At 42.0% G+C, this 72,089-nt stretch overlaps 1 protein-coding gene and 1 long non-coding RNA gene across 4 annotated transcripts; one reads left to right on the forward strand and one right to left on the reverse strand.

The window, feature by feature from the left end:
* Window positions 1-8,029: 8,029 nt before the first annotated feature.
* Window positions 8,030-37,981, reverse strand: CDC16 (cell division cycle 16). Of its 3 annotated transcripts, none has more exons than XM_064585850.1 (18): window positions 37,754-37,981; window positions 36,525-36,579; window positions 36,323-36,420; window positions 34,340-34,378; window positions 33,839-33,979; window positions 31,801-31,960; window positions 30,731-30,822; window positions 30,107-30,240; window positions 29,157-29,236; window positions 27,273-27,322; window positions 26,274-26,347; window positions 25,018-25,143; window positions 18,522-18,674; window positions 17,114-17,177; window positions 14,646-14,707; window positions 13,389-13,469; window positions 11,559-11,649; window positions 8,030-8,512 (listed from the first exon to the last, which is right to left on the reverse strand). In XM_064585850.1, the coding sequence occupies exons 1-18, from the start codon at window positions 37,799-37,801 to the stop codon at window positions 8,489-8,491; spliced, it is 1,572 nt and encodes a 523-aa protein (XP_064441920.1). In that variant the 5' UTR covers window positions 37,802-37,981; the 3' UTR covers window positions 8,030-8,488. The 3 variants fall into 3 exon arrangements, with proteins under 3 accessions (XP_064441920.1, XP_045725730.1, XP_064441921.1); XM_045869774.3 differs by having other exon boundaries at window positions 13,334-13,469; window positions 37,754-37,976; XM_064585851.1 differs by lacking the exon at window positions 13,389-13,469 and having other exon boundaries at window positions 37,754-37,980.
* Window positions 37,982-37,993: 12 nt separating this feature from the next.
* On the forward strand, window positions 37,994-38,889 carry LOC135363800 (uncharacterized). Its single transcript, XR_010409859.1, has 2 exons — window positions 37,994-38,132; window positions 38,313-38,889. It is a non-coding gene; the product is annotated as an uncharacterized LOC135363800 (long non-coding RNA).
* The last annotated feature ends 33,200 nt before the right edge of the window (window positions 38,890-72,089 follow it).

Here is a 72,089-nt window from a genome sequence, read left to right on the forward strand (position 1 = left end):
GCATTAAACATTCACTGTGGTAAGCTGAAACAGAACAGCCTGGATGCTGGGCCCTGGAAGCATCAATAGCTGCATTCAGATTCCTCAAATGTACAAAGCCTTACTTCAAAGACCTGGAGGGCACCTGGGTGGCTCAGTCTTTGAGCGTCTGCCTTTGGCTCAGGTCAAGGTCCCAGGGTCCCACATGGGCTTCCTGCTCAGTGGGAAGCCTGCTTCTCTCTCTCCCCACTCCCCCTGCTTGTGTTCCCTCTCTCGCTGTGTCTCTCTCTGTCAAATAAATACATTTTAGGTGAAGATAAAAGTTTTGGTGTTTAAAGGATCATTTCAGATGCCAGGAAAAAAAAAAATTTTTTTAAGTGAGCTCCACTCTCAGCGTAGAGCCCAATATGGAGCTTGAACTAATGACCCTGAGGTCAAGACCTGAGCTGAGATCAAGAGTTGGACGCTTAACCAACCCACTAAACCAACCAACCCCCCCAGAAAAGTCATTCCTGTGCAATCATGCTCTGAATAAATGTCTCCGAAACCATTAAAAAGTAGGATACTGTACCTGCTGAAGTCAGGATGAGGGCTTACAAGATTTCGACAAATGAATTATACAATCCTATCTCCATTAGATGACATGTTTAAAGCTCTGAGTGAGAAATACTGTCAACCAAAAATTTCGTATCTGGCAAGACCATTCTTCAAGAAGGAAGGAGAAATGAAGACATCCCTGATAAAGGGAAGTTAAGGGAGTTTGTGACTGATACACAAGTACAAGTACCCTTCAAAAAATGCCAAAGGGAGCCCTTCAGGCTGAAACGAAAGAATGCTAAACAATACTTTTAAATCCTATCAAGAAATAAAGAACAAGGGTAAAGATAACTACATAAATATAAAAGCCAGTGTCAGTGTACTCTTGGTTTGTAATTCTTTTTTTCCTGTATGATTTAAAAGGCAAATGAATAAAACAAAATTATAAGTCAATGTTAATGGGAACAATGAATAAAGGCGTAATCTGTGACAATAACAGTATTAAGAAAGGGGGAAGGCGAGGCACATGGCAGCAGTGTGTGTATGCTACTAACACTAAATTGGGATTACTCAAATTAGATGGTTATAAATTTAAGATGGAAAATGTAATCTCCAAGTAGCCATGAAGAAAAACAACAACAAAAATACAGAAATATACAAAATACGCAAAAAGATCAACTATAAAATAAGGCAGTGAAAGGAACTGAGGAACAAGAAATATGCGACACGCAGAAAACAAACAGCTGTGTGGCAGCTTAAGCTAAATTCCTTATCAGTAACTACTTCAAATGTAAATGATCAAATTCTCCAATTAAAACCCAAAATGGATAAAAAAAATATGATCCATTTGTATGCCACCTATAGGAGACTTGCTTAGATACAAAGACACAAAAAGGTGAAAGTAAAAGGATGAAAAAAATATCCCATGTAAATAGTAACGGAGAGAGCTGGGCTGGCAAAACTGTTATAAGAGACAAAAAGGACATTATATATTGATGAAAGGATCAATCCATCAAGAAGATGAAAGAAGTATAACATATATGCATCCAGGAAGACAGCCCCAAAATACATAAAGTCAAAACTGGCAAAATGGAAGGGAGAAAGACACAATTCTACGCTCAGTTTCAGACTTCAACACTCCATTTTCAGTAACAGAATAAAGAGGCAGAAGATCAACAAGGAAAGAGAAGATTTGAAAAGTACTATAAACCAACCAGACCACTCCATCCAACAAAAGCAGAATACACAATCTTCTCCAGTGAACAGCCTATGTTCTCCAGGAAGGATCATAAATTAGGCTGTAAGAAAAGTCTGAATACACTTAGAAAGACTGAACTTACACAAAGTATCCTTTCCAACTACAATGGAATAAAACTGGAAATTCATAATAGAAGGGTTGCCAGAAAACTCACAAATATGTGGGAAATTTAACAACACACTCTTAAACAACCGATGGGTCAAAAAAGAAATCACAAGGAAAATTAGAAAATACCTGAACACAAATGAAAAAAACCCACCATAACATTTATGGAATGCAGCAAAAACAGTGCTCAGAGAGAAATTTATAGCTCTAAATGCTTATGTTAAAAAAAAAAATCTTAATTCAATAATAAAACTCTACATCTTAGGAACCAGAAAAAGAATAGCAAACTAAACCCAAAGCTAGCAGAAGGAAGGAAATAAATATTCAACTGGAAATGAAATACAAACTAGAAAAAAACAACAGCAAGTTACTAAGAGCAAAAGCTGATGCCTTGAAATGCTCTACAAAATTGCCAAACCTTTAGGCAGATGGACTGAGGACAAAAAAGAGTTCTTACTACTAAAATCATAAAATGGAAGAGGAGAAATTATTACAGACTTTATAGAAATAAAGGATAACAGGATACTATGAACCAACAAACTGAATAACCCAGATGTAATAAATTCTTAGAAACATACAAACTAGGGCGCCTGGGTGGCTCAGTCGTTGAGTGTCTGCCTTCGGCTCAGGTCATGATCCCAGGGTCCTGGGATCGAGTCCCACATCGGGCTCCTTGCTCAGCACAGAGCCTGCCTCTCCCTCTGCCTGCCTGCCACTCCCCCTGCTTATGCTTTCTCTGTCTCTCACTCTCTCTGTGTCAAATAAATAAATAAAAATCTTAAAAAAAAAAAAAAAAGAAACATACAAACTACCAAAACTGACCCAAAAAGAAACAGCTGTAACAAGTCAGGAGACTGAATCAGTAATCAAAAATCTCCCAACACAGAAAGGCCCAGGACCAGATGGCTTCACTGGTGAATTCCACCAGATCTTTTTCAAAAAATTCCCAAAAAAAACTGAAGAGGAGAAACTACTACTTAACTCATTTTTTGAGGCCAGTATTACCCCAATACAAGATCCAAAACCACTAGAGGAGAACCACAGACCAATAAATATCTCTTATGAATGTATATGTAAATTCAACAAAAAATAATTAAACTGAATTTAGCATTATATTAAAAGATCATACAACATGACCAAATAGGATTTATCCCAGGATTGCAAGGCTGGTTCAACATACAAAAATCAATCAGTATGTATCACATTAATAGAATGAAGAAAAAATCTACATGATGTTATATAAACGAACCAGAGATGTCCCCCGTATATTGACCCCCATGTTGTTTACTTCTTCACAGCAGGCGGAGATGGTTAGCTGAAGCCCAACAATACGAAATCCAATTTTTACACATGTAATTGTTTTAAATATAGCTTAAATAAGCATATCTTTAGCCATCTAGAGCTGGCCTATTTTGCATACCAGGCAAATCTACACCCAGCATCTGCTAGCTGTAAATAAGACAAACCCCGGGACTGTGAAAGACCACACTGCCACTGCACTTCAGACCCCTTAACCCCGAGACTTCCTGCCCTGCTGCTACCACATTGCCCCCAAAGAGCTGCTCAAATACAGCTGCCCAAATAAAATGGGCTACTGCCACCTTATGGTCATATTTTCCCCTCAACAGCTCCAAAATCCGAGAACTCTTTACCCCTCACCATCACAACTGACCCACAAAAAAAAGCATTTGACAAAATTTGCAACCTTTCCTGATAAAAAGCAACAACAAAGCATTCAATAGGCTAGGAACAGAAGGGGACTTTTCCGACACTGTGAAGGGCATCGGTGAGAGCCTGCGATTAGCATCACTCTGGATGTTGAAAGACTGAAGCCTTCCCCCTAAGATCAGGAACAGGACAAGGATGCCTGTTTCTGTCACTTCTATTCAACATAATACTGGAGTTCTAGCCAGAGCAGTTATACAAGGAAAAGAAATAAAGGGAATCCAAATTTGGAAAAAGAAGGAGACCTATCTCTATGTGCAGATGACATGATCCTATTATGTAGAAAATTCTAAATAAATACACACGTGTGTGCAAACACACACACTCTGTTAAAGCTAATAAATACATTCGGGATACAAAGTCAACACACAAAAACTGGTTGTATTTCTATACACTAGGAATGAACAATCTAAAAAGGAAACTAAGAGAACATTTCCATTTACAATAGCATCCAAAAGAATAAAATACTTGGGAATAAATTTAACCAAAGAGGTGAGAGACTTACACAATGAAAAGTACAAAGCACTGCTGGAAGAAATTAAATAAATGGAAAGACAGCCTGTGTTCATGGATTAGATGACATGACATTAAGATCTACAGATTCAATGAAATCCCTGTGACAATTCCAATGCCATTTTTTTTTTTTTGGCAGAAATGGAAAAAAACAAAAACAAAACTAAATGCATATGGAAATTCAAGGAAGCCACAACAGCCAAAACAATTCTGAAAAAGAACAAAGCTGGAGGGGTGCCTGGGTGGCTCAGTCGGTTAGATGTCTGCCTTCGCTCAGGTCATGATCTCAGGGTCCTGGAATCCCCCCACGGCGGGCTCCCTGCTCAGCAGGGAGTCTGTTTCTCCCTCTCCCTCTGCTCTCCCCCTACTTGTGCTCTTTCTCAAATAAATAAAACTTCAAAAAAAAAAGAATAAAGTTGGAGGATTCACACATCCCAGTTTCAAAGCCTACTACAAAGCTACAGCAATCAAAACAGTGTGGTACTAGCATTAAGGATACACATATGGACCAATGGAAGAGAATCCAGAGCCCAGAAATAAACCCTCATATTTCTCAACAATTGATTTTTGACATGGGTGCCAAGACTATTCGATGGGGAAAGGAGAGTCTCTTTAAGAAATGGTGCTGGGAAAACTGAATATCCACACTCCAAAGAGTGAAACTGAACAACTTACTATATTTACGTAAATTAACTCAAAATGGATCAAAGACCTAAGTTTAAGAACTAAAATTATGGAAACCTTAGAGAAAAACCTAAGTGAAAATCTGCATAACCTTGAATTTGGCAATAGTTTTGTAAATATAATACCAAAACCATAGTAAATAAACAATAGATAAACTTCATTAAGTTAAAAATTTGTGCATCAAAGGACACTATCAAGAGAGTGAAAAGACAGGGCACCTAGGTGGCTCAGTTGGTTAAGCAACTGCCTTTGGCTCAGGTCATGATCCCAGAGTTCCGGGATCGAGTCCCGCATGGGGCTCCCTGCTCAGCGGGAAGCCTGCTTCTCCCTCTCCCTCCGCTTGCCGCTCCCCCTGCTTGTGCTCTCTCTCATTGTCAAATAAATAAAATCTTTAAAAAAAAAAAAGTGAAAAGACAATGGAAGAACGGGAGAAGAGATGTGTAAATCACATATCTGAGAATATCCAGAATTGATAAAGGACCACAACAGCTCAACAACAAAAAAATAAACAGCCCAATTTAAAAGTGGACACAAATATGGTTTCACTTATTTGTGGAACATAAGGAATAGCATGGAGGACATTAGGAGAAGAAAGGGAAAAATGAAGAGGGGGAAATTGGAGAGGGAGAAGAACCATGAGACTATGGACTCTGAGAAACAAACTGAGGGTTTTGGGGGAGGGGGTGGGGGGATGGGTTAGCCTGGTGATGGGTATTAAGGAGGGCACGTACTGCATGGAGCACTGGGTGTTATACGAAAACAATGAATCGTGGATCACTACATCAAAAACTAATGATGTATGGTGATATAACAACATACAAAACAAGACAAAATAAAATAAAAATAAAAGTGGACACAAGATACGAATAGACATTTCTTCAAAGATGACATACAAATGGCCAATAAGTACAGGATAAGATGCTCAACTTCAATAGTTATTAGGGAAACACAAATCAAACCAAAAGAGCTACTCCTTCCCACCCCCTAGAATGATTATAATAACAAAGAAAGAGTAAAAAGCCCTGGTAAGGATGCAGAGAAACCGGAACCTCATGCACTGGTGGTGGGAATAGAAAATGGGCAGTTGCTGTAGAAAGTTGGCCAGTTCCTCAAAAAGTTAAGCACCGAGGGGCACCTGGGTGGCTCAGTTGTTAAGCGTCTGCCTTCGGCTCGGGTCATGATCCCAGGATCCTGGGATCGAGCCCCGCATCGGGCTCCCTGCTCGGCGGGAAGCCTGCTTCTCCCTCTCCCACTCCCCCTGCTTGTGCTCCCTTTCTCTCTTTGTCTCTGTCAAATAAATAAAATCTTTAAAAAAAGTTAAGCACCGAATTAGGACATGAGCCAACAATTCCACTCCCTGGCATATACCCAAAGGAACTGAGAACAGGTACTCAGGTATTTATACACTCCTGTTCATAGCAGTATTATTCACAATAGCTGAAAGATGGAACAACCCAGTGTCCATCCACAGATGAATGTGATATAGATGATCTATGTTATGGAATATCACTCAGCCATAAAAAGGAATAAAATTCTCATAAAAGCTACAAGAGGAATGAACCTTAAAAAAATATGCTAAAGTCGGACACAAAAGGACAGATACTGTTAAGATTCCACTTACACGAATTGGTCTAGATAGGCAAATTCAGACATAGAATAGATTAGAGATTATCAGGGGGCGCCTGGGTGGTTCCGTGGTTAAGCCTCTGCCTTCGGCTCAGGTCATGATCCCACAATCGCAGGATTGAACCCCGCATCGGGCTCCCTGCTCAGTGGGCAGTCTGCTTCTCCTTCCGCCCCTCACCCTGCTCGTGTTCTCTCTTGCTCTCAAATAAACAAAATCTTAAAAAAAAGAAAAAGATTAAAGGTTATCATCAGGAGCTGGCAGGAGGGATGAGTATGGAGTTAATGCGTAATGGAAATGCCACTGAATTGTACACTTAAAAATGGTTAAGATGGCTATCTACCTCTCTCTATAAACACAGACTCACACACTTTATTTCTTAGAGCAGTTTAGCTTTACAGGAAAATGGAACAGAAAGCACAAGTTCCCATGGACTCCCCACCCACACCTGTATCCACACCTTGCACTGGTGTATTTGTATCAATAGTGATGCATTAATAACTGAAGTCCAGTTCATGTTATGTATATTTTACCGGAATAAAGACAAAAAACAAAACAAAAAAACAAATGGATGGGGGTATATCACAGGGCCACAGGAGCCAAGCTGAAGGAGCTCCCAATGGCCAACATTGAAACAACCCAAGCCCTAAAATATCATCGTGTAGGATTAGGAATCTAAAATATAAGTCCAAACTGATGGTTGATTAAATGGGAGGAGACACAAATTTTCATTATAGAAGAATTCCAAATAGTATATGCAGATACTCTCCTTTCCAGGGGTGGAGCTTAAACTCCTTGGTCCTAAAAACAAACAACCCCCCCCCAAAAAACAAAACCTTGGTCCTATTGTGGACAGGCTGAACTTCATGACTTGCTTCTTTTTTTTAAAGATTTTATTTATTTATTCGACAGAGAGACAGTGAGAGAGGGAACACAAGCAGGGGGAGTGGGAGAAGGAGAAGCAGGCTTCCCGCAGAGCAGGGAGCCCGATGCGGGACTCGATCCCAGGACCCCGGGATCATGACCTGAGCTGAAGGCAGACACTTAACGACTGAGCCACCCAGGCGCCCCTCATGACTTCCTTCTAAAGCATGCATTATGGGCAGGGGGAAAAAAAAAGTAACTTTACAATGGAAAAACCTGGTAGGCACCATCAAGATTAACACCATCTGTGATAAGTCATGCTGATATTGTGTACCCCCTAACGTGATGAGAACAGTACTTCATCCATATCTGTGGTATTTTCTTCCCAAAACTAAGAACTCTAGTCCAATACGAGAAATACATCAAACAAACTCAAATCGAGGTTCATTCTACAAAACAACTGACCAGTCCTCAAATCCATCTAGGTCATGAAAGACCAGAGAAGCCTGAGACACGGTCACAGCAGAGAGGAGCCTAAGGAGAGCTCAGTGCAGTGTGGCTCCTGGACGGCATGCACTTCTCCGTTATGACAAGGTTCCTTGGTTACTTAAGATGTGAACGGGGAGAAACCCGGTGAGGGGTCTGTGGGAGCTCTCTGCTACCTTTGTAGCTTTTGTCCATAAACCTAAAATCAGTCCAAAAGAAAAGCTGATTGTAAAAGGAAAAAAAAAGACATAATACACAATTTACCTCTTTATTCCTCTACACAGAATTGTTTTGTAGGATCAGAAAACATGTGTTGCAAAGGTGTGCAGTCTGGGTCTCTTCCAGCACGTCTCTAGTCCTAAATGGAGAGGTGCAGCCTGCATTCGTGTCAAGAAATGGGGAATTCTGAAGATAGGACAAGATGTGAGGAAACCCTGACCTCCCCCAGGACAAAATGGAGCTGAGACCTGTCTGCAATCATGTGCTGTGATCTGACATAGAGGTCTCCAGCATCATGTCACTTTCATTCATTTCAATTTCGAAGGTTTCTTCCAAGGAAGGTCTGGGATCTGGAGTTTTCCTTGAGGTTTCTAGTGGTGCAAGCCCTGTTTCTTCTGTAGTCTGTTTTTCTACTTCAAATTCCCTGAAATCCCACGGAGGTGAAATAATGTTTTTTAGTGTCTTCATTGTATGCACATCAAAGTCGTAACATTTTAATTTGTCTTTAATGTCTGCTCCTAAAAGGAAACACCACAAGGAGAGTACGGTAAGAAACTCCATCATTTATCTGTCATTTCCATGGTCACACTGCCTCCATCATGAGACACAGGTACAGCTCACAAGAGAAAACATTCCCACTCTCCTCTTCTTTTTCTCTTTATTATCAAGGGGGGTTGCTGGGAGACCTAGAAGCACATGCAGTTTCAGTTCCCTGTGGCTCAGCACAGCCCATTCCTAAAGCCCTCCCAGAGCGGGGGAGCCAGCCGGCAGGCACTTGGCCTCGCCTGCTACGAACGACAGTCGCGAGACTTACGCACACAGAAACCACAGTGAAAGGAAATACACTTTCCACATATCAAAATCTTAAGACTAATGGACATGAGACTTCCAACAGATGCAATCATTTCTGACATAAACAATATAATTTTACACAGTTCAAACTAATACCTTTCAGTAATAGGGGTTTTGACAGATAATGACATGCAAGCCTTCTAAAAATAAAAATAGTACAGCTTGGTGATTAGAGTTAATCATACTGTATTGCGTATTTGAAAGTTGCTAAGATAGATTTTAAAAGTTCTCATCAAAAGAAAAAATTTTCTAACTATGTATGGTGATGCATATAACTGGACCTCGGGTGACCATTTCACAATATATACAAATATTGAACCATTATGTCCTACACCTGAAACTAATATGCAATGTGACAATTACAACCCGAATAAAAAAAATAAAAAGAGTATATAATGACTGGTACACTGTAAGACCATTAGCTTTGTGGGGACAGGCAAAATGTATGTCTCACTCAGCCCTCTACCTCCAGACTCTCCCTAGCTTTACAGGAATTTTGCATTTAAGCCTCACAATCCTCCTTGAAAAAAAGATGAACCTGAGGCTCAGACCTGCCCAAAGCCGCGTGGTTGAGTGGCAGACCTGCGATTTCAACCCAGAGTCTTCAGGATGCCAGAGCTCAAGCTTTATGCTTTAGCTTTAAGAAACTGAGCCATAACATACACACCATAAAGTGTGCACTGCTGGGCAAATCCTCATATATGCATATACCCACATAACCACCACCAGACGGAAAGAGAACACACTTCCAGCTCCCAAAAAACCGCCTCGTGCCCTTTCCAGTGAATACCTCCCCATCCCAAGCCAGAAGTAATCACTGCTCAAATTTTTCTAGCACCACTGATTAGTTTTGCTTATTACTAATCTTCACATAAATGGAATTAATCAGTGTATATTCTTTTTGTCAAAATGTATGAGATTAACCTATGTTACAGCAAGACTTAATAGTCCTTTCAAGTGTGTAGTACTCTATTGCATGAGCTCGCCACAATTTCTTTCTCCATTCTCCTATGCGTGGACATTCAGTTATTTCCAGTTAGGTGTAATTACGAACACAGCTGCTGGAAACAATCCTGTGCGTGAGCGCTGGCTTCCTGAGGCCCTTGTACCACTGGGCACACACCTGGGAGTAGAACTCCCACATCCTAAGAGCAGCATGGCAGGTCACCACCCTCACACCCCAACGAATCACACCTCTTAGCCCCCACCCAGGATGACACTGCACTCAGTCGTGTGACTTGTGCTGAACAGAATGTGATGGAAATGATTTTGTGACAGTTCCAGCTTTCAAGAGGTCCTGAGACTTTAATTCTCGTCCTTAGAACCCTGAGACCTCCATGCTATGAAGAAGCCTGAGATAAAAGACCCGTAAGAGGCCCAGCTAGGTCAGCTAAGGTCCCCATCTATGCATGAAGCCATCTTAGACCATCAGCCCATCCAGTGCCTGCTGACCACAGCTGCATTAGTGAATGAAACCAGCAAATGAGCCACCAATCAACCTAGAGAACTGTGAGAAAAAATGCGTCCTTGTCGGTTGGAGTGGTTTGTCAGGTAGCAACGCATAACAGATTTAACAGGCCTATTTAACTTTAGCAGACATGTTCAACAGTGTTCCAAAGTGTGGTCCACCAACAATCAATAATACACCAGAGTACGAGCTGCTCCGTATCACCACCAACACTAGGCACTATTAGTACTTTCCATTTGTAGCCAGTTTGGCTACATCTCAGTGACATCTCAGTATGGTTTTAATTTCATTTCCATGATATGTAATGATATTGAGCACATCCATTTGCCACATCGGTGGATGTCCTCTTTGGTGAAGCTCCTGTTCAAGTATTTTGCCCATTTGGACCTTTTTTTTTTCTTTTTCAAATTTTTAATTAAATTCTAGTTAACATATAGTACAATATGGACCCATTTTTTTATTGAACTTTTTATTGATTTATAGGATTTTTTGTATTCTAGACACAAGTTCTTTGACCACTCTACAAACTGTAACTTCTCCCGGTCTATAACCTGACTTTTTACTCTATTAACAGTGTTTTTGATGAACAGAAGTTCTTCATTTTATTGAAGCCTAATTTAATTAACTTAACACTTTTTCTTCTCATGGTTTTATGTCCAGGTCTCAGGTTTAACCTCACTGCATCCTTGTTACCTTACAAAGTTTGTAACTAAGTGAGTGCCCAAATATAGCAATTTCATCCAGATTTATCTTAAGACTTGCTTATTATTACAAAAAAATTATTTAAAGAATTACATAGCACCATAATGTGAATGTAAGCCAACTTAATATCCCACTGAAATGTAAAAGTTAATATGCTATTAATATGCTATAAACCCATTTTATAGTGTTAATGCCAGAGCCTTTTCGTTTATTAGAAATTAGAAATTATTAGAAACTAAAGTCTCCAAGGTTTTTTCCATCAATTAGATTGATTCTCCTATATCACAGCACTTTACACATACTCTATAATAGTATTTTGCATATACCGAGTACTCAATTTTAAAATGCATGAATACTTTAGTAAGTCATTAATTCCCACAGCACTGTTCCAACAAAATAAATGGAGTTCCTTGATGTTAATATAGTTAAATGGTTAGAAAGATAAACTTAGAACCTTACATGAGCTTTGAGAAACCTAAACAGAGATATACAACAATCTAAAGAATAGAATACAATGTCAATCAAAATAATTATCATCTTACCAATGTAAGCTTCAGAATCACCAATGTACATCTCAATGCAATGACCAAGCATTGTAACAGAAAATGTATCATCTCGCCTAAGACCAAGAGCCTGTCAGAAAAGATTCAGCATGGTTATTAAGAGAAAATGTATTTCCTTCTCTTTCATTTAAAAATATTCCTGCAGGATTCAATTCAAAACACTCCAGGGAATCAGGGGGAGTGGGGCTACTACAAGAGTAACCATGAATTGATGTCTGTTGAAGTTGGGTGATGGTAACGTGGGGGCTCATTACACCATTCTGTTTTATGTTTGAAATCCCACTCCTCCAAAAAGATTTTCAAAACTGTATCTCCACATAGAGCCTTCTAAGCCTTCTGTATTAATTATGTAAGAATAGAGACATATCATCTTCACACACATTTGAAAGATCACACAAACCAGAAAAGTTGCTACTCCACGCTTCTGACTAGCTCAGTATCCTGGTTATCATAGTGGCACTTGCAGGACTTGGATCTCGCCTGAAAATTTTAACCAACCCTATGTGTTTTCTCGTATTTTATCTTTCTCTCCAAATACCATGATTTCATTGATTCTAAGACCCACGTTCCCCCCCCCCAAACTGTAACATTTCTGAACTTGAGATGTCTTAAAAAACCGGTGGTTTTTTACTACTGCTGTCAGCTGGCCACAGCCATGATGAGTGTCCTGAGTGAGCAGCCTGGACTTGGCAGCCGTGGACAGGTAGACTAGACCACAAACCACATGAACACTCACAAATACAGGAACTGCCGTTGCTGTTGACACTTTCTGGCAGCGTAAGATCTGCAGAGCCAATGTCTTTGGGAGAAACCTAGTCAAGAGCAGGGGGTATGTGCCAGCACCAGAAAAGCAGACACATCGACCACCCGGTACAAAAGTGATTTAGAAGAACCAAACTCTGAATGTGAAGAAGAGTACCTTAAGTATCTGTTTCATTTCTCTATTTTCTTTTTTATGTAGATACTAGAGTGATCCCTGATGAAAATCTACGTCCTAATATGTCCAAAAAGAGCACTTTTCCAAGTACCAAAAAATGGAGAGATTAGAAAGAATCATGTAAAGTTTAAAGGTTTATTTGTGTGTGTCCGTGTGAGTGAGTGTGTGTGTGTGGTCAACTTGCTTACTAATGGGGTCTTAGATTTGGCACGATACGGCATGTGGATTTAGGAGAGATTCTTTCCTTGTGATGAACACAGATTGTTTTCTTCACCGACCAAAGTGATCTAAGTGAATTAATTATAAGTCCTAAGTAGAGAGAATGGAATTTCTTTTCTCCTGCTTAGACAGGGCCAACGAATACCACGGACACATGTATGTCTCACTACACACTTAGGACAAGTCTCACATTTATCTCTAATTTGATGAGTACTGCACAACACACACATGCTTTTCTCTGCAAAGGAAAGAAGAAAGCACAAGGTCGCCTGAAGAATTTTAAAATGGCTATTAAAATAAACACTGCCTAGGGCACTCAGTCATTAAGCGTCTGCCTTCGGCTCAGGTCATGATCCCAGGGTCCAGGGATCGAGCCCCACATCGGGCTCCCTGCTCCTGCTCCGTGGGAAGCCTGCTTCTCCCTCTCCCACTCCTCCTGCTTGTGTTCCTGCTCTCGCTATGTCTCTCTCTGTCAAATAAATAATAAAAAATAATAATAAACACTGCCTAGAAAAACAAGCAAGCAAACAAAAAGCCCCAACATTGCCTAGAAAAGATCTTTAAAAAAAAATAAGTGGTAAATGTTAACTAGACATACTGTGTGGAAATAGTCAACAGCATTTTCAAAGTTGCCCATCAGACTATGGATATACCCTATGGCAGAATACGTGGACGCGTTCTGGGGAATTAACACCAGTGCCTGACGGTGATAATCCAAGGCCTCGGCATACTTTCTGTGAGAGAAGACGAGAGGGAGTTGGGAGCAGGGAGAACGGGAAGAAAGAGAGAAAACAATCAGTAGGTACAGTGAAAGCACTCACTTGCTAGGTCTAAGATGAGTATTCATCCATGTAAAAACATCAGAAACACTTTGGGACATCAGAGTAACAGTTTAGGCTGATAACGGTTCTTCACATCCACCACCGTGTCCCTGGACACCTCCCTGAAATATATGTTCCTGCCTGCTCCGCCAGCCAGCTGAGGGCACCCCCACAGGAACCCACGACTGGCGCTGGAACCCCACTACACTGTAAGGCCTCCTTGATGGCAAGGAAACTCCCACACCACTGCTGGTTAAAAGCAACGAAAGGTCCAAAGAAGTTACTTGGGACAGCATTTCCCAGAGTTCTCTGGAATACCTGCCCTGTAAATCTTCTGTGAAAAAAGGTTCACTAAAGTTTGGGAAATGTTGCAGCTCATAATGAATAGTAAAGACTCCAAGACATCCTGAAACAGAAAAACCTGTTATATTTTTAGGAGCCTAGAGTTTCCCAAACTTACTTGACCACAGAATCTATCTTTCAGAGGCTGCTGTGTATCGCACCATAAAACTGGTACTAAACCCTACTATCTTAACCCTTCCAGATTAATTTTGAACACCAAGTTTTTAATCTAAGGAAATAAAAGTTACTGTGATTCTTTAAACTTCTAGAATATTATTGTGCCACCAGAATATAAAAATAAAGAAATGTTTATAAAAACCACTAGAGATAATTATTTTGATGTATCTTAATCCTTCCAGATTAATTTTGAACACCAAGTTTTTAATCTAAGGAAATAAAAGTTACTGTGATTCTTTAAACTTCTAGAATATTATTGTGCCACCAGAATATAAAAATAAAGAAATGTTTATAAAAACCACTAGAGATAATTATTTTGATGCTTGCTTTATCTGAGCAGCAAAGTACCCAGCCGGAACATCTCAAAATAAAAATACAGAAAAGGGCGTTTGGCTGGCTCAGGTGGCGGAGCGTGCGACTCCTGATCTTGGGGTCATAGTTTGAGCCTCACACTGGGTGTAGAGATCACTTAAAAATAAAAAATCTTTAAAAAATATGAAGCAGGCTACACAAAATTAAGGAAACTTCTAGTCACAAAGAATATTTCTGAAAACGTTCTACTTTACTTACTTAAGCTTCCTGCAGACGTGCCCCAAGTTGTTCAACAAAGGCTCCCATTTGTCAACTGTTACCTGAAACACAGCAGCATCAAACCCATGACTCAGGCATGCCACTTTTCAGACAGACCCATTCAACCACACCATCACACACACCTACGAAGGCTGCCCTCCCTCCCAGTGTCTAGGCAGCATGAAGCAGAGTATTTGCTGGATTCTCCATCTTTCTTTCCTATTAGAAGAGACTTCCTGAGGACGCTATTATTTATTAACAGAACTTTGTTAATAAGCCCCACTGTGCTGAAGAAGTTCAACTTCTGTATCGCCAGTCCAGAGCTTTCCATCTCCCTACTAAATATTCCTACTTAGAAAGCTCACAAGCAATGCAAATCCAATGTGCCACCCACTAAACTCCTACTATTCTCTCTCCTGCCATCCCAGTTCCCCAACCTCATGCCTTTCTGAGCGCCTGCTTCTCATGCCTGGCACCCACATCATCCCTGACCCCTAGGAACTACCAAAGGCTCATTCATCAGCCCCCTCTGTGTAACACCAATCCCCACGTAACAAGTCTAGTCTGGGCCCCACCACCTCAGGATAAGGTGCAAGGCCCTGAACGATCCACACTTAACCCTCCTGCCCCATTTCTTAACCTTCTCTGTGAACTTCAGATCCAAGCTGTACTGGAGTGACTCCAACTCAGCACACACCATTCTCTATACCGTCTGTAACCTTTTCCTCACTTGTGCCTGGCTGACTATCTGCTCCTCCTTTAGGACGGAGGTGTATGTATGAGGCTGTATCCAAGAGGCCTTCTCGGCCCATCCTAAAGTCTGGGTTAACTGCCCCTCTGTGTGGGTTCCTTTATCTTCTCAATCACAGCTGTGTTTGTGCACTGTTTAATTACTGCCAATTTACTTATCTGCAATCCCCAACCGGTCTAAAGGCAGGAACTATCACGCCAGTTTCCTATTGGCTCCCAACACCAGGCTCAGAGCTTAGGACACAGTCAAACACATGTCGGTCAGTCTGAGCTAACCAAACAACAGACCTGAACCACACTCTCCAGCTCCCGAGCCTGGCTCCAGGAGGCACAGCCCATGGGAACAAAAACACACCTTTCATGATTCTTAGGCACCATTTGCTTCCCTGTGGCTATTTTGACATTTGCTACAGTTAACAACTGAAGTCAAACAACATTTCCCCGTCTTCATGTCACTTTTTAATGGGCATTTCATCAATTTAATAGTTTTGTGCATTTGTACTTAAAGCCATTACTGTAAATTTCTGTTAAGACTCCACAGTGCCCTCAGATCATCAAAAAATATAGTTTCAACTCTAAGTGTGGTTTGTGATAGTGTGTCTTGAACTTTTCTGTGCATGAGAATCATCTCGGGATCTTGCTAAAACTGCAGACTGTGATTCAGTGGATCTAGGATTGTGCATTTCTAGTCAGCTTCCAGGTGATGCTGAGGCAGTTGGTCTAGTTAAAGCAGCAAGGCTCTAAGGTATGCAACTCTGAAAACTGGGAAGGTGATATGTGGCAACCCCATATTAACAAAAACACATTCATTATCCAGACTGCCCAAGACTGAGCTGCTCAAGAACCTGTTTTATATACATACATGTACCAACACACAGCATACAGTGTTTTTAAGTTCCTAGGACAAATAAAAGACTTGGCAGGGATCCAGAGGGAGCTGTGTCCGTGTCAGTAAAGAGGAACCAACAGCCAAGGACGATGTGGGCTACAAGCAAGGCTGCCCAAAAGGAACAGAGTAAAAAGGGAAGTGGCAATCAGAATGGAATAAAACAAAACAGATGTGAATAAAAAGAATCAAGAACCAGAAGAGTAGCAATATGCAAACCCCTTACCTATGGAAGTTGACAATATCTAAAATTGTTAATTTTAAAATAATATTCAGGTATACACATCCAAGACAGCTGGAAAGTTAAATCACGAGCACACATCTTTCATATGGTAGAACCTACTTAAATATTTCAAACACTGAGAGGTCTAAATATGTATTAAGTACACGGTAAGAAAAAGCCATGATAGGTCTGAATAAAGTGACACCTGGCCTGATTCCTACAGAGGTGGGCACTATTTATCTACCCATTAATCAAAGAGGAGGCTCTTCAGTTCCAGAGAAGGATATCTTATGTTAGATGGTACAGGGCCCAGCAGTGTCCAGTATCACATACTCCCCACATCAAATAATCGACAAATATATTCTGATTACTCCTAAATGTCAGAACTACAGCCTCTTAGGAAGCAAACAACCAACACCTACCCTCTCAATTAGAAACACACTCATTTTATACCATGTACCAAAATAAGTGCCTGAAATCCAAACATTAACAAGCCATTTGCCAGGATAAAGATTAGCCCATTGTCTTCCAGGTGAGACAGATTGTCCCTATTATTGTTCTCATTCAACAGCAAACACACTTAAGAGTTACAGATATTACGTAGAATACCTCATTTCCAATTGCTTTAATTTTTTCCAAAGCATCAAGAAACCATTTTTCTGCTGTTTTCCATCTAAAATAAAGGGGAAAAGTTTACAGATTCACAATTAGCAAGTATAAATATTGTAAGAAAAATGAGCTAAACTTCTGTAAATAGTTTATTAAAATTCAAATTTAAAGGTCAGATAAATGATTAATTTTATGGCATTAACATCACAGGTGTTCAAGATTTTAGGAGATACAGTTAATTCTCATTACTCTTGGTAATTATATTCCATAAAGTCACTATGAACACTCTTTTAGCAAATACTGGTGGAAATATAAGGTCAGGTTCCTACAAACCTGTGGTCAACTGTTCAATGTACAACCTGTTTTCCATGTGCTTCTGTTGACTGATACCTTATTTAACATACATGTTGATCCACTGACACTGAACACGGCCTGCAACAAAGCTCATCTGCAGCCCTCTTGTGCATAAGGGTCACAAACAGCATGTCATACCAGGCTTGGGGATCATTTTAAACAGTAACGTCATCAACAAAAAGCACAAAACTGTGAAAAATGTGACACAAAGTAGACTGCAAAAAAAAAAAAAATACTCGTTTACTGTCTGAGAGCAGTAAAAGGAAGGCAGAACATCATCTCCACCTCAGCTGGGAATGTGCATCTGTCTGCAACCGGGAAAGTGCTGACTCTGACTTACAAACCAATGGACTGCGTATTAAATCATCACTCTGTATTATTTTAAAACAGCTCCAAACTTGCTTTTACATATATCAGATTATCCAATTTTTAGAATACACACACACATGCCCCAAAAAACACTATAGTAATAGTGATTTGTTTTTAAATTAACGTATAATTTAGTGCAGAGGACTACAAAGCGTTTTCTCTTTAGAGTACGACACTGAATTACTTATTCTACAAATATGCAAGGATACAGTAATGTCTCAAATGCCCAGGGAACTTCGAGACTGAGCCATTCTAATTAGTTTAATTTTCAGATTAGGCAACTAAATGAACAACATTTTTGTTTCACAATTGTGGGAAATCTTTCTCAAATATGACTCAAGCTCCTAATCAACCAGGAGATGATGAAGGGTTCTGCGATGCCTCCAGGCCACCCTATGGGGTGCAGTCGTTTGACCATCAGGAACAACTGTCCAGTCTTGGAACTATGAGCCTGTAGCAGCCCACATCCAAGGGGACCAAAACCCGTTTAGTCAAATTTGAAGAAATCCAAGATAACACTTTGTATTTTCTTTTTTAGCTGTCCTCCTCCTTCTCCTAAAATGGTACATATTTAAGAACAAAAATCTAATGAAGAGTCACTGAGGAGAGTAAAACCTTTAGTGACTGAGGTTTTACTTCATTTACAGAAATAAAATAGAAGGGTTTTTTGCCTTTCAGTACTTACTCTCCATTCTGAAATGCAACCACGCCAACCTCGTGCATAACAAATGGGTCTTCTGGTGCAATGCTTAGCGCTTGGCCAAAGAATCTTTCAGCCAATTTTGAGTTATTGGTCAATCCATATTCTAATCCGATGTACAGCATTGGCAAATGACACCTAAAAATATTGGAAAATTTCACATATTCAACACCTAAAACTTTGTAATTCGGCAGAAACTAATTCATCAACTTAAATTAACTTAAGCAAAATAACTTAAACACAGCCAAAAAACAAGGTGCTTACTTTTTTTCTAACACTTCATTTACTGATATTTAATCAAGGTCTAATAGGTTTTTAGACTGTTCACCTACTACTTCTAAAATCTATCAGCAACCTACTCATCTTTATTTTTCATCATTCTACAGTAAAAACAAAAATAAAAACAAAACAAAAAACCTCTGAAGCAGAAGGGCAGGTGTGTGCTTCCTGTTTTCTTCCACGATGCTAAGGTCAGACCCTTAGCCTTGACTGCCTTCCCACCTCTCCTCTTCTGATTTGGCACCGTGTGTCCTTCACGACATGTTCAATGTCAGACCCTCAGCCTTGACTGCCTTCCCTCCTCTCCTCTTCTGATTTGGAACCATGTGTCCTTCATGATGTGTTCAAGTTCCACTTCCCTTTGTGAAATGCTTCTGACTTTCTAACCTAAATGGCTCTCCCTTGTGTGGATTCCTATTATCTCAATTCCTATCAGTTCTATGCCGGGGAGTTCAGAAGTATGTTGTGTATACCCCATTTTCACATCCTCTGAAACAGTTCTAGGCACAGAGTACATACTAACCACTTCTTAACTGAATCTTCATCTCTTGTCAGACCAGTAATTACATTACAAGAAACAGAATAGTATTTCTTTGAAGATGGATCTAAGAAAGTATATAAATATATGCTTTGATTTTAATCGAGAATCATGATTCAGATAAAGACTCTATCACCTACAGAAGGATTGTGAAGAACCCTTTAAAAGGATTTACCTGGAAGAAGTACTTCCAAAATGGCAAAGAAAGGATCTCCAAAACCCTCCTCCATAAAAGCAACAAGAACACTGCCAAATTATCAAAATAAACTTTTTCAAAACTTTGGAAGTTACCCAAAGGCTTACAACAATCTGAAGAGTCTTTATTCTAGAAAAACAGCTGAAGTGTGGAAAAGACACAGGGAATAATTAGCAATCTGGGAGTGAGGGGGGAAGAATCAGTCAATAGAAACTGTCTGGGACAATGACCAGTTGTTGGATGTACTAGACCAACACTAATAAATAGAAAATCTCAAGTTGAAAAGTAAAATAAGTAAAATAAATTTAAAAAATTCACTAGAAGGGTTTGACAGCAGTTTGAACAGGCTGAAAAATCAGTGAAATTGAAGATAGATCAACTGAGATTACCCAGTCTAAGGAACAGAAATATAAAAGAAGAAAAATGAACAGAGCTTCAGAGACCTGTAAGATGCCACCGAGCACACCAAAATATGCATGATGAGAGCCCAGAAGGCAAAGGGAGACAGTAAGGGGCAGAAAGATTATTTGAAACCAAAGAGTTTTTGGTCCAAAAACACCCCAAAGCTTAAAAAAACCTCCAAGTAGGCTACTCAGAGATCCACACCTAGACAAATCATAGACCAATGAAAAAGCAACCCCCCCACCTTTAAAGGAGTGAGAAACTACAACTAATAACACACAAGAGATTCCCAATATGATTAACACCTGACTTCTAATCAAATACCTGGAGGCCAAGAAGGCAGATGGATGACGTTTAGAGTGCTGAAAAGAACAGAGGGCCAACCAAGATTCTATACCCAACAAAACTATCCTTGAAAATGAAGCTAAAGTCAGGAATTTCTCAGGGCAGCAAAAAGCTGAGAAATCTCGTTGCAGATTCACCTTACAAGAAATACCAAAGGGAGTCCCTCAGGCTGAAATGAAAAGGACACTAGACAGTAACTCAAATCCCACATTAAAAAAAATAGCTTAGTAAAAGTAACCACATAGATAAACATAGGACAATATAAATGTATTTTTGTTTGCAACTCTTTTCTTCTATCTGATTTAATAGATAACACAACAATAAATTTGTGTTGAGGGACTTACAATGTTTAAGATGTAATGTGTATGATAATAGCACAACAGAGGTAGGAGGGAACAGAGCTATACAGCGGTGAAGTTTTTATATACTACTGGAATTAAGTTCCTGTGGTAGAGTAAGAAATATAGGTCTTCCCCCTTATTTTTTTTTTTAAAGATTTATTTATTTTTGAGAGAGTGAGAATGAGAGAGAGAGAGAGCACATAAGAGGGGGGAGGGTCAGAGGGAGAGGCAGGCTCCTCGCTGAGCAGGGAGCCCGATGCGGGACTCGATCCTAGGACTCCAGGATCATGACCTGAGCCGAAGGCAGTCGCTTAACCAACTGAGCCACCCAGGCGCCCCCCCTTATTCTTGATACAGAGCACCCAAAACTCTCACAATTTCCTGAGTGATGGGAGTCTCTTTTGTTATTCATGACGCCTTTTGATCACCCCTGTTTATGCTAAAGAAGGGCAGGGCTCTGCAAGAGCCTTGTGATGGGACTGGTCACCAGAAGGACCAAGTGATGAGAGGGTTGCAACTTTTTTTTACCACCCACTGACCTCCCAGGAAGGGAAGGGCTAGAGATTGAGCCCCATAAAAACTTTTGAACAATGAGCCTCAGAGCTTCTGGGTTGGTAAAGCACAAAGCAGTGCTGGGAGGGTGGCATGCCTGGAAAGGGGTAGAAGTTGTGGGCAACCCCCCACCCACATACCTTGCCCTGTGCATCTCTTCCATCTGGCTATTCCTGAGTGTATCCTTTATAATAAGCCAGAAAATGTAAGTAAAATGCCTTCCCAAGTTCAGTGGGTCATTCTAGCAAATCATCAAATCTCAGGAGAGAGTCATGGGGACCTGTGATTCATAGCCAATCAGAAGTAAAAGTGGCCTGGGACTTACCACTGGCACCTGAAGTGGGGAGGGGCAGTCTTGTGGGACTGAGCTTACCCTGTGGAAGGTCTGCACTAAGTCTGGGTAATATCAGAACTGAATTGACTTGTAGGACCCAGCTGGTGTCCAGAGAATCAGAGAACTGGTTATTGGTGTTGGAAAGCCCCTCTGTTGGTATTAATCCAAACAACCATTTTAAGATGTTAACTGTAATCTCCAAGATAACCACTAAAAACAAAACAAAACAAAACAGAAAACAACAACAAAAAACCACAACTCAGGGGCGCCTGGGTGGCTGTCAGTTAAGCGTCTGCCTTCGGCTCAGGTCACGATCCCAGGGTCCTGGGATCGAGCCCCGCATCAGGCTCCCTGCTCAGCGGGAGGCCTGCTTCTCCCTCTCCCACTCCCCCTGCTTGTGTTCCCTCTCTCGCTGTGTCTCTCTCTGTCAAATAAATAAATAAAAGTTAAAAAAAAAAAAACCAAAACTCAAAAAACACTATAAGGAAAAACCAAGGCATTAAAATGTATGTTACGAAATAGCTAATACAAAAGGCAATAACAAGGAAGACCAAAAAACATGTGACATAAAATAGCAAAATGACAAACATAAATTCTAACTTCTCAGTAATTATATAACACAAAAATGGATTAAATTCCATCAAAAGGCAAGACATTGGCAGAATGGATAATAAAACCACAATCCAACTACATGTTGTCTATAAGAGACATACTTTAGATTCAAAGACACAAACAAGTTAAAAGTAAAAGGATGGAAAAAGACCATGCAAACAGTAACAAAGGAGAACTGGTGAGATTATACTAATATTAGACAACATAGCCTTGCAACAAAATTTGTTACCAGAGACAATGAAGGACCTTCTATGATAATAAAAGTTTCAATCCATCAAGAACCGAACAACAGAGACCCAAAATACATGTAGCAAAAACAGCCAGAATTGGAGGGGAAAAGAGATAATTCACACAGTAATAGCTGGGAGGCTTCAATACCCTACCTGCCATAATGAATAGAGTAATGGGCAGAAGACAAGACGTGAACACTACCACCCAACCAGAACCAAGGGATTACAATGATAACACTGTACCCAAAAAGAGCAGAATTCTCAAGCATACCCCAAACATTCTCTACAATAGACCATGTTAAGTCATAAAACAAGCCTCAATAACTTTGAAAGGACTATGTTCAGGCACCTGGGTGGCTCAGTCAGTTAAGCATCTCCCTTCGGCTCAGGTCACGATCTCAGGGTCCTGGGATTGAGTCCCGCATCGGGCTCCTTGCTCAGCTGGGAGCCTGCTTCTCCCTCTCCCTCTGCCTGCTGCACCCCTTACTTGTGCACTCTCTCTGTCAAATAATAAAATTAAAAAAAAAAAAAAAATGAAAGGACTATGTTCTCCAACCACGATGGAATTAAAATAGAAATCCTAAAAGAAGGAAATTTGGGAAATTCACAAATATGTGGTAATTATACAACATACTCTTACCTAACCAGTGGCTCAAAGAAGAAATTCATAAAGGAAATTTTAAAATATTTACACAATTTCAAACATTTATCCAAACACAGGGCAAGCTGAGAGAATGCAAAGTTGTTCTGATGGGGACGAACTGAAAAGAATAATGCTTATCATGACGAGCTGATTTGAAATTTCAATTGGATAAAGTTTGTTAGACTGGGAAACAGTGTCATTGATTTTGATTCTTAGGGAGGAACTAACAAACAACTAATAATAACTATTCTGGGTTTGTGAGCACACAGAGAAAAAAAAAAGCACACTCTAGCCTGCGCTCATAAGAAACAACCCACGGTAAATTATGGAGATTTTTTTCCTGCCAATTTATCAGACTGATAGGTAGGTAGACATGGGAACCAAGCTTCAGCAAAGCACTGGATAATGTCTCACACATCTTGGTGGATAAACTGAAGAACCCTGAACTGGGTATCGAGGACCATTTAGGTGAATCAATAACTGGATGGACAATTTTAACCTGGAGGATTATTTTTTTTTTTAAAGATTTTATTTACTTGAGGCGGGGGAGAGGAGCAGAGGAAGGGGGAGGAGCAGACTCCCTGCTGAGCAGGGAGCCTCAACGCGGGGCTCAATCCAGGACCCTGAGATCATGACCCAAGCCAAAGTCAGACGCTTCACCAACTGAGCCACCCAGGCACCTCTGGAAGATTATTTCTGTTAGTATTAGGACTGAATTTATATGTCCCCTGCCTCGACCAAATTCATCTTAAGCCCTACCCCAATGTGACTACATTTGGAGAAGGCCTGTGAGGAAATAATAAAGGTTAAATGAGGTCCTAAGAGTGGGGACACGACACAGCAGGGCTGGTGCCCCTGTGAAAGGAAGAGACCAGAGCTCTCTCCCTGCCACATGAGGACACAAGAAGGTGGCCATCTGCAAGTCAGGAAGGGCACCTTCACCAGGGAGACCAAATGGGCCAGCACGTTGACCAGCGACTTCCCAGCCTCTCTGGAGCTGTGAGAAAATACATGTTCATTCTTCAAATTACCCAGTCTATTGCACTTTGGTTAAGGCAGTCTAAAGAGACTAAGGCAGTTAGGGAGCTATTTCCTTTACAATATGTGCATGGACAACAAGTTAGATATAAAAGTCATATACACCCCATCTAATAGAACTGAAAAAAATCTGGGCATCATTAATAACTTACACGTAGAACTGGGCGCCAAAGTTTAAGTCTGATAGTCTGAAAAGGATTAAACCTAACAAGAGAACATTCAGTGCAAATGAATATATGATCCCAATCCTGAATACTACAAGCAAACAAACCAAGGTAGCTAACTTTTACTGACTGCTCTCTGCACATCAGGTATTGTTCAAAGTCTGTAATTGGTACTGTCTCAATTACTCCCAGGATTACTCCGAGGAATAAGTACCACGATTACACCTATTCTTCAAGAGGCTACCTACTTTGCCAAGATCACCAGGCAGTCTGACCTACTGTACTCCTACTACCTCTCCAGAGACGGAGGCGGCCCACATAAAAGAACACTGCACAGCAGGCCTAGGGCTAGGGTTAGGGGAGTCCAAAGAGAGTGGACGGGAATTAACAGCAATACTTAATATCAATATACCTAATATTGATATAAATCTAGAACACTGGCAAATACAGTCCACTAAGCCCACAGCAAGTACCTTTTGGACTTAAATAGGATATAAGTAACAATTTGCATATGAATACTTTCATTCTTGCATGAGCGTGAGAAGGAGCTTCTATCCTCATCTCTTCCCTCAGCTTAATTTCCCAGTTCCCTCTGTATTGGTTGAGGTGAACTGCTAGACAAAATCACTACACCAGCCTCTCGTTCCCTCAATTTCCAGTTATTTTACAATCATAAGCTACTAACAAGACACAAGTAAGATATTTTTGTTTAGTTCAGCAACCAAATGGCGGTGGCAGTAATAACGGAATCGTCATTTTGTGAGCAAAAGCAATCCTTCGTGGATTTTACCGCGTGCTCTGCCGTACCCTTTCATCAGCTGTGCGGCTGTGAAGTAGGCAGCCATGGCCTGGTCGTGCTCACTCTCCACTGCAAACGAGTGCCCGTACGCTACCCATGCAGGCCCGTAAGTCTTCTCAAGTGTTGTTGCTTTGCTGAAACAAGAGATGTCATTCTAGTCATACATGCATTCTTAAACTGTTAATCTTATATAACAGTTATATAAGACTTCGAGGATATTAGAATAAATGAGCTCTCAACACATTAAATACTTACACAACAATTGTGTTAATTCATTTGAAATAAAACAATGCTTAATAGTACAAGCAAAATTTTAAGAAATTTTAAGAAAGGTCCACAGCTTTTTAGGTACAATAACCCATTGGCATCCTGTGGAGAATTTACAAATATTACTTAATCCAGGAGCTTTGTTTCACTAATGGTGGTGGCAGCAGTATCCTTATCTTTAAAATATAATAATTTATATTTTAAATTATTTGGTTAAAATGCATAATGCTCAACTAACCAGAGAACGCCTCCCTATTTTTTTTCCTAGTGAAAGATCCCTACATGTCATCCTCCTAGTTTTCCTAACAAGCCTGGGATACAAGTATTGGATCATTCCCATTTTTAAAGAAGAGAGGGTCAGAGAAATTAACTTTCCCAAGGAATTACAGCTAGTTAAGTGGCAGGACTTGCATTAGAATTCAAATCTGGGTCCAAAGTTTATACACTTTCCCTTAGAGCCATTTTCTATTTTGTTCACGTGGAAGAAATCAGTTATTTTAATATTTTAAATCTCTAGTAATTCTTCCCACACTAACCATTTTTCTGTACTTGAATAATTGAATAATACTGGCTAAGGAGCTTGACTGGGCTGCGCGGAGTTCCTTAAGCCAAGACCACAGCAGATCCTTACATAAACCAGTTCACTATGCCAAGAATTCTGTTCTACAGTCACATTTAGTGATCCTAATCTCAGGTGGTTTCATGTAATTTTACAACTGTTAACAAAAAATGTCCTAAAAGGTTAACAGTATCTCCGTAAATGAAAAACAGGCTTCAAATTACATTATTATGTTTCATATTTCTTCTCATTTATAAAGAGAATTTAAATATATCATAAGTTCTTAAAAAAGGTACATTAATTGATACAACTGAACTGCATCTGCTAAAGAAATCATTCTTTCATACTGCTTTTAAATTACTATTGTATTAAAAAGGATGAAGAAGAAATCATTTCCTATAGGCTTATTACAGAGAGAGAAAGACAACAGATTCATACCTGAGATATCTTCTGGCATGTTCATTTTTATGACCAACCATGAGATAGTAGCATCCCACTGCAAACCAAGACACCTACAAAGTTCAAAATTTATCGTTGACCAAAGATGCTTAACTTGGAACTGGAAATCTCTAACATATTAGGCCAGAGAGTGGACTAGATGTCCCATCACATGTTCTAGCTCAAGTTATTCTAGTTCAAGTTAGAAACTTCTCTGAGACAGGCTGTCTATTAAGTCCTAGATGAAAAAGAACAGGTTCTTCCTCAGCGTGCCTTCAACGAAGTCCCTGCAGCATTCGATAGAATATGAGGTTCCTAAACACTTAGTTTAAATGCCAGCCTGCATCGTGTCTTCCCCAGCTTGACCCTGGCGCTAGCTGGCACCAATCAGGATCGACCTCATTAGCTGACTTCTCTTGCACTGGTTTTGCCTCTTTCTAAATTATTTTCACACTAGCCTAGGGTACAGATTCTTGTGTGAGCCTTAGGCCTTGATCCCTGACTTCTGTCTCTAAAGACATAGCTCCTGATTCCAGTTTCAATTTCTGGGTCCTGGCTGTGATCCACAGCAGTGTGGGAGACACAAGGATTCAATCACTACACAGTTCAGTAAGGTATCTTACACATGCAACATGTAAAAGCATTACTCCCAAGAGGTGAGAGTATGACTTTCACTTTTAACATTTTTCTGTATGTCAAGTATTCTAAAATAAGCATATATAGTTTCCATAACCGGAAAAAAAGGATTTTTGTCTTAAGCTATTATTTGAATCTACTTCAAAAAAGAAAAAAAAAACCTTCATGGACTGAAAAACTTAACGCTGCTTCTAATTATCATAGCACTAGGAGGCTCTCCTCCAACACCTTGAAATAAAACATTATTTGCTTGAACTTAAATATAAGCTACTACTTAAACACCAGTTAAATACATTTTTAAGGTTCAGTAAAAAAAAAAACAACAAAAAAAACCCTAAGAAAAAAAGGCATACATTTACTTACAGGATTACTAGGATACAGATCCACCAACTTATGAGAAAGATAGAAAAGTTCTACATTAGAGAAAAAGAAAAAAAAAATTATATACAATGAATTTTAAGATAGGACTTTCCTCCAGTTACAACTCTCCACAATCACATAGATTTTGTTCTCACAGTAGCAATTTCTTAATTTTCTTTCTTTCTACCTAATGAAATATACAAGCTGCACAGGGCAGTTGCTACAGCTGTTTCATTCACCTCCCCCGCCCCCATTCCTGACCCCATAAATGGGTGCTGAGTGCTTCTAAGTGGCTGGAAAACCGGGTGAGTGGCACAGCACGTCATGGTGCTTAAGAAGTAATGTCTCAGCGCTTCACCTATCTCAAAAACTGATGTCCCCGACTCCATGGGCTTATTATGGCCATCTTAACCACCCACAACCAATCTGAGTAACCAAACTTCCAAGTTTATCAAATCAGCAAGATGATTTCTTCTTGAGTAAATAATGTGGAAGTCCTAACATGCCCTGATGACATTTCCTACATGCAGACTTGGACTCATTAACCATCTGAGCCACCCAGGCACCCCTCAGACTTGGACTCATTAGACCAGGACAGCCAGAGTGACTGCATCCACAACAAGCTCCAGGAGATGTGATGCTGCTGGTCCGCAGACCACATTTTGAGCAGCAGGGGTTTGGAACTGGAGTGTCTGGCTTTTTAAACTCCTGACAGAGTTCACTATTCAGTTTAAAAGATTTAAGGGCAAATATCATCCAAACATAACTGAATGTTTCTGCAATGTTAAAATATGAAAAGCACAAGCAAAAAAAATCTATCCCCCTCCAGTTTCTAAACAGTTACTGCCTTCTGTCTTACCAATTTTCTTATGGATTCTACAAAAAAAGGAAAAACGGAAAAACTGACCCTCAGTACTCTAAAGCTTATGTAACCTAAACCACAAACTACATTTGAGAAAAGGAGGCAGGGATAAAGAAACAGTGTTATGGTGACATAACAGAATTGTGTCATTTTAATAAGCCTTTCTTACCCTAGCTATTACTTGTATTGGAGAATTCCATTATGTTGTCACCTGCAATCTCAATAATCCAGAATTTAGAGACAAAATTTCCAGAGTTACAGAAATTTTTTTTTGTCTTAAAATTATTACTTTTTTAGGGGCACTCGGGTGGCTCAGTCGTTAAGCGTCTGCGTTCGGCTCAGGTCATGATCCCAGGGTCCTGGGGTTGAGCCCCGCATCGGGCTCCCTGCTCAGAGGGAAGCCTGCTTCTCCCTCTTCCATTCCTCCTGCTTGTGTTCCCTCTCTCACTGCGTCTCTCTCTGGCAAATAAATAAGGATTTTATTTATTTGCCAGAGAGAGAGAGTCCACGCACAAGCAGAGGGAGCAGCAGGAAGAGGGAGAAGCAGGCTCCCCAACGCAGGGCTCGATCCCAGCACCCTGGGATCATGACCTGAGCCAAAGGCAGACGCTTAACCAACTGAGCCACCCAGGCACCCCTCAACAATTACTATTTTATTTGTTGTTTTAAGGAGGCTCCACACCCAGCGTGGAGCCCAACACAGGGCCTGAACTCACAACCCTGAGATCAAGAGCTGAGTCAAGGGCACCTGGGTGGCTTAGTCGGTTAAGCGTCTGCCTTCGGCTCAGGTCATGATCCCGGAGTGCCGGGATCGAGTCCCGCATCGGGCTCCCTGCTCAGTGGGGAGTCTGCTTCTCCCTCTGACCCTCCCCCCTCTCATGCTCTCTCTCTCTCATTCTCTCTCTCAAATAAATAAAAAATCTTAAAAAAAAAAAAAAAAGAGCTGAGTCAAGAGTCGGATGCTCAACCAGCTGAGCCACCCAGGCGCCCCAACAATTATTATTTTAATTAAAAAAAAATTTTACCATTTGCTTTATTCAGCTCCACAAGTGTCCCTATATGTACAGGTAAACAGTTTGCATGGAAAGGATCTTTCTCCATTACTCTGAAAGTCAAAGCAACACATTTACTACACCAGCAACAGTACATGACAGAACATAACTCGTTAAAATTAGCTATGTCTAAATACTCATTACAGCATTATGTAAAATACTATGGTTACAATACTTCTTTACTTTCTAATTCATCTTCAGGTTGGCACAGTTAAGGTAATGATTATCTTATAAATGAAAGGGAAAACTCTGGTTTATTTGTTAGGAATAAAAATAAACAGTATCACACATATTTATTTCAAATCAATAGAACTATAACCCATAAAATAAGGAATCCAATTATTTAGAAGGATTAAAAACAATATGAAATATTAAACAGATCATAAGCATTTGTCAATTAAAAGTTTTGTGAAATCAAGGATTTTAAGCAACCCCGAAGATCTGTTAAAAATAGCACGTGTACTCACTTCAACAGCACATACGTTAAAAACAGCCCATGTAATTTAGCTAAGAGACAAGTTCGAATCGTGTGCACTTGAAAACTAGTATAGGAGATGGTCTGGCTAGTTAGTGAGCCTGACTGAGTACCCAGTATCTAGAGGATTTTACCAGTCCCTACTTTAACAAAGAATGGATTTTATAAGACTACATGCCAGAATCGTATTTTCAAACTTGCAAATTATAAAAGACAGATGAGGGGCATGTCTATTCCCAAGGTAATGGAATAAAGCAACAGTGTGCAAAAACCTGTGTCTGTAAACTTTTAAGACAAGAGTAACCCCTCTAGTACTCCACAAAAGGTAAAGGCAACTTAAATTATCACCAATTAGTTCAAGATTCCTCAAAAAGCAGTCCCACACCCTTCTTAGGTAAAATGGGACTGGACTCTATGCTCCTACACAGAAATGAGTAGATATACTTACACAGAAGTAAGCTTGTAGCACATTTTAAAATCACAGTTATAATAATGTCTTTCAGCTAAAGACACTACCACATCCAGATTCTCTTGCAAACCATCTACAGACTCGGGGAGGACAGTTTCACTAGGTTTATTATACTGCAACAGAGAAAGGTAAACATGAACTCAGTGAGCAGCACAAATCAAATGGCAGACTCAATTTGGTCCAAGGGCTTGGGTTTGCACAGGGCAGGTGTGAGCCTCTGGAAGCTCTAACTTCCTGTCTCATCTGTCCTCTTCTCAATTAGCTCAACTCTCAATTTTATCACGGAATTCCAGGGAGAAGTATTTCACAAATTACAAGCTCAGAAAGCATAAGAAAAAAATCCTCATTTTCATACAACATCATCCCATTTATGTGATAGTTCAATCTTTTAGTATAAAAGGAGTCCCTAGGAGAAAGACATGTTTTTGGAAGCTTTTTTAGGAATCCTATCATATATTTTAAGTAACCAATTTATTCTTGCAAATGTGCTAAATTAATAAAAATTAACTTTTAAAAATTTAACTAGTAAAAAAAATTTAACTAGTAACAGAAGCCAAATTTAGTGAAATATTTACATAAAGCAAATACTATGTTTTTACTTACCTTTTTTAATTTGTTCTCAAAGAGAAAGCGTAGCAATTCCTGTTCTTCAGTACAGAGCTTGCTAAGAGGTAGTGACTCAAGAAGTTCTTTTTCTTAAAAATGTTAAGAAAAAAGAATATCTTCACAATATTTATGGGGAAAAAAACATCAGCAATGAAAAATATTCTTCTATAATTCTTGGCCTAAATAAATCAAACTCAGAATAGAAAATAACAAGATCAAAATGTACTAGAAAAACTAAGACAGTGGTTCCAGACCCAGGTGATGAGAACTACCTGGAGGGCTGAGCCATGAAGCCTTTTAGGCAACGCTGGTCACCACCAGATGCAAGGACTAACTGGCTAGTTTCCCAACCTCACTCTGTGTGGACAATTCTATCATGTTGGCTGTCCTAAGCACCACAGGATGGTTAAAGCAGGATCTCTGATCTCTATTCACTAGATGCCAGTAGCAACCTCGGACTCCCATGCCCAATTTGTAAAAATCAAAAATGTCTGTAGGGGGCAAAATCAACCTGGCTGAGAACCACTGCACTAGGCTAAACTATGCTTGAACCCCATTAATACAACATCTCCACTTTCTCTCCGTTTCTTGCATGAATCCCCCTCACATTACTGCTCACATACTAGGTCTATGGTTCCGAGCCCTAGTTGTACCTTAGGGTCATCTGAGAGCTTTAAAACATCTGATGCCAGGGCCCCACCACCAGATTCTGTTCCACTTGTCTGGAGTTGGGACCCGCACACGGATGTTTTTAAAGCTCCTCGGGGCTTTGAACTGCAGCCAGGTTGGGCGCCTCTGAATCAGATCCTAAGAACTCAGTTTACACTACTTTAAGTCACTTCTCCAAAAGATGGTCTCATCACATCAAAACCCCTAAAGATTCTGATAGCAAGGGGCACCGTACACTACTGTCCTCTGCAATGTGCTCCACATTTGAAGATGCTAAGGAAGTTAATAGGTCTATTTAAACCTACACATACTCTGCTCTTGATTCGACAGATTTCAGAGGAAAAAAATTCCAAACAATATTAATTGTGCTAAACATGAAAACACCTGAGTTTCCAAACCTTCTTGGGCTGTCAACATGTGATGTGATGTTAAAAGATCAAATGCTTCAAAACAGTAGGCATCGAGCTTCAAAGCTTCTTTGTAGCTATAGGTAGCTAGAGCTCGGTTATCCAGGGCATCGTAGATCTTCCCTCGTAGGAGACAAATAGAACTCTTTATCTGTTGGAAAAATGAGTCACACACTAAATCAATACCTCTAAACTTAACTTTTGATCAAGAATTATATATTATCTGGAGCACCTGGGTGGCTCAGTCGCTTAAGCGTCTGCCTTTAGCTCAGGTCATGATCCTGGAGTCCCAGGATCGAGTCCCACATCGGGCTCCCCGCTCAGTGGAGAGCCTGCTTCTCCCTCTGACCCTCCCCACTCTCGTGCTTTCTCTCTCTCGCAAATAAATAAGTAAAATCTTAAAAAAAAAAAGGAATTATATATTATATGAAGACTGAGACTTTTCGTAATATCTAAAAGGATTTGTTCCATCCCAACTGTCAGACAGTATAAATTAACAGAAACAGGAAAGCAAAGTAAAACTTCTCTCATCTATCTCTCCTAGACTCTTCTCATTTCAACAATCTTTTTTTTTTTTTAAAGATTTTATTTATTTATTTGAGAGAGAATGAGAGACCAAGAGCAAGAGAGGGAAGAGGATCAGAGGGAGCAGCAAACCCCCTGCTGAGCAGGGAGCCCGATGTGGGACTCGATCCCGGGACTCCAGGATCATGACCTGAGCCGAAGGCAGTCGCTCAACCAACTGAGCCACCCAGGCGCCCTCATTTCAACAATCTTTATAGAGCATGTGTCACTACTACTTTGCTCCTTATCTGTTATGTCTCAAAGAGAGTAATGATTTAGATAGCAAACAGCATACAAATATTAGAACTCAGACAGTTTGACAGGCAGGTCTCAATGAAAGATTTGGAAATTGGAAAAACTGGAAAATGCAGCAACATAGCACAATGGTCGTGGATTTGTAGGACTGGACAGATCTGAGTTCAAGTCCCAGCTCTGATGCTTACTAGTGACTCCAGACAAGTTTCCTTCCCTCATCTAACTTACAAGGCCCTGAAAACTAGAGGCAACAGTTCTCTGCATAGCTAGTACATGTTAAGGTGTTCACACAGTAGCCACCTCACTACTACCATTAACAAGAGGATAGAGTAATCCAACTTATATTCCAGATCTGACCCTCAAGAAACATGTTAACTAAACTTAGAGATGATCCAGAGACAGGCGGCTAAAACAGGTAAAGGGCAAAGAAAATTCATCAGAAAATCCAAACCTAAAAATATGAGAGGATATAACAAGCGAATCTTAGACCTATTCAGTACCCTATGACTTGTAAAAAAAAAAAAAAAAGTAATTTCATAAAATAATAACGTATTACAAATAAACCATGCATTTCTTAGCGGGTAAATTAATGGATAAACAGTCCAAAAATAGTAATGGTAACACCAAGCTCCCTCATAAACACCTTTCTTAGCAGAAAAATGAATGTGCTTCTTAGCACATAAATAGATATAACAAGAAGGCTGTTAAAAAAAAGAAAAAAGAACAGTCCAGATTAATAATCTGTCTGTGAATATTATGTGACATTATATAATCTCTGCCAACAAGGAACTTGCAATTTCAGGCAGGTATGAAGTATACCAACTGAAATATACAAAATGACATAAATAGTAACACCCAACCACTCCCTGGAAAGAAGCAAACTAAGGTAATCAAGGTTTCATGGGGTAGGTGTTGCAACACAGTAAGATGGGGAAATGTTACTCCCCCTGCAGGAGTAGTTTAATGGGTCAAATAGGAGAAGAAAGATCTCAAGTCAGCCTATTTCAGATTCAAGCATAGGAGGACATAACTACAACTTCCAACTAAGGACTCAGAAATGTCTCGGAATCTTTTTGTGTTTCAGTGGCAAATAAGTTGGGAACCAAACTGTTCTAACATGGTTATACTCAAAAGGTGATTTATGTTTGCCATGTCATGGGAGTAATTCTTACTGATGTTACTGAAGCATGCTTACTGTGGCATGACTTACCGAAGACTGTGACATTTCCCAGTCACTGGAGGGGTCTTTCAAGCCACTTTCATCCTTCAAGTATTTCTCAAATAACCTTTTGTTGATTGGCTCCTCCATATCAAGAATATCAAGAGCCTGCTGATGCTCTTTTGCAGCATACTGTGTAAAAACCAGAAATACTGTTCATCACCCATGACTTCTAACACCAGATATACACACAAGTACTGTAGATTTTAAAAGGGTAATAAAATATCATACTCACTCATTACCTAAATTTAAAATGTAGAGTTTAAAATTTAAAATTCTAAAGCAGAATCTTCTTCATGCATGTCAGATTCCAGTAAATGGAGAATCGATATTTTATAGCAAACAATACTAAAGAAAAGAATATTTCCTCATGAAATACTTTACTAATCTGCCAAGCTCGATCACCAGAATCCTTACACATATGTAAGGGATGCATAACATTCACATAATTAAACTTTTACCAAAGAAAACTGAAACTGAGAGCATACTTACATGGCATCTAGCTGCAAGGTAGCGACATGCTTCATATAGCTAGGAAAGAAATTAATCTATTAAAAAAGAGATCAAGATAATATATACCCTCATTCTAAAAGTAAACTATAAGCATAAAATGAAGAAAGCTACTTTCATAACTTGTCCTTTTACTCTTGCAGAAAACCCAAATCCAGTCTTTTGAACTCATACTCGTCTTGGATCTACTGTTTACTAGGCACCAAGGATTCAAAAAGGAGTAAAGAGAGGCACCCGAGTGGCTCAGTTGGTTAAGCGTCTGCCTTCCGCTCAGGTCATGATCCCAGGGTCCTAGGATTGAGTCCTGCATCAGGCTTCCTGCTCAGCTGGGAGTCTGCTTCTCCCTCTGCCCCGCACCGCCCCCCCCACTCCCCACTCATGCTTGTGCACACCACTCTCTCTCTCTGAAATAAAATCTTTTTTAAAAAAGGTACAATAAAAAAATAAAATGGTTAAAAAAAAAAAGAGTAAGGATCTGCCCTCAAGGAGGTTATGGCAGGAAGACATAAACACAGCACTATGTAAGACATAAACTACATAAACTCTGAAAGAAGGGCATGAGAGATACTGGCCAGTTAAAGAAAACATGTGCAAGGGAGAGAAAAGTGAGAGGCTGGCCAGCATTCCAGGCACCGAACACGACCAGCTATCACATGTCCAAGGGACTGCAAGTAGTCAGCATGACTAAGGTGTCACATGTACTGGTGGTGGCGCTGGGTTCCACACAGATTGCAGAGAAATCATAAAGGAACTCTGGTGCCTATTGATGCATCTCATTTTGCCCTGTAAGTTATGGGAGATCACTGAGTGACACTGTGAGTGCTATCATCAGGCCTGTGTTTGGGAAGACTACCCTTGTGATAGTTTATTTATTTATTTTTTAAAGATGTTATTTATTTATTTGACAGAGAGAGACACAGCGAGAGAGGGAACACAAGCAGGGGGAGTGGGGGAGGGAGAAGCAGGCTTCCCACTGAGCGGGGAGCCTAATGCGGGGCTTGATCCCCGGACCCTAGGATCGTGACCTGAGCCGAAGGCAGACGCTTAATGACTGAGCCACCCAGGCACCCCTCATCTTCCTTTTTAATAAAAGCATTTTATACTCTACATTTTTTCCTAAACACTGCTTCTGCTGCGTCTCAATATTTTAGTGTGTTGTATTTTCATTTTCATTCAGTTCAAGATTTTCCTTTTTTTTTTTTTAAAGATTTTATTTATTTATTTGACAGAGAGACACAGCGAGAGAGGGAACACAAGCAGGGGGAGTGGGAGAGGGAGAAGCAGGCTTCCCGCGGAGCAGGAGCCGGATGCGGGGCTCGATCCCAGGACCCTGGGACCATGAGCGGAAGGCAGACGCTTAACGACTGAGCCACCCAGGCGCCCTCCCCAAATATTTCTTTTTTTTTTTTAAAGATTATTTATTTATTTATTTATTTGACAGAGAGAGACACAGAGAGAGAGGGAACACAAGCAGGGGCAGTGGGAGAGGGAGAAGCGGGCTCCCCGCTGAGCAGAGAGCCCAATGTGGGGCTCCATCCCAGGACCCTGGGATCGTGACCTGAGCCGAAGGCAGACACCCAACAACTAAGCCACCCAGGTGCCCCTACTCTTGTGATAGTTTAAAAGATAGTTAAAAAGAGAGGGACAGTAGAGTGGGAAAGATGTTACTAGAGAAAAGAGACAAAAGGCTAAAACAAAACAAATTAAAGACCTGACACGTATGAGCAGTAAAGAGATGGAAAGGAAGATCCATAATTTCAGAGTTATTTAGAAAACAGAATTCTCAAGACTTAGTGACTAGATTGGGGGGGGCAAAAGTGACTGAGATTAGGAATAAGAAAATTTCTCTTTACATTCAATAAGAAAAACTGAATCCTTTTAAATAATTTTGACATTTAATCCAATAACAATTTGAAAAGCTTTGGGAAGACTTTGGGAAACTTTAAATTTCACACAAACACTTACTTTGTCCAGTTTTCGTGACCGAAGTGCATGAGCTGCTCTATGATATTGTGCTGTTAGGTACAGACACTGAGCCAACCAATAAATGTCCTGGGGTTCCTCTGGAAGGAAAAAAAAAAAACACATAATGGTCAGAGGTACAAGGAAAAATAAAAAGGTTTTTAAAATACAGAAATCAGAAAAAAAATTAGAAGTTGCCACTTACCATGAGAGAGTGAAGCTACTTTATCTGCCCAAAATAGAGCACTTTGATACTGTTGCTATATTTAAAAAAAAAAAAAGTAACTGCTGTTACTTCAATAGTTTTAAACAGATATCTAATATTATTAGAATGCTATATAGTAAACCAACATCTTAATATAATAATTGTTAACATGTTACAAGGGTCTACCAATCATACCTCCATTTTTACATCTCAGGTAGGTGAGTTTTGGTTCAGTGGTACAATAAAAACATTGTTGTAAGATCTTTGATATATACAGTTCTTAAGAAGGTAGGATTTCTTTTTAAACTTATACATTGGAAAAATGTTATCAGCAGGTACCTAAAACACTAGAAAATTAAACAATTCGTCTGTGGTATCTCCTCATTAGCAGTAGTTCTCAGTTCTTGAATGAATGCAACTAGGAACTCTGTTGCCCCTCAACCTGGGAAGAGGAATGCTTAGGGAATGGTTACAAATCTGCTCACCCGTAAGTGCCCCAAGGGTGGAAACCAGGCCTGTCTCATTCCTCACTAGTCCCCATTCCTCACTAGGGCCAAATAGAAAGTGCTCAGGGGCATCTGTTCCATTCAACTGACTTACTAAAATACAACCCTCCAATGTACTGCAGGCATCTGGCAGCATCATTTCACATCCATTCTGAACATTTCATATCGTATATGCTTTTCCCTCCCCTTCCTGGTTTCCAACTTATTTGGAGAGTATAAGCTTTACAAAAACTAAGTGACCTTGCTGATTCTGGAGTCATTTCTTAAACACTGCTGTTCATTCAGAGGCAGTGCAGATACAGTTAACATGACTTTAAAAGTACTGACTCGACAAAACACGGTTATCTATCTTTAAGTTCTGCCACATAAGAATTACAACTACACTTCTTGAACATTTTCTATTAACTAGCTAAATTCAAAGACCACCCTGCAGCTTTCCTCCTACAGCAATCCTCCCGCTTGCACTGAGCACCCACTCTGCCCCAGCAGTCAGGCGGCTGCAGAGCGGGGCTCTGAGCACGTGTTAGGCTGGCGGGGCGCCTAGGTGGTGTCCACTCCAGCGCTGCTCATCCTCCCAGCTGCGCAGAGTGCTGGGGGGGGGGGGGGGCTTCACCCCAGGGCGAAGGCCCAGCCCGGCCGGACCAAGCGCCACCAAGACCGCGGCGACAGTCTCCCCTGCGGGCCAGCGCTCGGAGCCCGCGCTCCCCGGGTCCGGCCGCCCACCTGGTCCAGGTACTGCCGGACGCGCTTCCGCAGCCGCTCCAGGTTCATGGCCGCGCGGCCGACGAGTCCGATCGAGCGGCGTCCGCCGCCCCGGCGCGAGCCCTCCTTCCCGCTGGCGGCTGGGCGCGCCCCGAGCCCGCGCCGGAGCCCCCGCACCCGGCCCGACCCCGCCCAGCTCCGCGCACCGCCCGGGGTCTTCCGCTCCCGGCCAGACCCCGCCCCGGAAGTCCTCCGCAAACGCGTCCCCTCCGGCGCCGGAACCCGGGGTTGCGCCGTTGGTTCCGCGGCGTTCCGTTGGCCCTCGGGTTGCCGGCGGCTTGGGGGCCGTGGTCGCCTCTCCCTCCCACTCAAGGTCCCGGGTCGCGCGGCGCGTCGTTGTGTACGTGCGCCGTTCACTCGTAGGCTGGTCCGGGGGGGCGGGGGGCGCTCAGGGCGGGCAGCGGGGCGGTCGCAGACGGGCTGGGGGCGTAGGCGACGACGCCGGCCTCGGAGGGCCGAGGCCGAGTCGCGGCGCGCCGCTGGGGTCGCCACGTGTGCCCGTCACGCTGTCTTGCGGCAGGACCCCAGGTCGAGGAGGCCGTGACCCACACCCAGTGAGAACGACAGAGGCTGGCCTGCTGAGACCGAGTCCGTACCCCGAACGTTATCGTGCCGACGTGGACGCGCCTTCCGCTGGGCAGGGACCCCCGTCCGTGCTTCCCTTCCGAGGGCGCCGCCACTGGCTAAGCTCCGCCCGGCGTCCCCCGAATCCCTCTTGCAGCCATGCCCGACGTTGGGACTTCCGCATCGTCCCATTTTAGCAAGACCCCCCCCCCCCGTGTGTGCTCGCCCTCGACTTCGGCGCGAGTTCCTGTGTCCTCCCCGCACCCTCCAGTTGCTGTGTGAGCACCCTGGCTTGCCTTCAGCAAGGATCCTGTTAGGTCAGTTCAGACAGACCCCCCCCCATGTTTACTCTTAGTAATTGTCTATTCAGAGCCCCCCGCCCTGCTCCTTGGCTATGAATCCCCACTTGCCTGTGGTGTATTCAGAGTTGAGCCCAAGTTCTTGTCCTCGCCGCACATTTCCACCCTCGGTGGTCCCTCTACCCACGGTGGTGGCTCCCCTACCTTGAGTAAAATCTTCTTACCATGCTTTGACGAATGTCAGTTGAGTATTTTTTTCCTCTAACGCCATGTGTATGAAAGACAGTGCTTGTCAGGGGCTGCACTGAGGGACGGGCTTGGGCAACTGAGATTGCTGCGGATTACCACAATGATCTGAAGTGGATTGAGGTGATTCCTGCACAACTCTGGATGAACTAAAAGCCACGAACTGTACACGTTAAATTTTACAGTATGTAAAGCACAGTTCAATAAAACTGTAAAACTTCTTTGACCTCAGAGAGTTACCTCACCGAACAACCTGAGGTAGTGCACAGAACTTTTTTCAATCTATTGGAAGGAAACAGGTGTGTAAATACGTAAGCGCAGTGAACAAGTACAAAGATGCATGACTCAGGAAGGAGTGGAGGGACCACGAGGGAAGAGTCAATACTACCCAAGTGAAAACTGGGTGACACGTAAGTGATGAAAATGGAGGTGATATAAGCTGAGCCTTTCCTCCTAACGAAGTTAAATTTTTTGAACAAAGGCAACGCATTCTCATTACCAAAAAAAATAATGTAGATGAATGAACTGCAAAGGAAGTCAAAAGACAAGAAATAAATTGGAAACCTACCATAAGATGCTAATTTCCTTTAGATGTAAAGCCACTATAAAAAGACCAATGGCTCGGGTTGCCTGGGTGGCTCAGTCCATTGAGTGTCTGCCTTCGGCTCAGGTCATGAGCCCGGAGTCGAGATCCAGCCCCCACGTTGAGCCCCGCATCAGGCTCCCTACTCAGTGGGGAGCCTACTTCTCCTTCTCTCTCTGCTCCGCCCCCCCCCCCAAAACTTGTGCTCTCTCTCTCTCACTCTTGCTCTCTCACTCTCTCAAATAAATAAACAAAATCTTAAAAAAAAAGACCAATGGCTGGGGCGCCTGGGTGGCTCAGTTGTTCAACATCTGCCTTCGGCTCAGGTCATGATCCCAGGGTCCTGGGATCAAGCCCTGCATTGGGCTCCCTGCTCTGTGGGGAGCCTGCTTCTCCCTCTCCCACTCCCCCTGCTTGTTGTTCCCTCTCTCACTATGTCTCTCTCTGTAAAATAAATAAATAAAATCTTTTTAAAATTTTTTAAAATTTTTTATTTATTCATTTGAAATAGAGAACATGAGCAGGGAGAGAGGCAGAGGGAGAGGGAGAAGCAGGCTCCCGGCTGAGCCAGGAGCCCGATGTGGGGCTTGATCCCAGGACCCTGGGATCGTGACCTGAGCTGAAGGCAGACGCTTAACCATCTGAGCCACCCAGGCACCCCAATAAATAAAATCTTTTTTTTTAAAGATTTTATTTATTTATTTGACAGAGAAAGACACAGCGAGAGAAGGAACACAAACAGGGAGCGGGAGAGGGAGAAGCAGACTCCCTGCCGAGCAGGGAGCCCGATGCGGGACTCGATCCCGGGACTCCAGGATCATGACCTGAGCCGAAGGCAGTCGCTTAACCAACTGAGCCACCCAGGCGCCCCCAATAAATAAAATCTTAAAAAAAAAAAAACAAACCAATGGTTCAAGAATTAAAATGGGCAAATGGCTGAAAATATACTTCATAGGGAAAGAAATGCAAATAGATTCTAGACATGAAAGAAAGCTCAACTTCATAATAAAAATTAAAATTATAGTAGGGTGTCACTTTATACATCAGCAAAGAGCAAAAAGATTGGTGACACTTGTTGGCAAGAGTGTGGGGAAACAGGCTCTCTCATATATTATTTTTGTGGGTGGTGTTGGTATACCGTCCATGGTGAACAAGATGGAATGTCTTCCAAAACTAAATATGTACATACTCTGCCCTAATATTTCCACTTCTAGAGATATATTTTGCATATGTGCAGAATGACATGCTTTATGAGGATAGTCATCATAGCACTTTAATAAGGGACACTTTAATAACCTGACAGGAAACCGATTCAAGAAGTCACAGTGTACTCACATAGTGGAATACCATGCAGCTATTTAAAAGAACAAGGTAGGGGTGCCTGACTGGCTCAGTCAGAAGAGCATGCAACTCTTGATTTCAGGGTCGTGAGTTCAAGCCCCATGTTGACTGTAGAGGCTACTTAAAAATAAATAAATAAACTTTGGGGCGCCTGGGTGGCTTAGTCATTAAGCATCTGCCTTTGGCTCAGGTCATGGTCCCAGGGTCCTGGGTTCGAGCCCCACATCAGGCTCCCTGCTTCGGCGGGAAACCCGCTTCTTCCTCTCCCACTCCCCCTGCTTGTGTTCCCTCTCTTGCTGTGCCTCTCTCTGTCAAATAAATAAGTAAAATCTTTTAAAAAAATAAGTAAATAAATAAACTTCAAAATATATAAACAAAATTAAAAAATAAAAGAACAAGGCAGTTCTGTGTACGGATATGGAACAATCTCCAACATATATTAAGGGGGGAAAGCAAGGTATAGGAAAGTGTTTCTCATATGCATCCATTTGGCTAAAATAGGAAACTAACTAAAGAATAGGTAAGAAGGGGGCACCTGGGTGGCTCAGTTGTTAAGCGTCTGCCTTTGGCTCAGGTCATGATCCCAGGGTCCTGGGATCAAGCCCCGCATCAGGCTCCCTGCTCGGCAGGAAGCTTTCTTCTCCCTCTCCCCCTGCTTGTGTTCCCTCTCTCGCTGTGTCTCTCTCTGTCAAATAAATAAATAAAATTCTTAAAAAAAAAAAAGGTAAGAAGATCCTTAAACTATCCCTTGGAAGACAAATCAGAAAACTGGCCACAGTGCAATGCCTTCTGGGATTGGCACTGGAAGCTATGAGAGGAGCTGTGAGAGAGGAGTTTCTCTGGGTATCTTTTTTTTTTTTTTTTAAGATTTTATTTATTTATTTGACAGAGAGAGACACAGCGAGAGCAGGAACACAAGTAGGGGGAGTGGGAGAGCGAGAAGCAGGCTTCCTGCCGAGCAGGGAGCCCGATGTGGGACTCGATCCCAGGACCCTGGGATCATGACCTGAGCTGAAGGCAGACGCTTAACGACTGAGCCACCCAGGCGCCCTCCCTGGGTATCTTCTTGTGCCCCTTGAAATTCAGATCATGTCATGTATTACCTTTTAAAGGTAGATAAAACCTTTATAAATATAAAAGCCTAAGAAAGAAAGAAAATGCAGAAAAATGAAAAGAACATAAAAGTTCCCAAAACAATCCTATCCACTCAAAAATTCTTTTCTTAGCACTTCTGTGAGTGATCTGCCATCTCCTTTTCTATGCAATCACATCCACTGGTAACACATTCATATTTTTTCTCCTGTATCTTTCCCTTCCCTTCACCTCTTCCCAGAAACAATCATTGTCAATTATTGCTGAACACTTCACACTCTCCTTTCTGTGCTTTGAATATACATATACACATTTACAAATATCTCTCTTTTTCTTTTCTACAAAAAAGGGATGATGTAATATGTAATTATTCTGAGAATTGCCTGGTTCACTGGTATACATTGGAGATCTTTCCCTGTCAGAACCTGCTTTGTTCTTTTCAACAGCTGAAAAGTGTTCCATGTTATATTCATCAGACCAGGCTCTGGGATATGATGCTACACAAACTAATGCTTCAGATCACACCTGAGTGTCTGTGATGGTTAATTTTATGTGTCGATTAGACTGGAGCATAGGATACTCATATCTTTGGTCAAACATGATTCTGGGTTTGTTCATGAGGTGTTCTGGATAGAATTAATATTTGAATCCGTAGACCGAGTAACGCAGATTGCCCTTTCCCAGTGTGGGCCTCATCTAATCCATTAAAGGCCTGAATAGAACGAAAAGGTAGAGGAAGAGAGAATTTGCTCTCTGCCTAACTGCTTGAGCTGAGACAATCATTGATCTTCTGCCTTGGGACTCAGACGCAGACTGGAATTCACACCATTGGGCCTTCCAGGTCTCCAGCTTGCCAACTGCAGATCTTGGGACTTAGCCTCTTTAACTGCATGAGCCAATTCCTTATAATAAATCATATATGTACACACACACACACACACACACACACTCCTCACTCTTATTGGTTCAGTTTCTCTGGGAAACAGATTAATACAATGGCCATTTCATTTAGGAAATCTTTGAGCTCCCCAAGTTGGGCTTATGTGTCCCTCATATACTTTTTAGTAACACTGTATTTTCCTCATAGAAACATGATTGTAATTGCCTGTTCATTTTTCCATATCACCCTGTAGTTTGTGTGTTCCTTAAAGGCAAATACTGTGGGAGAATGTGAGGAGAGGAAAACAGAATTTCCTCTATTAATCAAACCACACTTGGGCATTCAAACATTTGGCAGAGTTCTAATTTTGTTCCTAATCTTCAATTAGTACCTGAAATGAGTCTCACCAGACCAGTGTCACTGTTTGGCAGGGTTGCTTTCCGTCTAGAGGATCTAGGGAAGAATCCAATTCCTTGGCTTTTCCCGATTCTAGAGGGAAAAGCATGGCTTGCTTTTCGATCTTCCAATCTCTCTCTGACTCTGACCTTCTTGCCTCTCTCACTTATGGATGACCCTTGTGATTACAGTGCACTCACCCAAATAACCCGGCATACTTGCCTTATTTAACAACCTTAATTTAATCACCTCTGCAAAGTCCTTTGTGCCATTTGGGGTAACATTCACTAGGTCAGGAATTCGGTATCTTTGGGGCTGTTATTCTGCCCTCCACACTACCTAACCAAGTCAGCGACCCAAAGGCATGCCTTTATTACAAGAGTAAGAAAATATGGGTGGATCAGAGAAAATCCACCCTTCCTACATGAAACCAACTCAAAGTACATGGACCACCCCTCCCAGGATCATCTCATCTCTTTGTTCCAACACCATAACCAATGATTTACCCACTCCTTGCCAGAGGATAGCCATGGGGCTGGGAGGTTCAGATCTGGGGCAAGTTTCTCAACCTCTCTGTACATTGATTTCTTCATTTGTAAAATGGGGATGATAACAGCTCACACTTCGCAGGATTGATACATGTAAAGATTGAATAAGATAATTTATGTAAAGTGCTAGAATCACACTGAACATATTGTAATTATAATAAATACATCAGTATATAAATTGCATCACATTACATTGCATTACATTAAAAAAAATTTTTTTTAAAGATTTTATTTAATCAGGGGCACCTGGGTGGCTCAGTCGTTAAGCGTCTGCCTTCGGCTTTGGTCATGATCCCAGGGTCCTGGGATCGAGGGCCTCCCTGCTCAGCTGGAAGCCTGCTTCTCCCTCTCCCATTCCCCCTGCTTGTGTTCCTTCTCTTACTGTGTCTCTCTCTGTCAAGTAATCATTTGACAGAGAGAGAGGGAGAGAGAGCATGAGTGGGGGTGGGGGGGAGGGGGCGGCATCAGGCAGAGGGAGAGGGAGAAGCTGGGTCTCCACTGAGCAGGGAGCCTGACGCAGGGCTCGGTCCCACGACCCCAGGAACATGACCCAAGCCAAAGGTAGACGCTTAACCGACTGAACCACCCAGGCGCCCCAATAACTGCCTTTTGAATTAACCTCCATATAGATAAATAATATCTGATAAATGTTTGTTAACTTAAATTGAGGTTTTATGTCGGTTCATAAATGTATAGCCTAGGAGCGCCTGGGTGGCTCAGTTGGTTAGGCGTCTGCCTTCAGCTCAGGTCAGGATCCTGGGGTCCTGGGGTCAAGGCCCCCCCAACCCCCTGCAAAACCCCCCCATCAGACTCTCTGCTCAGCAGGGAGTCGGCTTCCTCTGCCCTTCCCCGCCCCCCACCATGCTTGCGCTGTCTCTCTGAAATAAATAAATAAAATCTTAAAAAAAAAAATCAATGTACAGCCTTGTGATACCTGCTCTCATGGAAAATGAGGCCCTGCAATGGTAACTTACCTGCTCAAGGTCACAGAGCCAATCAGCACAAAGCCACAGCTAAAAGCTGGATGTCAGGACAACAATGACTTCTGTTATCTTATCCGTTAATGACTCTACATGTGGGCTTTTTTTTTTTTAAAGATTTTATTTATTTATTTGACAGAGAGAGACAGAGCGAGAGAGGGAACACAAGCAGGGGTAGTGGGAGAGGGAGAAGCAGGCTTCCTGCCGAGCAGGGAGCCCGATGTGGGGCTCGATCCCAGGACCCTGGGATTATGACCTGAGCCGAAGGCAGACGCTTAACGACTGAGCCACCCAGGCGCCCCTAAATGTGGGCTTTTAAGGCAAATGCGAGTTCCGGGGAAATAGTTTAGAGTAAATGGTCATTTTGGAATCTTTAGAGTATTGCTGATTGCTTGCTTCTGTGATCCTGTGTTCACTTGAGCACAGGGAAATTGATGACTTCTTCGTTGTGCCGGGCCTCTAACAGAGGAGTGTATGTGGTATGGTAATTTGAGCATATTTCCGTCAGGGAATGCTATTGCTTTATTGATTATTTTATTCAGTTGGTCAAAGTTAGGGTACATGACTTGGGGACATGTCACATATCTGTGTCAGTGGGAGTCAAGATAACTCATGCCCAGAAGACTTTACAGAAACCTAACCGGGAGTTACCGTCTATGGAAGCTGGATTTGAGGCTTGGGAAAATGAGCATCAGCATCCTCCCACTTGCAGAGAGAGAGAAGATCTTACCTTGCAGGTCCTTGGACACTTTGGAAGTGCCCGATGGTTTGAGCCCACTGCCCCTCTGGGCATCTGGGCTCAGGGGCTGGAGCCGCAGTACCGGGGAGCACCACTAGTGGCCCCCACTTCTCCACGGATCCTTGGTTTTGCTCTAAGGGTCAGACCCAGTGGAGATTGGTCAGGCTAGGGACATCAGAAGGTTGTCATGAGGTCCAGGTCATAGAGCCCGAGAATCAGTGAAGGCCCCAGGTTAATAGCTCCTAGGGTTCTTTCTGTTTCAGCCACTGTTTTGAGGGTCAGTACTGCGTGTGGTTCCCCTTAATATACTTATGGGTTATATAAAATTTACTCTGGTCCCAAAATAGACTTTGGAGTTTTTGGCAGTCCCATGTCTCACTGCAGACAGAGAGAGTGGCCACTGCATTATGGAGCTGTCTCTGGAAGCTGTGTGACACAAAGGAGGGATCCAGGGATTGAGAGGGAAGGAGGCCCCCAAGTGCAGTCAGGTCCTGCTCTCCCTGAGGGGAATGCCTCTTCAATTCTGCACAAGGCCCCTCCTGCCTCACCCTGTGGCCGCCTGGACCATACCAGCCCATGCAGCATGCTGCGCAGACAAGCCCAATCTCTCCTGCTCATCCTCCACCTCCCCCATGCTCTACCACCCATCACTGTCCCCATTCAATAGTTACGGTAATTTTTTTTTTTTAAAGATTTTATTTATTTATTTGACAGAGAGAGACACAGCGAGAGAGGGAACACAAGCAGGGGGAGTGGGAGAGGGAGAAGCAGGCTCCCCGCAGAGCAGGGAGCCTGATGTGGGACTCGATCCCAGGACCCTGGGATCATGACTTGAGCCGAAGGCAGTCACTCAACCGACTGAGCCACCCAGGCGCCCTAGTTATGGTAATTTTAAAGCATTTCAAAGTCCCACACATTGAAACTAATTTGATACACAGTGTGATGTGGGACTAAAAACACACCTGGTACCTTATTTTTTCAAGTTATCTTTAAAATCAAAGCTCCCTAAGAGGTATGTGTGAAATAAGACCCATTTGCCGACTAAAGACTCTCTGAGCAAAGTTCAGAGAGGAAAGAGCCGAAATCATCCTGTTATGGGAAGACCTGAGCTGTTTCCCAATAGAGAGCTGTTTCTTGACAATGTGGAGTAATCTGGCAGTCCTTTTTTTTTTAAGATTTTATTTATTTATTTGACAGAGAGAGACACAGAGAGAGAGGGAACACAAGCAGGGGGAGTGGGAGAGGGAGAAGCAGGCCTCCGGCAGAGCAGGGAGCCCAATGCAGGGCTCGATCCCAGGACCCTGGGATCATGACCCTAGCGGAAGGCAGACGCCCAATGACTGAGCCACCCAGGCGCCCCGCCCCCCCTTTTTTAAGATTTTATTTATTTGTTTGAGACAGAGAGAGAGCACAAGCAGGGGGAGCTGCAGAGGGAGAGGGAGAAGCAGGCTCCCCGCTGAGCATGGAGCTAAGGACACAGGGCTCAGGGCTGGATCTCAGACCCTGGAATCATGACCTGAGCCGAAGGCAGATGCTTAACCGACTCAGCCACCCAGGCGCCCCCACATGGAGGAGTTTTAATCTGATTTATTTAGATATTTGTTAAAGTTATAATCACAGGTTTTTAAGGTAAATTATGAAAATCCACCTGAGAATTATAAACAAATACCCAACAGCACAACTATGGTAATAGAGTATTAGTGGCTAGAGGGGCTCCTGGGCGGCTCAGTCGGTTAAGCGTCTGCCTCTGGCTCATCCTGGGATCGAGCCCCGCATCGGGCTCCCTGCTCCATGGGAAGCCTGCTTCTCCCTCTCCCAGGCTCCCTGCTTGTGTTCCCTCTGTCACTGTCTTTCTCTCTGTTAAAATATAAATTTAAAAAAATATTAAAAAAAAAAGTATTAGTGGCTAGAGAAAAAAAATCTAACTCAAAACTCTGTATCTCCCAATATTACTCCTCTGTGTCATTGGTTTCCAGTTATCATCTGAAGAAGCACAACAAATAGTTTTGCTGCATCATCTGGTCAGGCCTAGTTTTAGAGTCCTGTCTCATACATATGCACAGCTGTCCTCAGTGTGATAACAGTGGAGAGGACCTGGCTGGCCTCACGAGCCGGCACCCCGGAGGACCAGGGGTACTCTGGCTTCAGGGAGCCCAGGGCCACCTTGCCATTTTCCCCACCATACTTCTTGGAGTTCTCTTCTTTTCCCAGTTTGTGTTTTGAGTCTTTCTCTCCCCCTTCACTTTTTGGGTTCAGGCTTGGATGTGGCCTTGCTAAATCTCAGTTTCAGTTTCTGTTGGATTAAAACTACATATTGGAAATAACACTTTCCTTAGGCGAGGACAGAAAAATATCAATTTACTAGAATGCAAAGGAAATGGGTTATTTCAATTTACTGACAATTCTATTTCCTTTAGAATCATATAATCTTTTTTTAACATAGCAGGTTTATCGAGACATAATGTTATACCATATAATTTATCCTTTTAAGGTATATATTTGAGTGGTTTTGGTATATTCAGAGTTGTGCAATCATCACCAAATCCAATTTTAGAAGACTTTTATTACCCTTCTCTGTCAAAAGAAAACCAACAGTGCTCCTTTGCTCCCTCTCCCCAATCCCCCTCCCACAGCCCCTGGCAACCACTAATCCATCTTGCATGTCTGTGGGTTTTTGTGTTCTGGACATTTCATGTAAATGAAATCATACAATATATGGCCTTTTGTATCTGGCTTCTTTCACAGAGTCTAATGTCTTCAAGGTTTATCCACAAAGAAGCATGTATCAGAACTTTATTCTTTTTATGGTTGCATAATATTCCATTGGATAGTTAGATCACATCTTGCTTACCTGTGCATCAGTTGATGGACATTTGGGTTGTTTCTACTTTTTGGCTATTTTAAATAATGTTGCTATGAACATTCTTGTACAAGTTTTGTGCAGGCATGTGTTTTCAATTCTCTTGGGTATATACCTAGCAGTGGAATTCATCGGTTTTATGGTAACTTTATGCTTGACTGCTTGAGGAACAGCCAGACTGGCTGCACCATTTACCATTTACATTCCTACCAGCAGAGGATGAGTTCCAGTTTCTCCATATCCCTCACCAACACTTGTTATTTTCTGTCTTTTGATTCTGGTCAACTAGTGGGTGTGAAGTGAGGTCCCATTGTGGTTTTGGCTTGCATTTCCCTAATAATATTGAGCATCTTTTCATGGGCTTACTGGCCATTTGCACATCTTTAAAGAAACGTCTAGTTAAATAATCAGATAATCATTTATTCTTTTAATTTTGTTGTTGAATATCTTTCTAAAATGCAGTAAGGTACTCATACACCAAATGAGTGTTTCCACAATTGCACTTTGAGCCACACACACATATCCATACATAGACACACACATCTATACACAGAAGAAACACACATCCATCCACACACATCCATACATTCTCTCTCTCTCTCTCTCTCTCTCTCTCACACACACACACACACACACACCAGCTTATTGGCATTGGATGGTGCAGGGTCTTCAGGACACCACCGGCCAGGGTTTTTTTCATTTGTTTCCCTCATCCTTCCATGAAGGCTGCACTGGAAACCATCTGCGAATAAAGTCTGGATAGCGAGACCTAGTTGTACGGGTAAGAAAGAAGTGGGATGGGGTTTCTTTCTCTGTCATAGTACCATTTGAACTTGGAAAGGGGAGAATAAGGCCACCTCTTCCACTTGAGATAGTCCAGTTTCCCTGACTTTCCATTGTGTATGTGGGGCTACAGTGCACAAATCATCTAAAATGTTAAGAGTGACCAGCGCCCGGCTAGCTCAGTCGGTAGAGCATGAGACTCTTAAAATGTTAAGAGTGGAATTCTTATGGCTTTGTTTATTTTCATAATATAGTTAAGATATAATCAGGCAAAGAACCCATCAAGGGATGACCAAGATGATCACAAAATATTATCCAAACTTACATACTAGTCAAGGTGTAAGTTGAAAGCCACCTCAATAAACACAGTAACAGATTTCTATGGCTTGAAATAAGCCACATTAAAGTTTTTTCCAATATCTTAAATGGTTAAAACCTTCAAAAAGAACCTATTGAATTCTCTTCTGGCTCTAACTGCAAACCAAAAATGATCACATGTTCCCTTGAATGATTTTCTATGAACAGAATTTAGGTTTGCAGAAATGTTAAATGCTCTGTCTTTACTATTTTTTTCACCTTTTGACCCCCTTTGTCTATCCACCCACCATCACCCTGGCAACTGCCAGTCTGTTCTCTGTATCTCCTAGCTTGTTTTGTTTTGTTTTTAGATTTGACATATAAGGAGGATTATATGGTGTTTGTTTTTCTGTCTCACTTATCTCACTTAGTACAATGACCTTGAGGTCCATCCGTGTTGTCATAAACGGTAAGATTTCATTCTTTTTTTTTTTTTAAAGATTTTATTTATTTATTTGAGAGAGAGAGAATGAGAGACAGCATGAGAGGGAAGAGGGCAGAGGGAGAAGCAGACCCCCCGCTGAGCAGGGAGCCCAATGTGGGACTCGATCCCGGGACTCCAGGATCATGACCCGAGCCGAAGGCAGTCGCTTAACCAACTGAGCCACCCAGGCACCCGATTTCATTCTTTTTTATGGCTGAGTAATATTCCATCATTGTGTGTGTATGTTCCATTGTGTGTGTGTTTATGTGTGTATGAATGTGTGTGTATGGATGTGTGTATGTGTGTTTATGTATGTGTATTTATGTACATGTATACATGTGTGTATGGATGTGTGTGAGTGTGTATGGATGTGTGCATATTGATGTGTGTGTATGGATGTGTGTATGGATACGTGTGCATGGATGTGTATGTGTGTGCATGTGTGTGCTTATGTATGTGTGTACATGTGTGTGGATATGTGGGTGAATGTGTGTGTGTACCACATTTTTTCCATCTATTCCCCTGTTGGTGGACATTTAGGTTGTTTCCATTTATTGGCTACTGTGAATAATGCTGCAGTGACCATGGGGGTGTAATAATTTTTCAAGTTAGCCAGTTTTTTTTATTAGTTAATGCTTTTATTCTGTGTGGAAGATGCATATGGTAAGGAAAGAAAGAAAGAAATAATATTTCACTACTTGCTAAGTAAATGTCAGGCACTTTTATCACCATTTTTACAAACGTTATTTGTTTATCCCTGACCTGGGTTCCGGGACGTGGTTCATATCCTCTCCTTGCAAGTGAGAAATGGAGGTTCACTGGCTGAGCAAGCGTGGCGCCAGCCTCACGCCCACTGCTCCCTGCGCCCCCCTCTGCGCAACTTGTATCAACTTTTGACTGATGCTCCCTAGGACCCTGGCGTGGGTTTCATCGTGTTTCCTTCTCATGTGTGTGGTTATTTGGGGCTGCGACACTGAATTAGAGGAATACATACTTCCAGTTAACTGAAGGTTCCTGTAAATTTCAGGATGGCTAATGAGTTTTATTGTTTTTTAAAGTTTTATTTTAATTCCAGTTAACATACAATGTTATATTAGTTTCAGGTGTACAATGTAGTGATTCAACAGTTCTGTACATCACCCAGGGCTCATCAGGACAAGTGCCCTCCTTCATCCTCATCCCTTATTCCCCCCTGCCCCACCCGACCCCCCACCTCCCCTCTGGTGCCCACCAGTGTGTTCTCTGTAGTTAAGAGTCTGTTTCTCGGCTAAGGAGCTTTATGGGATGACCTTATAGAAATCTTATCGTCTCTGGGTAAAAACAGGTACCAAGTTAGCTAAGTAATTTCTCTTTGGAGTTAGGGATAAACGAGAAGAGAAGTTGAAATCCTTCCTTCAAAATATTTTAGATATTTTACAAGCTAATATTTAAACTAGGAAAAAAAAAAAAAAAAGGCTGAGGCTTCCAGAAGAGCTAGCTGTGCAGCCATCCAGCAAATTAAGAAAGTAAGTGTTGCTTTAGGAGATGTTTCTCCAAGAGATGGAACCAGGCTCTCTCTCGGGGAGAAGAGCGGTTTCCTCTGCCAAGTCAACGAGAGGCATATTTCTGGAACTTTAAAAGTAAACTATGGTATATCCTGTCTGTGCCAGATGAGCACAAGTCCCAGACCCAGCTGACAGACATCAGGGAGGGGTTTCTGGTCCTCAGACAGCTGGTCAAGGAGGGCTATTGTGGGTTTTGGGACCTTTTTCTGACCTTCTGGTCTTATGAAACAGCTCTTTTCTCCCTAACCCTGGAGTTTTCAAATAGCTTGATTTTGGTTTTCTTTCTGAAGGGAAGAGCCCTCCCATAAAAAGTGTCCTGTTACCGCATTCCCACCTCCGTGCTAATGCCCTGATATTTCCAAGGCTAGGAAGCAGGGGCTTGTCAGGGAAAAGCACAAGCATACCCTGAAAGTTCTTCTACTTCAAAGCCATCAGACGCAAGAGCAGGGAAGGGATTTTTGACTGAGGAGTCCCATAGCTGGTGTCCTTCCCTCTGCCCCTGTGCCTGTCACCCTCTTCCTCCTGTACATAGACACATGGAGGCTGAAAGCTCTGGGAACTTAAAACAGGGTGTGCAAGCTACTTGCAACAGAGCTGTCTTTTGATTTGGGACACTCAGACCACAGTTCTTTCTGACTTGGGATCCAGAGGCAATGAGGTGTTTCCTTAGGCTATCGGTGTTTGTCTTTCCATGGAGAACAGGGATCACCTCACCACGAGGCCTGGATCCCTAGGGTCTGGTCTTGTCAGAACCCCAAGTGCTTCTGCACCAAGGTACCATTTCCCGACTGCATTAGGCTGGTGCATCAAGCTGATTCTTCAAACAAAGTGCAGTCTCTGGGCTGTGGCTGCAGGAAACCCTATTTCTAGGAGCTTCTGTTTTCCCTCCCTTTGTTTTACTTTATCTCAACATCTCTCTTTGCCCTTGGCTTTATCTGTTTCCTGTTATGTAAAAGGGGAATTTCAAGAGAGTCAAAGTAAATAATGAAAGATGGATTTGAAACATAGGTTCCAAGCATTTTCTTGACATTTGTTAAAGAAAACAATATAATGGAGGAAAAAGAAAGGAAACAAAACAAAGAAAAAAGCAGAAACAAGAGCAAACAGGATACATACATCAATAAACATAAATGGATAAAACTGAGGGGAAAAGCCTCTGGGACTAGGGCAAAAAGCAAAATTACAGTGCTCTGCTTAAGGACACAAACCTGAAATAAAACGGCACAGACATTAGGCATAGAATGTCAAGGGACGGGCGCCTGGGTGGTTCAGTTGGTTGGGCGACTGCCTTCGGCTCAGGTCATGATCCTGGAGTCCTGGGATCGAGTCCCACATGGGGCTCCCTGCTCGGCGGGGAGTCTGCTTCTCCCTCTGACCCTCCCCCTCTCATGCTCTCTCTATCTCATTCTCTCTCTCAAATAAATAAATAAAATCTTAAAAAAAAAAAGAATGTCAACCGACAAGTGAGCCTGCAGAGACCAACCACAGGAGGGCAGCAGAGGCAGCGGCGCCAGAGAACCGCGAGGCGCGGGAGAAAGGGCCCAGGACATGGAGACCGGGGCTGAGACCAGCCTTCCCGCCGGGGAGGAGGTGGTCCCTCCCTCCCTCCTGCAGTGAGGATGCGGAAATTCGAGGCTCACCTGAGGGAAGAGGAAGGAAGCCTCCGCACCGCAGCTGGAGTGAAATAGAGTGTGAAAATTTTTGATATTGCAAACTGATTTTTTTAACTTAAAATAAATTTGGAAAAAATGAACTTTGATCTCTAACTTATACAACCTACCAAAATCCCATATTTATTAAATTCTGTATTAATTAAGGATTTAAAGTGAATAAAGAACACTGTATTAGGAGAAAATATAGGAGAATATTTTTCCAATCGTAACTTGAGAGAGTCCTTTCTGTGTATGGCACTAGAATCGGATCCCATAAAGGAAAACAGCAGCTGATTTGGCTACCGTAAAATACACTTAGGTGAAATGATAATAATGTGGCAAAAAAATTTGTGACATTGATGATAGAAAGAAGCAAATAGTGGTAATATGTAAACAGTCACTATATATTAACAACTAGAAGGGACACACCCAGTGTAAAATGAACAGACAGTTAATTCATAGAAGAAGCTGGATGGAAGGAGATTCTACAATATGTACAATCCTGAGCATTGTCAAGATGTCAACAGGTGCTTTGAAGGCACTGACAAGTAGGTGCAAGTTGCCAGACCATTTGGAGGTCTGTTTGGTAGTATCGAAAAGTTAAATGTGCATACCTTTTGATTGAACAATTTTACTTTTAGGCACATAAGTTACAGAACTAACACAGAAATAATGAATTAGGGCATATCTGTACAAAAGTTACTTTGCAACTACTGAGAAGGAATGAAGAAGATCTTCATGTACTGACATGAAACTATTTCCATGATACATAATAGAATAAAATGAGCCATTTACAGAAAACTGAATGGAGTATGATCCCATTTCTGTTTAAAGAAACAAATATATGTACATAATGAATAAAAGTCAATGCTCACTAGCAGGTTAACAGTGATTCCTTCTAAGGAGTTCAGTCCAAGAGAATCCCCACCTTTTACTTATATACTTTACTGTTTGACGTTTCACTTTTCACAATAAACAAACATTAGTCTTGTAATTAAAAATAAAGATTTGAGGGGCGCTTGGGTGGCTCGGTCAGTTACGTGTCTGCGTTTGGCTCAAGTCAAGATCTCAGGGTCCTGGTATTGAGTCCCACATCTGGCTCCCTGCTCAGCAGGGAATCTGCTTCACCCTCTACACCTCCCTCCTGCTCGTGATCTCTCTCGCCCACGCTCTCTCTCTCAAATAAATAAAATTTAAAAAAAAAAAAGATTTGAAATGAAATATTCGAGGTTTCAATGTAAATTGAAAAATAAATTCGATTTTCTGAATGCCTCAGTAATTAGTAATTATTAGTTATGCATCTTTGGAAAATTATTAGTTATGGATCTGTGCCTCAAGATTCTGTAAGAAATGTCCAAAGCAAGCAGGGAGGCAAGCTGGGGCTTCTCAACATCCCTACCATTGCCCACGCAGATGCCTGTGGGGCCAGCAGCTACTTAAAGGAAAAGGGCCCTTGAAGGAAGGGATTGGGCTGGGGGCCCGTGGAGCCTGGGGCATGCTCAGGGCAGGGGTTTGGGGCTGAGGGTGTTTATTTAAACTTTGGTGTCTATGCAATTTCTTACAATGGACTAGACTTCAAGGGAGAGCAATCTGCTGAAATGCCCCACAACATAGTGGCTGTATACACAGGTGTGGGGAATAAGTGAAGATTTTACAAGTCTTTAATTTGATTTATTGGGACATTAATAAGCAGGATAATTAATGACAAAATTAGAATCTTATTTTTCTTCATTCAAAATTATGGTTTTGCCAGCAACAAGAATAAGATGAAGAGAGAGAGTTTAGACTTTAAGTTAACTGGCAAATTTTTCAAATTATTAGTTTTCTTTGCCTCTCTGGACACAGTGGCTACAGCTAATTCAAGATTGTCGCATGATTTCCTAGTGATATTTTATGCATACAATCCTGCTAAGTTATTATTTTTCACCAAATCTCTCTCCCTCAACCTATAATCAATCAGCTGAGTTCATTTTCATCTCCTTATAATTTTTTTGTGTGAGGAAATGGATGAATTCATCAGTTGAGTGATTGTTCTGTGTCATCTATTTTTAGGATATGACCATTTGGCAAATGCTTGCAGACAATAGAATAAAATGCCCTAAAACAACAAGGAATCAGTGAGTCCAAATGAGTGATAAGTCTGATGAAGCAAGTGGAAATTTCAAACAGCTGTATTTAAAATGAACAAGCAACCACAGGCACCTTGTCACTGTGCATGTCTGCAGTCTCCCAGGACATGCTGCGCCAGCGTCCGGGTCTCCTGCTACCTCTGGGCTCTGTGTGATGATAGATTGGGCCTTCTGGTCCTTTCCAGAATGGTTTTGTTTTCTCTTTGCACTCTGCGGAGTTCCTGTTCTCTTTTCCCCTTGTTTAGACTCCAAAAAACAGTGCAGATAGTTTTTGAAATACTGACAGAGTTAAAGCCTGTGAGAACCCTCCTTCTGCATTGGCAAGAATGAGCCTGAGTGCCCACAGGGCAGGAAAGGGTCCCAGAGGAGGAGTGTTTACTCCGGTTCACTTCTTCGACAAACACCTGGTAGCCTGTCCTGCTCCAGGTGCCCCGTTTGGGAGGTGCTGGGCTTCAGAGATGAGCAACAACCTCACAGCCCAGGTGGGGACGAGGGTGTGCGGACACAGTGAGGGTGCAGAGGAGAAAATGCAGCATGGTGTAGTCTGTGCGCTGGGGGCACGGGGGCGGGGTGCTCAGGGCTTTCTGAGGGCAGTGGCAAGAGGTAGCAACCAGAAGGGATGCTGGGACAGAGCCCTGAAACGACAGAGGTGTGAGGGGGCAAGCAAGCAGAGGAAGGACATCCCCAGTGGCAGGTGCATCTGGGTTTGCAGAGGTTGGACTCTGCAGGGCCAGGGGCAGCTCTAGGAGTTCTGACTTACCTTGAAGGCAATGGGGAGCCACAGAATGGCTGTGAGGCACGTTTCCACATTTCAAAGCGACCACTGTAGAGAGAAAGGGTGAGAACAGATGAGAGAATGGGAGTGGAGGGGGTATTGTGGGAACCCACTGCAGGGATCCAGGTGAGGGATGTGAAGGCCGGAGGCAGGGTGGCAGGGCGCATGGGGACGGGGGGGGAGCTGTCAAGGGGAAGAAGCAAGAGCAGCTGACTCCCACAGGCTGTAAGAGAGGACCGGGGGTGGAGGGTGGAGCACAGGTGGCTGGGTGGATGTGGGGAGAGTGTCAAAATAGGGTCAGCAGTCGAGCATCATCCTCACCATCATCAGAACATTTATACGCACTGTGTTTCATTGATAACAGCTTGCCATCCATTGTGGTATATGCCGCCAAGAAAGAAAAATTGCCTTCAGCAAAACCATGCCATGCCATGCACTGTAAGATGCATTCCCACTTCAGAGCCATTAAGGGGGGTGTGTATCTTAGAGTCTGTCTGTGAATTACGGTTATCTCACTTAATCCTTAGAGCTAGGTATTGTGCTAGTGTTAGCCTTACTGAGGTTAAAACTTGCCCAGAGTCACAGAGAATGGGTAGTGGCCTGGATCTTGAGCACGAGGTCTAACTAGGTGGGACACTGAGGCAGAATCACCTGTTAGATACAAATGGCCAACAGACACATGAAAAATGCTCACCATCACGTGGCATCAGAGAAATACAAATCAAAACCAGCAGGAGATACACCTCACACCTGTCAGAATGGCTCAAATTAACAAGTCAGGAAACAACAGATGTTCTCGAGGTTGCGGAGAAAGGGGAACCCTCTTATACTGCTGATGGGACCGCAGACTGGAGCAGCCACTCTGGAAGACAGTATGGAGGGTCCTCAGAAAGTTGAAAATAGAGCTACCCCATGACCTAGCAATTGCACTACTGGGTATTTACCCCAAAGATACAAATGGAGTGATCTGAAGGGGCAACTGCACCCCAATGTTTATAGCAGCCATGTCCACAATAGCCAAACTGTGGAAAGAGCCCAGATATCCATTGACAGATGAATGGATAAAGAAGATGTGGTATATATATATATATACAATGGAATACTACTCAACCATCAGAAAGAGTGCAATCTTGCCATTTGCAATGACATGGATGGAACTAGAGGGTATTATGCTGAGCGAAATAAGTCAATCAGAGAAAGACAATTATATGATCTCACTGATATGTGGAATTTAAGAAACAAAACAGAGGATCATAGGGGAAGAGAAGAAAAAATAAAACAAGACAAAATCAGACAGGGAGACAAACCGTAAGAGACTCTTAACTCTAGGAAAGAGACTGAGGGTTGCTGGAGGGGAGGGGGCAGGGGGATGGGATAACTGGGGGATGGGCATGAACGAGGGCCCGTGATGCGATGAGCACTGGGTGTGTTACAGGACTGATGACTCACTGAACTCTACCTCTGAAACTGATAATACATTATATGTTAATTAATTGAATTTAAATAAAAAAAAAGAATCACCTATTAGGCTGATGGTGGGCGGGGGACAACAGGGCTAAAGTCGTGATGTGTAAAGGAACGTGCAGCCAGGGAGTGGTGTGGAGAGAGGGCAGGGGTGTGTGTGTGGGGGGGCAGCCCTGAGGGGTGGCTGAGGCCCGAGGGCAAGACGCGAGTGGAAGAGAGCAATCAGAAAGGGGAGACCGTGGAAAGAGCTACAAGCGGAGAGGAGCGAACTCCACCGCACACACTGCGGGAAGCCCCGCGCGAGGGCCGCGCACTGGCCTCGGTCGAACGAACCGGACACTTCTGCAGGTCAGAAACAGTGAAAAATCCCGGCAATTGCATCCGACACAAAGAGAGCAGCACTGGAAAAGGTCTGCATGAGTACGGCGCGTCAAGTGCATTTCACTTGATAAATAAATAAATAAATAAATAAATAAATAAATAAATAAATCAAATCTTAAAAAAAAAGATTTTATTTATTTGACAGAGAGAGACAGCGAGAGCAGGAACACAAGCGGCGGGGGGCAGGGGGAGAGGGAGAGGGAGAAGCAGGGGGAGAGGGAGAGGGAGGAGCAGGGGAAGAGGGAGAGGGAGAAGCAGGGGGAGAGGGAGAAGCAGGGGAAGAGGGAGAGGGAGGAGCAGGGGGAGAGGGAGAGGGAGGAGCAGGGGGAGAGGGAGAGGGAGGAGCAGGGGGAGAGGGAGAGGGAGGAGCAGGGGGAGAGGGAGAGGGAGGGGGAGAGGGAGAGGGAGAAGCAGGGGGAGAGGGAGAGGGAGAAGCAGGGGGAGAGGGAGAGGGAGAAGCAGGGGAGAGGGAGAAGCAGGGGGAGAGGGAGAGGGAGGAGCAGGGGGAGAGGGAGAGGGAGGAGCAGGGGGAGAGGGAGAGGGAGAAGCAGTGGGAGAGGGAGAGGGAGGAGCAGGGGGAGAGGGAGAAGCAGGGGGAGAGGGAGAGGGAGGAGCAGGGGGAGAGGGAGAAGCAGGGGGAGAGGGAGAAGCAGGGGAAGAGGGAGAGGGAGGAGCAGGGGGAGAGGGAGAAGCAGGGGGAGAGGGAGAAGCAGGGGGAGAGGGAGAGGGAGAAGCAGGGGAGAGGGAGAAGCAGGGGAAGAGGGAGAGGGAGAAGCAGGGGAAGAGGGAGAGGGAGGAGCAGGGGGAGAGGGAGAGGGAGGAGCAGGGGGAGAGGGAGGAGCAGGGGGAGAGGGAGAGGGAGGAGCAGGGGGAGAGGGAGAAGCAGGGGGAGAGGGAGAGGGAGAAGCAGGGGGAGAGGGAGAGGGAGAAGCAGGGGGAGAGGGAGAAGCAGGCTTCCCGCCCAGCAGGGAGCCCCATGCGGGGCTCGATCCCAGGACCCTGGATCATGACCTCAGCCGAAGGCAGACGCTCAACGACTGAGCCACCCAGGCGCCCCATGAGGAACAGTTCTAATTATAGCCAATACATTTCTATATGCATAAAAATAAAACTGAGAAAATGCAGACAAATATACAAAAATTATCTCTGGGTGATGCAATTATACATAATTTTATTTTTCCCTTTATATTCTCTGGTGTAAATGTATATTACTTTCTAATTAGGAACACATGAAAATTATACTCAAAACTTCAAAAGAAAGCAAATGAATTTGGCAACTGGGAAGTCACAGGTGAGTTCTTTCGATTGGCTGCTCAACAAACATTTACTCAATACCTGCTGAGTGCCAGGCACTGTGCTGGGCATGTGGTCTGCTCTGATGAACAGCACAGACAGTCCCTGTGGTCGTGAGGCTTGTGGTTTTCGGGAAGACGGGAGTAAACAGGTAAACTCACAAATACATAACTGCAAATCACACACTGTGGTGCATCTGATAAGGGAAAAGATCATTGTCAGAGCTAGTGTCAAGGGGGACATCATTTAGAGTGGTTGTCAAGCCTTCCTCAGGACATGCCATGTGCACTAAGACAGAAGGCTGAAGAGATACGAGGCCTGGAAGAACATTCCGGATTCCTACCCACATACCAGGAAGGGCCCTGAGACACTCTGGGAGGGCGTGTTGTGAGACGATGTTTTCATTGACAATGCAGACCTGTTCACTTTGTACCTGGTCTTCTTTTAGGAGACCACTGCTTGGACGGCTGCGTCAGTTCGATGTCATCCACGAAGCCTCTGCTTTTCTTTCTACGTTAAAAGGTACATGTACAGATGACCTGTGGCTACTCGAGGTTTGACAGGATCATGTGGGTTTCCCAGGTGTAGACAAGAAGGGTGGAGTGCATGGTGAGGGTCTGAGTCTGGGCTTCTGATGAGTGGGCTCTGGTCTCACAGTGGCCTATCATAGCATCACGAAGACGTGTTTCTGGATTACTCAGTATTTGTGGATCAGCTTCACCTTTCATCTACTCTGTTTGCATGAGTAACTGGCAGCTGGCTTCATGTGTCTTCCTTCCTTCCTGAATTTTCATTTATCCAAATTCTACCTCTAAGGTTTTTAAAAGCTCCTTGTATATTAAAAATACAAAGGAGTCTTATTTAAATTCACTGAGGGATAGGGTCATCAGTGAGTTGTGGACTTGCTCATTCATTTTGAATACAGCAGGGAAACTTGCTCCTTGAGGTTTCCTACAGCCTGAAGGAAGGGGTTCTCTAGGCCACTACACAGAAAAGTAGGCACATACTAAAGAGAGTCCCCAGAGGGATCACTCCCTGCCAGAACCAGGTCACGGAGCCACAGGCTGGAGGATTTGGCACAGAGTGGACCTGAGAGGGTCTAGTCCAGGGAGCTATGTGGAGGGTTAGAAGCTCTCTATATATTCTGGATATTAATCATTTGTCAGATCTATGATTTACAAATATTTTCCGAATGTTTGTGAGCTCCCTTTTTACTCTGTGGATAGTGTCTTGATGTACAAAATTTTTTAGTTTTCATGAAGTCCAGTTTGTTTAGTTTTTCTTTTGTTGCTTGTGTCTTTGGTGCCATATCCAAGAAATCACTGCCAAGTCCAGTTATAGGAAGCTTTTTCCTGTTTTCTACTAAGAGTTTTATTGTTTTACATTGTGCATTTAGTTCTTTGATCCATTTTGATTTAATTTTTGTTCACAGTTTAGGTAAGAGTCCAACTTCATTTTTTTTTTGCATTTGGACATCCAGTTTTCCCAGGACTGTTTGTTGAAAAAACTGTCCTTTCTCCATTGAATGGTCTTGGCACCCTTGTCAAAAATCATTTGGCCATATATGCAAAGGTTTATTTCTGGATGTTCTATTCTATTACATTAGTCCATATGTCTGTCTTTATGCCAGTACCATGATGTTTTGATTGCTGTAACTCTGTAGTAAGTTATGAAATCAGTGAGTGTGAGTCCTCTGGTTTGTTCTTCTTTTTCAAGATTTTGTTTTGGCTGTTTGGGGTCCCTTGAAATTCCATATAATTTTAGGATGGGTTTTTCTATTTCTGCAAAAATGTCATTGGGGTTTTGATAGTCATATACTGAATCTGTAGATCGCTTTGAGTAGTATTGACATTTTAACAATATTAAGTCTTCCAATCTGTGAACATGGTGTGTGTTTCCATTTATTTGTGTCTTCTTTAATCTCTTTCAGCAATGTTTTATAGTTTTTATTGTACAAGCCTCTCACCTTCTTGGTTAAGTTAGTTCCTAAGTATCCTATTCCTTTTGAGGCTATTACAAATGCAATTATTTTTGTAGTTTCCTTTTCAGAGTGTTCAATGCTCATGTATAGAAATGCAATTAAGGGGCACCTGAGTGGCTCAGTCGTTAGGCGTCTGCCTTCGGCTCGGGTCATAATCGAGCCCTGCATAGGGCTCCCTGCTTCGTGGGAAGCCTGCTTCTCCCTCTCCTGCTCCCCCTGCCTGTGTTCCCTCTCTCGCTATGTCTCTCTCTTTCGAAGAAATAAATAAAATCTTAAAAAAAAAAAGAAATGCAATTGATTTTTTTTGTATTGACAGTGTGTCCTGCTACTTTGCTGAATTCATTTATCAGTTCTAACAGTTTGTGTGTGTGTGTGTGTGTGTAATCATCAAAGTTTTCTACATATAATGGGGCACCTGGGTGGCTCAGTTGGTTAAGCGACTGCCTTCTGCTCAGGTCATGATCCCGGAGTCCTGGGATCGAGTCCCGCATCGGGCTCCTGGCTCAGCGGGGAGCCTGCTTCTCCCTCTGACCCTCTCCCCTCTCATGTTGTTTCTCTCTCTCTTGCTCTCTAATAAATAAATAAATAAATAAAATCTTAAAAAAAAAAGATTTTCTACATATAAAATCATATCATCTGTGACCAAGATCATTTTACTTCTTCCTTTCCAATTTGGATGCCTCTTATTTCCTTTGACTAATTGTTCTGACTAGAATTCCCAATACTATGTTGAATAGAAGTGTTGAAAGTAACATTGTTCTGATCTTAGAGGAAAAGCTCAGTCTTTCACCCTCATGATGTCCATTGCAGGTTTTCTTACATTGCTTTTATTATGTGGAGGTATGTTTCCTTCTAGTCTTTGTTTGTTGAGTGTTTTTATCATGAAAAGATGTTGAATTTTGTCAAATGCTCTTTCTGCATCAATTGAGATAATCATATCTTTTTCCCCTTCATTCTGTTAATGTGGTGTATTATATCAATTGATTTTCATATGTTGAACCATGCTTGTATTCTAGGAATAAATCTCACTGGTCATGGTGTATGATCCTTTTAATATGCTGCTAATTGGTTTACTGGCATTTTGTTGAGGATATTTGCATCAATGTTCATAAGGGATATTGGTATGCAGTCTCTTCTTGTGGAGTCTTTGTCTCACTTAGGTATCAGGAATGCTGCCCTCACAACGAGTTAGGAAGTGTTTCCTCTTCTCCAGTTTTTTTGAAAAGTTTGACAAGCATTGGTATTAGTTTTTCTTTAAATATTTGGTAGAATTCACCACTGAAGCCATTGGGTCCAGGGCTTTTTTGTTGGGGGATTTTTGATTATTGATTCAATCTCCTTACTAATTATGTCTATTCAGATTTTCTGTTTTCATGACTTAGAATTGGTAGGTTTTATGGTTCTATAAATTTGTCCATTTCATCTATGCATCCAATTTGTTGGCATATAATTTTTCATAGTATTCTCCCGTAATCCCTTTTTTAAAATATTTTATTTATTTATTTGAAAGGGAGAGAGTGGGGTGTGCCTGGGTGGCTCAGTTGTTAAGCATCTGCCTTTGGTTCAGTTCATGATCCCAGGGTCCTGGGATCGAGCCTCGCATCAGGCTCCCTGCTCAGCCAGGAGCCTGCTTCTCCCTCTCCCACTCCCCCTGCTTGTGTTCCCTCTCTCGCGTTCTCTCTCTCTGTCAAATAAATAAATAAAATCTTTAAAAAAATGAAAGAGAGAGCAAGCACGCGCGCACACACACACACACACACAAGTGGGGGAGGGTCAGAGGAACAAGCAGACTCTAAGATGAGTGCAGATCCCCACATAGGCTCGACCCCAGGACCCTGAAATCATGACCTGAGCCAAAGTCAGGCACTTAACCTGCTGAACTAGCCAGGTGCCCCCATTTCTTATTTTAGTAATTTGAGTCTTTTCTCTTTTTTCCTTAGTGCATCTACCTCAAGGTTTATTATTTTTTATCTTTTTGAAGAAACCAACTTTTAGTTTCATTGCTTGTCTCTATTTTTTTTCTACTCTCTATTTCATTTTTCTCTGCTCCATGCTTTATTATTTCCTTCCTTCTGCTGGCTTTGAATTCAGTTTGTTCGTTTCCTGGTTCCTCAAGTAGTAAAATTAAGTTGTTGATTTGAGGTCTTTCTTTTTTTATTTTATTTTTTAAAAAGATTTTATTTATTTATTTGACAGAGAGAGCGAGAGAGCACAAGCAGGGGGAGCAGTAGAAGGAGAGGGAGAAGCAGGCTTCCCGCTGAGCCAGGAGCCCGATGCGGAACTCGATCCCAGGACCCTGGGATCATGACCTGAGCCGAAGGCAGATGCTTAAACATCTGAGCCACCCAGGCGCCCTGAGATCTTTCTTTTTTTAAAAATGTGTTTGTAGCTATAAATTCCCTCCTTAGCACCAATTACTTGCATATACCATAAGTTTTGGTATGTTGTACATTCATTTTCATTTGTCTCTTAAGTATTTTGTAATTTCCCTTATGTTTTCTTCTTTTATCTATTGGTTGTTTAAGAGTGTGTTGTTTAATTTCCAGAATTTTGTGAATTTTACAGTTTTCCATTCTGTTATTGATTTCTAATTTCATCCTGTAGTGGTCAGAGAAGATACTTTGTATGATAGCTATCTCTTTAAATCTACGGATATTTACTTTGTGGCCTAAAATATGATCTATTCTGGAAAATGCTACACATACACTTGAGAAGAATGTATATACTGTTGTTGTTGGGTAGGGTGTTCTGTGTATGTCTTTAAGATCTAGTTGGTTTGTTGTGTTAAGTCCTCTGTTTATTCTGTCTGTTTGTTCTGTCCATTGTTGTAAATGGTTATTGAAGTCTCCAATTACTATTGTAGAACTGTCTATTTCCCCACCAAATTCTGTCAGATTTTGCTTCATATATTTTAGTGGTCTGTACTTAGGTGCACAAATGTTTATAATTTTTTATCTTCTTGATGTATTAAACCTTTTTAAATATATATCCTTCTTGTCACTTGTAAACTTTTTTGCATCTAAAGTATATTTTGTTTGGTATTAGAATAACCACTTCTGTTCTCTTTTGGTTACTATTTGCATAAGATATTTTTTTTCATCCTTTGACTTTCAATCTGTTTGGATCTGAAGTGAGTCTCTTAGAAACAGTATATAGTTTGATAATGTGTTTTTTATGGATTATGCCAATCTCTGTCGTCTGACTGGAGAGTTTATCCATTTATATTTAAAGTAATTACTGATAAGGAGGAACTTCTGCTATTTTGCTATTTGTTTTCCACATGCCTTATAGCTTTATGTTATTCCTTTCTTGCATTACTATCTTCTTTTGTGCTTAGTTGATTTTTTGGTAGTAAAACATTTAAATTCTTTTCTTGTTTCTTTTTGCATATATTCTGTTTTATTTGTGGTTATCACTAGGATTGCATTTAATATCCTAAAGTTATAGCACTCTAAATTGAATTTATACCAGATTAACGTCATATAAAAACTGTTCCTTTACAGCCGTGTTCCCATCTTTTTTAGTTATTGATGTCATAAAATTATATTTCATACATCATGTGCCCCCAAACATAAAATAACAAATCTTTTAAGTAAATTAATCTCTTAAATTATGTATAAAATAAGATTTGGAGTTCCAAAGTTCCAATAATACTAGTTTTGATATTTGCCCATGTATTTACCGTTATTGAGATCTTTACTTCTCCATATGGCTTTGATTTACTGTATCGCAACTAGTAATTTCACCCCAAAGGACTCCCTTGAGCATTTCCTGTGGGTCAGGTCTAGTGGTAATGAACTCCCTCAGCCTTCATATATCTGGGAATGTCTTGATTTCTCCCTCACTTTTGAAGGACAGATTGGCTGGATAAAGGATTCTTGATTGACATTTTTTTTCTTTTAGCTCTCAGAATATATCAGACCACCACCTTCTGGTCTCCAAATGTTCTGGTGAGAAATTGGCTAATTCTCTTACTGATGATCCTTGTATGTAATGATTTGCTTCTTTCTTGATGCTTTTAAGATTCTCTCTGTCTTGTCTTTCTAAAGTATGATTATAATGTGTCTTGGCATGGGTCTCTTTGAGTTCATCTTACTTGAAGTTCATTGAACATCTTGGATGGAATTTGGGCAGTTCTTAGCCATTATTTCTTCAAATATTCTCTCTGCCCCTTTCTCTCTCTCTTCTCCTTCTGGAACTCCTACAATACATATGTTGATCCACCTAATGCTGTCCCACTGGTCCTTTAGGTTCTGCCTGCTTTTCTTCATTCTTTTTTATTTCTTTTCCTCAGCCTGGATAATTTCCATTGCTTATCTTCAAGTCCGGTAATTCTTTCTGTTGCCTGCTTAAATCTTCCTTTGAATCCCTCCAGTAAATTTTGCATTTCAGTTATGTACTTTTTCAGCTTCAGAGTTTGTTCTGGTTTCTTTTAGGTTTTATATCTCCTTGTTGATATTTCCGTTTTGTTCATACATAATTTTCTTGACTTTCTCTACATCTTCCTTCAGTTATTTGAGCATCTAAAACCATTGTTTTAAAGTCTTTGTCTTGTATATTTGACATCAGGTCATTTTCAGGGACAGTTTCTGTTAATGGATTTTTCCCTCTTTAAATGGGCATTACTTTCCTGTTTCTTTGTATGTCTTGGTTGAAAACTGGACATTTGAATCAGTAGTGTGGTAGCTCTGGAAATAAGATTCTCCCCCTTCCTCAGGGCTAGCTGATTTTTAAAATTATAATTAACTAATTTATTTATTTTTGTGTGTTTAGTGTCATAGGCTATCTCTGTGCTGAGGATCAGCCTGAGATGTAAACTTAATGTCTTATTTCTTTTCTGAGCCTTTTTCTGGGCATTCTTTAATGTCTGACTCCCAAAAGGAAAAAAAGGGGGGGGGGCAGGGTGGAAATGAGAAGGAGTGGATAGAGAAAGGATCCTGGTCCTTTAAATTCCCTGGAAGTCACTTCAGCAGGAGGAGGATGGTCTTGCAACAATGAGGGGAGGTGCAACACCTCTTCATCTGCACATTTGTGATCAGAAGCAGTAATCCGTGATCACAGCATAGACCTCATATTTGGAGGTAAGAGTCCTTTGTTGCCTACTCTGGCTCTCACAAACTGCTCTAGGAACACATGTACCTATAAGTCTGCAGGTGGGCAATAGGTAGCTGCTACTTTGCTAAGAGCTGATATTGACTGAAATTAACCACAACTTTACATCCAAGCCTTCCTCCTGGGAGTTATAGCTTTCAATAGACTCCAGAGTTCCAAAGTAGTTACTTCATACAGCTTTTGCTTGTGCAATTGTCCAGGTGGAGAGATAGATTCCTGGTGCTTCCTACTCTACCATCTTCTTAGCAATGAACTTTATTTAGCATTGTAAGGTCCGTTCTTTTAAGATGAAAACTCCTTCTTGATCTCATATAAGTATCTTGGATATGTGCAACGACCAGCACAGTCAATGAGAACATTTTCATCACCCTCAAAAAGAAACCTTGTACACTTTTCTTAAAAAAAGATTTATTTATTTATTTTTACAGAGACAGAGAGAGCCCAGGGTAGGGGTAGAGGGTGAGGGAGAGAGAGAATCTCAAGCAGATTCCCGGCTGAGCAAAGCCTGACATGGGGCTTGAATCCACGACCCTGAGATCATGACCTGAGCTGAAATCGAGTCGGTTGCTTAACCAACTGAGCCACTCAGGAACCCCAGAAACCTTGTACCCTTTGACTATCAACTCACTATCCCTCCATGCCCCCAACCCTAAGCGACCACTAATCTACTTTCTATTTCTGTGAAATTACCTATCCTGGACATTTCATATAAGTGGAACTGGCTTCTTTCTCTTAGCATAATGTTTTCAAGGTTCATCCATGTTGTAGTATTTTCAGTACTTCACTACTTTTATTTTATTTTATTATTTATTTTGTAAAAGATTTTATTTATTTGAGAGAGAGAGAGAGAGAGAGCACAAGTGGAGGGGAGGGGCTGAGGGAGAGGGAGAAGCAGACTCCTAGCTGAGCAGGGAGCCTGATGTGGGGCTCGATCCCAGGACCCTGGGATCATGACCTGAGCTGAAGACAGACACTTAGCCGACTGAACCACCCAGGTGCCCCAGTACTTCACTCCTTGTAATGGCTGAATAATATTCCATGTTATGGGTATACCAAATTTTGTTTATTCATTTTTCAGTTGATGAACATGTGGATTGTTTCTACCTTTTTGGCTATTATGAATAATACTGCTGTGAATATTCATATACAAGTCTTACTTGTGGACATGTTTTCATTTCTTTTGTGTATGTATCCAGGAGTAGAATTACTGAATCATATGGTAACTCTATGTTTAAATATTTGAACAACTGTCAGACTGTTTTCCACAGTGGCTGCACCATTTTACATTCCCACCAGCAGTGGATGAGGGCTCCAATTTTTCCATATCCTCACCAACATTTGTTATTATCTGCCTTTTATTCTTGTGGGAATAACGTGGTATCACATTGTGGATATGACTTGCTTTTTTATGATGACAAATGATGTTGAGCATTTTTTTTCATGTGCTTATTGGCTTTTTATGGATCTTCCTTGGAGAAATATTTATTCAGGTCCTTTGCCTATCTTTTATTTGGGTCATTTTTCTTTTTATCATTTGACTATAAGAATTTTTCATATATTCTTTATGCAAGTCCCTTATCAGATACATGACTTGCACATAGTTTCTCCCATTCTGTGGGCTGTCTTTTCACCCTCTTGATACTGTTCTTTGAAGCACAAAAGTTCTAAATAAAGAAAAAAAGTTCTTAATTTTGACTAAGCCTAACTTATCCAAGTTACTATTTTCTCTTTTTTGTTCATGCTTTTGGTGTCATGTCTACTACCATTGCCAAATATGAGGTCAAGAAGATTCACCTCTGTGTTTTCTTATGTGAATTTTTATAGTCTCAGCTTTTATATTTGGTCTTATCCATTTTGAGTTAATTCTTGTATATGGTGTGAAGAGTCCAAATTTATTCTTTTGCATATGAATATAGAGTTGTCCTAGCACCATTCGTTGAAAAGACTATTCTTTCCCTATTGAATGGTCCTGGCACCTTTACTGGAAATAAATTGGTATAGACACATGGGTTTATTTCTGGACTCTCAATTCTATTCCATTGATCTATACTTGCCCTTATGGTGGTACCACATTGTCTTGATCACCATTGCTTTACAGAAAGTTTTGGAATCAGGACACATGAGTCCTACTTTGTTCTTCTTTTTAGAATTGTTTCGACAATTTGATGTCCCTTGCAGTTCCAAAAAATTTTCATATCCGCTTGTCAATTTCTACAAAGAAGTCAGCTGGGATTCTGGTAGGGATTGCACTGAATCTGAGATCATCTTAACAATATGAAGTCTTCTGGTTTATGAACATGGGATTTTTTTCCCATTTATTTAGATATTCTTTAATTTCTTTCAACAATGTTTTGTAGTTTTCAAAATATAAGTTTTGCACTTCCTTTATTAAATTATTCCCAAGTATTTTGTTCTTTTTGATACTTCTGTGAGTGGAATAATTTTCTTACTTTCATTTTCAGATTGTTAATTGCAATTATATAAAAATATAATGGACTTTTGTTTGTTAATCTTGTATCTTGCTGCCTTGTTGAACTTGTCTATTAGTTCTAATACTTTTTTTTAGTGGTTTCCTTAGGATTTTCTGTATGCGAGATCGTATCATCTGTGAATAGAGACAGCTTTTTTCCTCCCCAATGTGGATGTCTTTTATTTCATGTCCAATGAAGTTTGGAACTTGCCCACACTCTGCGGCAAATGAAGTCAGTTACTTTGAGGGGACATCAGGAGCCATTTGTTTTATGGTATGCTTATCCCCTGGGCAAAATCTCAGCGCTCTGGAGCTCAGAGTGGGGACAATGCCAAGCTTCTCTCTGTGTGATACCACATGCTCTTCCACTGTAGTAGGGGAGGACACATAGACCTTCATGGCCTCAAATCACTATACTAAATGAACAAGGCCAAGGGGATCAGGCCCCAGTATTCTCAGCAACACCACACTTGAGACAGAGCCTCCGTTCTCGAGTAGGAGCTGGGCAGAAAGGAGCCCCCACCTCTGGGCCATACTCATCTGAGACTTGGTCTCAGTAATGGGCAGCTGGGGACAGGATGATAAATGATGAAGTCCTGCCTTTTCCAGGAAGAAAGCTCTCCAGCTGGGAGTAAGAGAGAGAAGGAGCCCCGTGTTCTTGGCTGTGGCAATCTGGAACAGAGTCTGCTTTGCTGAGCTGGGAGGGAGTTGGGGAAGGAGTGGGTCCCAGTTCAGGTACTATGGAACCTATCTGTTCTTGCCACATTTTAGCAGCTTTTCTTGGATAAATGTTTCTTTATCTGGTGTATGCCCTTAGGACCATTTCCATAAACTTTAAATGGTTGTTTTAAAAATACTTTTTATCAGTTTTGCTGGGGAGTGGGTCCAGGGACATCCTTATGCTGTCATGCTTGGAAGACCTTCTCTGTGTGACTCATATTTGAGATTCTTCATTTATCATTGAGTTTTCAGTCTTGGGCAGAGATATTGGTTTTTGATTTTTTTAAAACATGAATACTCATAGCAGCTTTATTTGTAATAGCCAAAGAGTAGAAATAATCCAAATGTTCACCAATAGGTGAATGGATAAACAAACCGTTATAGCTCTGTACAACGAGTACTACTCAGCCACAAAAAGGAATGGTCTGTTGACTCACTCAGCCATGATATTATGTGGGGCAAAAGGCAGGAAAATGCAGACACTGCATGGAGCTACTCACACAAAACTCAGAAAATGCAAGCTTATCCATAGAGAGAAAAAGCAGGTTGTGGATGCATGTGGATGGGAAAGAGGAGGGGTGGGGTAATTATTGATGGGAACAGGAGACCTTGGGGAGGGATGGATGTAGTTATTATCTTGATTGTGGTGGTATTCTCACAGGTGTAAAGCATGTCAAACTTATCAAATGGAACACTGTAAATATATAGTTTACCATATGCCAATTATAATCTCAATAAAGCCATTAAAAAATAAAATGAAGAGTGAAAACCCGATTGTTGGTCATATAGTTTTTCTACACACAACACAAAAGTGTTGACTTTTGCTGTTGAGTAGTTAGGTAGCTAGTACATCTATACTAATTGAACCAACTAGTTTGCAATGTTCTGGGCTGCTTCCCTCCCACACCATGTGTTAACTTGACAAGTATCTTTTATTAAATAAAGGACAGAGAAATGAAATGGCCGGCTATCAGGCTCAAACTGATGCATTCTTTTTTTTTTTTATGTATTTATTTATTTGAGAGAGAGAGAGCAAGTGAGCAAGAGAGAGAGAGAGCACAAGAGCAGGGTGAGGGGCAGAGAGAGAGATGCAGACTCCCTGCTGAGCAGGGAGCCTGATGTGGGACTCGATCCCAGGTCCCTGGGATCATGACCTGAGCAGAAGGCAGACACTTAACTGACTGAGCCACCCAGGCACCCAAACTGATGCACTCTTGATAAAAATCATTGACTTTCATTCCTGCTGGGGCTCCATTAGACTAATCACAAAGAGACACACCATTTCTACCATTACCTTGTGATTTAGCTTGGTGCTCTCTACTTCAACACAGCAGTGAAGCTGCATTCATCCTGAGTTTGAACATGCAAAGCGACCACACTCAGCTCTCAGCACATGGCCCAGAGTTGAATAAAGAGAAATACGTAGGAAGGGCACAAGGGGGTCTTTGACTGCTTTAAAATCCAAGCAGGACAAGGAGGTGGTATGTGACTGTGGAGATAATTTCCTGGTGTGGGAGGAGCTGGGCGGCTTCACAGGCCCCCTTTGGCCCCTCGCGTTCCTTTTATGCTTCCTGAAGTCCTGCTGTCTGGCTCCCTTGTTCAAGCTCAGGCACTTCCTGTGGCTTCTGACTGGCTGGCACCTCCCCGGGGTCACTTCTGCTTCCTCTTTTCCCTCCTTCTTCCCTCGTTTCCTGTGTATGACATATCAGGCAGGTCCTGACGGGGAAGCCACTTGATGGTTTGGATTTACCTCCAGGCTGGATGGGACTTGCGTTTTTCAAAGAGAATCCAGGCAGCAGGTGGGAGAATCTCCCTGTGGGATCCTGTCCTGGATTGAGTTGCATGGAAATTAAGTATTAGCTTAGGCTACTTCATTACAGCTTTAAGGTAAGTAGCACTCAACAGTGATTTTTATACTCAAGTTCAGTATCTGTCTTTGAAGCAGAAAGTGATTCCAAGTCTAATGTAAACTATCCCAGGAAAATGGAGGTTGACCCATAACTCCAGGTTTTTAATGGCAGGGGCTGGACATGGAGGCATTCCTGATACCAAGACCCGCTCCCCATCCTCCCAAGCCCCCCAGTGAACCACTGCTGGAAAACCCAGAGACAGATTGCTTCCACAAAGGCAGCCCAGGGGGAGTGCTGGATCCCCTCCTCCCATGCAGCCCTCCTATGTAACACACTTCCTGGTGCTTGAGGGTCAACTAAATTTTAATTTATTGCAAAACCTGGAAACCACTCTGAGCTTCTCGGAGACAGACACAGGCTAAAGGTTTTAGAAGTATGAACACTTCTGAAAACCTGCCTGCATTAAATCATCCTTCACAAGCACTAATGAACTTTTGCATTTAAAAGGAAAAGACAGCGATGTAACCAGTGAGCAAATTCTGGGGATTCGTAGGGTGCAGGGGACAGGGGTTGTTTGCCTTAGAGAAGAGGGGCTCTTAGGAGTCATAAGTGTCTTTAACTATTTGTAGGCAGATCTTAAAGACTGTGGAGGCCTGCTGTCAGAGAGCCCCTCTGGGTAAAAACCGTGTTGCTGGTGGAGAGCTGCCCCGGCACCGGGCTCTTCTGTAACAAACAGGAGCAATCACCCTCCCACACTGGACGCAGAGTTACACAACCGACCGATGCTGTTTCCAGACAAACATCGGGCCCAGTGTTGTGCCGGCAGAAAACCAA

The sequence above is a fragment of the Mirounga angustirostris genome, unplaced genomic scaffold (assembly GCF_029215605.1).
Source record: "Mirounga angustirostris isolate CCGP_5_RB_7025 unplaced genomic scaffold, mMirAng1.0.hap1 SCAF_3, whole genome shotgun sequence".
In the NCBI taxonomy this organism is placed as follows: domain Eukaryota; kingdom Metazoa; phylum Chordata; class Mammalia; order Carnivora; family Phocidae; genus Mirounga; species Mirounga angustirostris.

Bases quoted from the DNA above. Each gene is read 5' to 3' on its own strand.
- CDC16 (XM_045869774.3), bottom strand. From the start codon at position 37,801: ATGAACCTGGAGCGGCTGCGGAAGCGCGTCCGGCAGTACCTGGACCAG. The intron at 25,144-26,273 runs GTATGAATCTGT...CTCTTGTTTCAG, and splicing joins CATGCCAGAAGATATCTCAG to CAAAGCAACAACACTTGAGA. The intron at 17,178-18,521 runs GTAAGTACTGAA...CCTTTATTTTAG, and splicing joins GTTGCATTTCAGAATGGAGA to ATGGAAAACAGCAGAAAAAT.